This window comes from Nerophis lumbriciformis, linkage group LG28 (genome assembly GCF_033978685.3).
Source record: "Nerophis lumbriciformis linkage group LG28, RoL_Nlum_v2.1, whole genome shotgun sequence".
NCBI classification, from domain to species: Eukaryota; Metazoa; Chordata; class Actinopteri; order Syngnathiformes; family Syngnathidae; genus Nerophis; species Nerophis lumbriciformis.
Window position 1 is genome coordinate 6,315,503 of NC_084575.2, and position 71,801 is coordinate 6,387,303.

Here is a 71,801-nt window from a genome sequence, read left to right on the forward strand (position 1 = left end):
CGTGTCTACATTAAAACATTCTTCTTCATACTGCATTAATATATGCTACATTTAAACTTTCATGCATAGAGGGAAATCACAACTAAGTCAATTTAGCAAAAGTGTATTTATTAAACAGTTATTAAGCAGTGGCACAAACATTCATGTCATTTCAAAACAGAAAGTTCAAGATTGTCAGAGACATTTTAAAACAAGCTATTAGTGCACTTTTGTGCATGATGTCACTAAGATGACATATCATAACAACACTAAATTAAAGTGCACTTTTTGTACAGAACGCCACTACAATAGTTTAAAACAAATAAAGTGCACTTTTGTGCATGATGTCACACAAGATATTTCAATAAGTGTCAAATAAAAATGAGCTGCATTATAGGAAATCAAATAGTGTATGTCCTTCGCTATGTGGTAGGTTCCTGCGGACGTTATCTCGTTCTGTTGTTGACTATTTGTTTCATACGGTGTTGATCTGGAAATGGTTGCTTGGGCATTTTGTGGGTGTGGCACAGAACGGAGATGTTGACATGCGGAGTTTCAAGCACTCTTCATTCTCTAGCGGGTGACTTTTCAAATGATGCTACATTAGCAGTGCTGCTACTTTTTTTAGCAACACTTTTGCCGCATACTTGTTCACCATCTACCCGCTTGAAGCCAAACCACCGCCAGATGATGGACCCCCTGCTGTTTGTCTTGGGAATGAATTGTTCCTTCATTTGTGACCAGATTGGCACCTTCTTTCTCTCGTATTACCACTAGCACCACAGCTAACGTTACCATGCCGCTACCTGTCTGCTCCGTGAGAGCGTATGACGTTGCACACGTGACAGTATGTGACGTATGTAAGAAGGTGCGCTTGTTTTATGTCTCTGTGAGAAGGAGAGACAAGAAAGAGTGAGAAGAGCCTGTAGTGTAATGCCTGCAGCTAAAAGCAACTGTGTGAGAACGTATACTCCAATATCACCATATAGTCATTTTCTATATCGCACAGGGACAAACCCACGATATATCCAGTATATTCCATGCATCACCCAGCCCTAATTCTAACTCATAAATGTAAATAAAAGTCCACTTACAATGGAGCCAATGGGAGGTCCTCTATAACCATCCAAAATACACCAACAATACTCCATTTGCATTTTGTGGCTTGAATGTCCACCAAGTGTTAGTTGACTTGAGTTTGAGTTTATTTAGAACATGCAAGCCTACAACATGATACATCACACATGCATGCATACAACATGATACATCACACATGCATGCATACAACATGATACATCACACATTTATGCATACAACATGATACATCACACATGCATGCATACAACATGATGCATCACACATGCATGTATACAACATGATACATCACACATGCATGCATACAACATGATACATCACACATGCATGCATACAACATGATACATCACACATGCATGCATACAACATGATACATCACAATTTCCAGTTTGTCTTTTCAACATGTTGGAAAAGGAGTAGGAAGAAGCAGAGCTTATTTAATTCTACCACTTTTCTTTTACGTAACAGTTGCTAACACTTTTGTTCACTTCCTGTTCTCAATGTATTCACAATATACTCCATAAGTAATCACAATAAAAATAAATAAATAATAATGAGTGAAGTAAGTTATATTTCATATGGTGAGATGAGTAAGATGATGTAGAAAATGAATGATGGATGAAATAAATTGAGAATGTTTATCTTCTTCTTTGTACTTTGTAAACACTTTAAGTGTGAAGAGTTTCTTGAAGTGGATCATATTAGTACATTGTTTGATTGCTTTGCTTCATCCATTCCATCATTTAATTCCACATACTGATATACTGAAGGTCTTAAGTGTTGTACGTGCATACAAATGTTTTAAATTACATTTTTCTCTAAGATTATATTTATCCTCTTTTGTTGAGAATTGTTGTACATTCTTGGCTAGCAGGTTATAGTTTGCTTTGTGTATCATTTTAGCTGTTTGCAAATTCACTATGTGGTGGAATTTCAGTATTTGTGATTCAATAAATAAAGTGATTGTATGTTGTCTATATCCAACATGATGTATTATTATAACTGATCTTTTTTGTAACACAGTTAATGAATAAAATGTACTTTTGTAGTTATTTCCCATATTTCTACACAATAAGTCAGATATGTAACACTAGTGAGCAGTAGAGAATATGAAGTCATTTTTGGCCCGGGACATATTTTGCTTTATTCATTATTAAAATGTTTTTGCCATCTTATGTTTTATATTTTGTATATGAGATTTCCAGTTCATTTTATCATCTATTAATACTCCCAAAAATCTGGTTTCTTTTACCCTTTCAATGTCTATTCCGTCTATTTGTATTTGTGTTTGATGCTCTCTTCTACTGTCACCAAATATTATTATTTTACTTTTACTGGAATTCAAAGATAGTCTGTTTTTGTCAAAGCATCTTTTTAATGTGTTCATTTCTTCTGTTATTATTTGTATTATCTTCTGTGTGTTCTCTCCTGAACAGAAAACAGTTGTGTCGTCTGCAAATAAAGCTAACTTTTAAGTCCTTTGTAACTTTACAAATGTGGTTAGTAAACTGGTGTATGTCTCCATTCTTATAAATTGGTACGACTTTTGCAATTTTCATTTTGTCAGGGAATTTGCCGGTTAGAAATGATACGTTGCTGATATATGTCAGAGGTTCTGAAATGTCTTCTATAACCTTTTTTATGGTTACCATATCTATTCCATGACAGTCGGTTGAGGTCTTGGATTTACAATGTTTTACAATTTTGATTATTTCTTCTTTTGTCACATTCTTAAGAAACATGGAATTGGGATTTCTGTCTATGAGCTCACTCAAGTCCTCAACTGATCCATCATCTGCATTTGGAAATCTTTGTTCCACATTGTTTCCGATATCAACAAAGTAATCATTAAAACGTTCAACTATTTGGTTCATATTGTCATTTTTTGTATTTCCATGTAGAAAGTACTGGGGGTAATCTTTCTTAGCAGCATTTTTAATGATGCTATTTAGGATGCCCCATGTTGCTCTCATGTTGTTTCTGTTCTTCTTTAATAATTGTCTCTAGTATTCCTTCTTACATGTTCCTAGTATACCAATTAGCTTGTTTTTATATTTCTTATACTTATTTTCTGCCTCTATAGATGTCTGTGTTATTAATATTCCATATAATGTCTTTTTTTTGTGACAAGCATTTTTCAGTCCTTTTGTCATCCATGGTTGGTTGTTTTTCTTTTGCTTCTTACTAACTTCTTTCCATGGACAACATAAACATTGATATTATACATGTGGGCCTATATATATATATATATATATATATATATATTTGATGTGGCAAGCTACTTTTGCAGTGTAGCTTGTAGTGTAGCGTGCTCCAATTCTCTGAGGATAGCTTAGCTCCATTTAATTGAGAGTAACTTGTAGCTTAGCTTACTACATTGTCCAGGTAGCTTGCCCATCACTGTCTATTTGGCCTAGCTCACATGTCAATAGTTTGAATACTGCAAACTTCAATACAGTAACACCTCATTTGTTCTGCAGACGTCCAGCGGGTGTCAGCGGGGAGTCATGAAGAGGAGTGGCACACCAGTGTGGGACAGAAGGAGCTACAGGCCCCCTCCCACATTAAAGAGGAGCAGCTTCATGATGAAGATGAAGCTCAGTCCTTACAGCTTCATCACAGTCAAAGTGAGGAGAACAGAGGGGCGGAGCTTGTAAGTCAACACATCACAGAAGCTGATGGAGAGCATTGTGAAGATATCAAGTCAGAACCAGACAGCATCTTTGCTCCACTGTCAGACATGGACCACATGATGTCACACTCTTCTGATCACAGTGACCACATCCAAAAACCTTTGGAGAGTAAAAATGACTCTAAAGGTGATACGAGACATCACACTAACAACAAACACTTTGACTGCTCTGAATGTGGGAAATCATTTAGATGGAAGAGTCATTTTACAGAACACATGAGAATACATACTGGAGATAAACCTTTTACTTGCTCTGTTTGTAAGAAGAATTTCTTCAGAAAGGAAAAACTGATCAGACACATAAGAACACACACTGGAGAGAAACCTTTTACTTGCTCTGTTTGTAAGAAGAGTTTCTCCACAAAGCATTACATGACCAGACACATGAGAACACATCTTGGAGAGAAACCTTTTACTTGCTCCGTTTGTAAGAAGAGTTTCTCCAGAAAGCATCACATGACCAGACACATGAGAACACACACTGGAGAGAAACATTTTGCTTGCTCAGCTTGTGCTAAAAGATTCAACACTAAGACTGAAATGATATTACACATGAGAACACACACAGGTGAGAAACCCTTTACTTGCTCTGTTTGTAAGAAGAGTTTCTCCAGAAAGGAACACATGACCACACACATGAGAACACACACTGGAGAGAAACCTTTTGCTTGCTCAGCTTGTGCTAAAATATTCAACACTAAGAATGAAATTATATTACACATGAGAACACACACAGGTGATAAACCCTTTACTTGCTCTGTTTGTAAGAAGAGTTTCTCCAGAAAGCAAATGATGACCATACACATGAGAACACACACTGGAGAGAAACCTTTTACTTGCTCTGTTTGTAAGAAGAGTTTCTCCACAAATACAAACTTGACCACACACATGAGAACACACACTGGAGAGAAACCTTTTACTTGCTCTGTTTGTAAGAAGAGTTTCTCCAGAAAGCAAATCATGACCAAGCACATGAGAACACACACTGGAGAGAAACATTTTGCTTGCTCAGCTTGTGCTAAAAGATTCAACACTAAGAATGGCATGATATTACACATGAGAACAAACACTGGAGAGAAACCTTTTACTTGCTCAGTGTTAGTATAATTATGTATATATTATCACACTAACTTTAGTATCCTTAAAGTCTGTTGCTTTAGTTATTAGTTATTGTGCTTAAGTTAGACTTTTCTATTCGTGCAAGGACAAACACTTCTTGTCTGAGTGGTGGCCTCTTTGTTTTAGCCCGCTAACAGCCAAGGACTTCAAGGACCTCTACGAAGATAAGACGACAGCACGCTGACGAAGCGGAGACAAGGCGAAATCACAAGGCCCCCACCACATTCTGTCACGTATTGTGCGTCCTGGACCTGCTTTGCATAATATATGTGACTACTCCTTTTAGAGGCGGCCTCAGTGATGTTGACTGTGGAACTCTTGAATAAATAGAGGGACGCGGGAGCTGAACCTTAGAGCGTAGGGCGAGACTGTGATTAAGTGTGCAGCTCCATGGGTTCTCCTCATGAGCTAAATTGAACTCTGTCTCTGCATGATTCCTTGCTTCTTGTCTGATGAATATATGTCATCAGTGTTTGATCCTGACACTCAGCTTGTGCTAAAAGATTCAACACTAAAAAGGAACTTATATTACACATGAGAACTCACATAGGTGAGAAACCTTTTACTTGCTATGTTTGTAAGAAGAGTTTCTCCAGAAAGCAAATCATGACCAGACACATGAGAACACACACTGGAGAGAAACCTTTTGCTTGCTCAGCTTGTGCTAAAAGATTCAACACTAAGAAGGAACTTTTATTACACATGAGAATACACACAGGTGAGAAACCTTTTGCTTGCTCTGTTTGTAAGAAGAGTTTCTCCAGAAAGCGTGACATGACCACACACATGAGAACACACACTGGAGAGAAACAGTTTAGTTGCACTGTGTGTGACAAGATGTTCAGGTTTAAGTATCAGGCCAGTAGACACAAGTGTGTAACAGTCATGGATGCTGCAGGGGTTTAAAAACACTTAAAGGGGAACATTATCACAATTTCAGAAGGGTTAAAACCATTAAAAATCAGTTCCCAGTGGCTAATTTTATTTTTCGAAGTTTTTTTCAAAATTTTACCCATCACGCAATATCCCTAAAAAAAGCTTCAAAGTGCCTGATTTTAATCATCGTTATATACACCCGTCCATTTTCCTGTGACGTCACATGATGCCAACACAAACAAACATGGCGGATAGAACAGCAAGCTATAGCGACATTAGCTCGGATTCAGACTCGGATTTCAGCGGCTTAAGCGATTCAACAGATTACGCATGTATTGAAACGGATGGTTGTAGTGTGGAGGCAGGTAGCGAAAACCAAATTGAAGAAGAAACTGAAGCTATTGAGCCATATCGGTTTGAACCGTATGCAAACGAAACCGACGTAAACGACACGACAGCCAGCGACACGGGAGAAAGCGAGGACGAATTCGGCGATCGCCTTCAAACCAACGATTGGTATGTGTTTGTTTGGCATTAAAGGAAACTAACAACTATGAACTAGGTTTACAGCATATGAAATACATTTGGCAACAACATGCACTTTGAGAGTGCAGACAGCCCATTTCAGGCGCGCTAAGAACATATATTTTCCCACGATTTCAGCACTCAGGTTAACCATACCTAAATAGACACAAAATACTGCATTACACAAGACTACCCGAATGTACTCAAATGATTGCAAAAAATAAATGTTTTTAAGCTAAATTATGGGTAAACACAGTTTATGTATAATAATTTACGTAAAACCGCGAGTAATGAATAAAGTTTTCATCAATTAATATATTCTGTAGACATACCCTCATCCGCTCTCTTTTCCTGAAAGCTGATCTGTCCAGTTTTGGAGTTGATGTCAGCAGGCCAGGGAAGCTAGGGTCGATATTCTTCTCTTGATCATCTTCGGTGGCATAAGGGACGGTGTGAGCCAAGACATCCAGGGGGTTTAGCTCGCTCGTCTGCGGGAACAAACTGCCGCCATTGCTTGCCGTGCTACCGAGGTTCTTTGTCCCTGAATTGCTCACACACTCCGGCAGATTCAATGGGGGTCTGGCGGCAGATTTCTTTGACTTTATGGTTGGAAATGCATCTGCTTTGAGTGTCGCAGGATATCCACACATTCTTGCCATCTCTGTCGTAGCATAGCTTTCGTCGGTAAAGTGTGCGGAACAAACGACTGACCATTTCGTCGGCTTTCCCCACAGCCTCGTATTTTGAACAAATTTCGTCCAATTTCTTGCCACTTTCACATCTTTGGGCCACTGGTGCAACTTGAATCCGTCCCTGTTCGTGTTGTTACACCCTCCGACAACACACCGACGAAAGTGAGGAAATGGCGGATTGCTTCCCGATGTGACGTCACGTTGTGACGTCATCGCTCCGAGAGCGAATAATAGAAAGGCGTTTAATTCGCCAAAATTCACCCATTTAGTGTTCGGAAATCGGTCAAAAAATTATATGGTCTTTTTTCTGCAACATCAAGGTATATATTGACGCTTACATAGGTCTGGTGATAATGTTCCCCTTTAAATTAGTGGTAAAAGTGCAATATAATAACACAATTTCAGAATGATTTCCTTGTTAAAATCTCACAATTCATGAGATTTTTATCTAAAATGATAATTTTTGGGGCTTGTTGGTCTAGTGGTATGATTCTTGTTTAGGGTGCGTAAGGTCCCAGGTTCAATTCCTGGACAAGCCTTTAACAGTGATTTAAAACTCTTAGCTTAATTTTCCAAACTGCACACAATGAAGGGATCAATGAAAATGTATAAAATCAAATACAGTGGTAGCTCAATTTACAAGCTCTAATTGTTTTAGGACAGAGCTTGTAACCCTTAGTTCTTTTTTGCAGGAAAATAGCCATACTTTTAAATTAGTGGTAAAAGTGCAATATACTAACCCAGTTTCAGAATGATTTCCCTGTTAAAATCTCACAATTCATGAACATTTTTGATGAAAGTTGATTTTTTTTGGGGGCTTGTTGGTCTAGTGGTATGATTCTTGTTTAGGGTGCGTAAGGTCCCGGGTTCAATTCCTGGACAAGCCCTTAGCAGTGATTTAAAACTCTTAGCTTAATTTTCCAAACTGCACACAATGAAGGGATCAATGAAAATGTATAAAATCAAATACAATGGTAGCTCAATTTACAAGCTCTAATTTTTTTAGGACAGAGCTTGTAACCCTTAGTTCTTTTTTGCAGGAAAATAGCCATAACTTTAAATTAGTGGTATAAGTGCAATATACTAACCCAGTTTCAGAATGATTTCCCTGTTAAAATCTCACAATTCATGAGATTTGTATCTAAAATTATATTTTTCGGGGCTTGTTGGTCTAGTGGTATGATTCTCGCTTTGGGTGCGAGAGGTCCCGGGTTCAATTCCTGGACAAGCCCTTAACAGTGTTTTAAAACTCTTAGCTCAATTTTCCAAACTGCACACAATGAAGGGATCAATGAAAATGTATAAAATCAAATACAGTGGTAGCTCAATTTACGAGCTCCAATTGTTTTAGGACAGAGCTTGTAACACTTAGTTCATTTTTGCAGGAAAATAGCCATACCTTTAAATTAGTGGTAAACGTGCAATATACTAACCCAGTTTCAGAATGATTTCCCTGTTAAAATCTCACAATTTGTAAGACTTTTTGTTGAAACATGTTTTTGCGGTTTATGTTGGTCGAGTCGTATGATTCTCGCTTAGGGTGCAAAAGGTCCAGAGCTTGTAACCTTTAGTTCTTTTTTGCATGGAAATAGCCATACCTTTAAATTAGTGGTAAAAGTGCAATATACTAACCCAGTTTCAGAAGGATTTCCCTGTTAAAATCTCACAATTCATGAACATTTTTGATGAAACTTGTTTTTTCGGGGCTTGTTGGTCTAGTCCAGGGGTCGGCAACCTTTACCACTCAAAGAGCCATTTTGACCAGTTTCACAAATTAAAGAAAACAATGGGAGCCACAAAAACCTTTTGAAATTTAGAATGAAATAACACTGCATACAAAGTTGTTTTTTTTTGCTTTGTGCTATGTATAAACCAAGGGTCTCAGACACACAGCCATCACCTTAATATGAAAATTGAATGTTTGTTAGCGCGGCCCGCCAGTTTTATATGAATGGCGCTTGACAGCGTCATACTTTTCAACCCTCCCCATTTTTCCGTCAGACTACGAATTTCAGGGCAACTGATGTGTGGGGGAGCAGGGTTGGGGTGGGGGCGGGGTTTGGTGGTAGCAGGGGTGTATAATGTAGCCCGGAAGAGTTAGGGCTGCATGGGATTCTGGGTATTTGTTCTGTTGTGTTTATGTTGTTTTACGGTGCAGATGTTCTCCCGAAATGTGTTTATCATTCTTGTTTGGTGTGGGTTCACAGTGTGGCGCATTATTAGTAAGAGTGTTAAAGTTTTTTATACCGCCACCGTCAGTGTAACCTGTGTGGCTGTTGACTAAGTATGCCTCGCTGTCACTTGCGTGTGCAAGTAGAAGATGCATACAACAAAGGGCTGGGCTGGCACACGCTGTTTGTACAGATTGTAGAGGGCGCTAAATGCTGTACCAACATGGCACGCCCTTATTATTATTGTTAGGGTGAAAATTGGAGAATATTAATCCCGGGAGTTTTCTGCGAGAGGTACCGAAATCCGGAAATCTCCCAGGAAAATCGGGGGGTTCAGCAAGTAAGCTGCTGAGCCGCATCAGAGTGATCAAAGAGCCGCATGCGGCTCCGGAGTTGCGGGTTGCCGACCCCTGGTCTAGTCGTATGATTCTCGCTTAGGGTGCGAGAGGTCCCTGGTTCAATTCCCGGACAAGCCCTTAACAGTGCTTTTGAACCCTCCACTCAATTTTCCAAACTGCAAACACTCAAGGGATCAATGAAAATAATTCAAAAAAATGCAGTGATACCTCAATTTTCTAGTTCTAATTGTTTTAGGACAGAGCTTGTAACCCTTAGTTCTTTTTTGCAGGAAAATATCCAAACCTTTAAATTAGTGGTAAAAGTGTATTATACTAACCTATAGCTTTAGATTGTGTTCCCTATCAACATGTCACATTTATTGAGATTTTTGCAAAATCACAAGTCAGAGCTTGTTGGTCTAGTCGTATGATTCTTGCCTGAGGTCTGGGGTTCAATTACAGAAAAAGCTCTTGTTCATTTATGCATGAAAATTGTAGTGAATCAAAATTTTTGTTAATAAAATTGCAGTTACAGGTTATCGCCCTAGATAAAATATAAACTTTTTTGAGAATTTGGTAACAATTGCCATAGGGCTTGATGGTCTATTGGTATGATTCTCGCTTAGGGTGCGAGAGGTCCCGTGTATAATTCCTGGACAAGCCCTTCACAGAGATTTAAAACTCTTAACTTAATTTTCCAAACTGCACACACTCAAGGGATCAACGAAAATGTATAAAATCAAATACAGTGGTAGCTCAATTTACAAGCTCTAATTGTTTTAGGACAGAGCTTGTAACCCTTAGTTCTTTTTTGCAGGAAAATAGCCATACCTTTAAATTAGTGGTAAAAGTGCAATATACTAACCTAGTTTTAGATTGTTCCCTATCAACATGTCACATTTATTGAGATTCTTGCAAAATGACAAGTCAGAACTTGTTGGTCTAGTTGTTTGATTCTCGCCTGAGGTCTGGGGTTCAATTACTGAAAAAGCTCTTGTTCATTTATGCATGAAAATTGTAGTGAATCAAAATTTGTGTTAATAAAAGTGCAGTTACAGGTTGTTTCCCCAGATAAAATATAAACTTTTTTGAGAATTTGGTAACTGTTGCCGTAGGGCTTGTTGGTCTAGTGGTATGATTCTCACTTAGGGTGCGAGAGGTCCCGGGTTCAATTCCTGGACAACCCCTTAACAGTGATTTAAAACTCTTAGCTCAATTTTCCAAATTGCACACACTCAAGGGATTGATTGATTGAGACTTTTATTAGTAGGTTGCACAGTGAAGTACATATTCCGTATAATTGACCACTAAATGGTAACACCCCAATAAGTTTTTCAACTTGTTTAAGTCGGGGTTCATATATATACTAACGTCATAATACAGTCATCACACAAGAGAATCACATTGAATTATTTACATTATTTACAATCTGGGGTCTGGAGGGGGGGGATTTGGCTTGCATTCATTTTGTGGTTTGAAAACAAACTGAGAAAGTGTTACAGAAAAAACTTCAAGACACTGACGGGATTTGAGCCCAACATCTCCTATTTAACAAACAGGCACCTTGACTGACAGCTACAGCGCCTTGAACAGCATGGGATTTCAACAAGATGTCTATAACCCTACACTGAATTAATGATAGCCAATTTGAGGCGATAGCATTGATTATCAGTAATTTACATTAGTTTAAACAAGCATGGCTTGAAAGTTATGTTGCAAACGTTTTAACTAGAAACTTTTTTGCAAATTTAGAGAAGGACATGGGCTGTACAAGAAAACCCTCAAACCCTCGTGCTCGCGTCAAGATTTCGTCCCTGGGTGGGCTTGAACCACCATCCTCTCAGTTAACAGCCGAACGCGCTGACCGATTGTCATTGTCTTTGGATGGGCGTAACTAGAAGTATACTGATTCAGCCTTCGGTGAGTCCAATATGCCCTTTGGGTGGAATGCCTGCGTTTTGCGGTTGTCACCAACATTGCTTTTGTCCTTTATGAATATTAGTTAAAATGTAATAAAAGCAACAGAATGCATTGGCAGGGAATCGGACCCGGGTCTCCCGCGTGGCAGGCGAAAATTCTACCACTGAACCACCAATGACTGTGGAGTAAAAGAGATTTATGAACTCGGTTAAGAGGAAGAACGTTTGAAATGCGGGCTGCGACGGACCAAACATGCTACACTGAATTAATGATAGCCAATATGAGGCGATAGCATTGATTATCAGTAATTTACATTAGTTTAAACAAGAATGGCTGAAAGTTATGTTGCAAACGTGGCACACGTTTTAACTAGCCGAACGCGCTGACCGATTGCGCCACAGAGACTTACTGGTTTACATGATTCATTACTCCCCAAAAAATTATAAAATCTCATGTTACGATGTCCTGATGTCATTGTCTTTGGATTAGCGTAACGAGAAGTACACTGCTTCAGTCTTCGGTGAGTCCAATATGCCTTTTGGGTGGAATGCCTGCGTCTTGCGGTTGTCACAAACATTGCTTTTGTCCCTAATGAATATTAGTTAAAGTGTAATAAAAGCAACAGAATGCATTGGCCTGGAATCGGACCCAGGTCTCCCGCGTGGCAGGCGAGAATTCTACCACTGAACCACCAATGCCTGTGCTGTAAAAGAGTTTTCTAAACTCGGTTAAGAGGAAGAACGTTTGAAATGCGGGCTGCGACAGACAAAACATGCTACAAAGTAGGACACATTCTACGTGCACAAGGGATTTAACAACATCCACAAAAGGTAAGAAATGCAATGCAGCTAATAACAGCAATAAGACTAGCTAGCACCATGTTTTCCATTGGCCGAAAATCAACTTGTAAGTCTTGATATAGGTCTGCAACCTGCAGCAGTTTCCATGGTGTAGTGGTTATCACATTCGCCTCACACGCGAAAGCTCCCCTGTTCGAAACAGGAAGGAAACAAAGTCTATTTACTTTCCTTCTTACCTCTATAAATAAGCAAGGAAATAAATGATAGCAAGGTCCTGTGTTTCATCATAAAGTAGTTTGCAACATAGCTGACCACCTCATGTACAGCCGAGCACACACAACACCAAATTTAGAGGGTTCTCATATAGGCAGACCTCAGGCTTCAACATCATGAATGCTGGGTTCCATGAAAATGTCACGCACAAACCTGTGAAATTTCTCATTCATTCAAGTCACTGTATTCTCAGGGCTTTGAATGGATTGCAACTGTACTGTTTGGATTGACTTATAAGATGTTTAACCTCTCTTTTAGTAGGAATCATAGGTGTAATTCCCAAAGAGTTAGAGAAGACAGCTGCAGTCTGAATGAGTGTTGGCCTTGCTTTCAAATTAAGAACCAGTCAAATAGACAACTGAAACCTAAATCATAGCAGAGGATGGTTTCGATTCATCGACCTCTGGGTTATGGGCCCAGCACGCTTCCGCTGGGCCACTCTGCTGTCTTAAACTACTAAATGCTTACTCTGGTGAATATCCAGACACACTACTTGTAACAAAGTGATTTGGAACCCACCCAAAGTAGGGTTTCTTTCTGAGTCCTGGTTCAATCCACATTTAAAATGGCATTTTTTTGAAGAAAACATTGCAGTAAGTTGAAAGTTATGTTGCAAACGTGGCACACGTTTTAACTAGAAACTTTTTGGCAAATTTAGAGAAGGACATTGGCTCAAAAATGAGGCGATAGGCAACTCAATCCACATTTAAAATGGCATTTTTTTGAAGAAAACATTGCAGTAAACATCAAACTCTGTGGATCCATTGGGATTTTATTCAAAACGAATAGAATTTGGCTTGCATTCATGTGGTCTGAAAACAAACTGAGAAAGTGTTACAAGAAAAAAAGTCAAGACACTGACGGGATTTGAGCCCAACATCTACTATTTAACAAACAGGCACCATGACTGACAGCTACAGCGCCTGGAACAGCATGGGATTTCAACACAATGTCTATAACCCTACACTGAATTGATGATAGCCAATTTGAGGCGATAGTATTGATTATCAGTAATTTACATTAGTTTAAACAAGCATGGCTTGAACGTTATGTTGCAAACGTTTTAACTAGAAACTTTTTTGTAAATTTAGAGAAGGACATGGACTGTACAAGAAAACCCTCAAACCCTTGTGCTCGCGTCAAGATTTTGTCCCTGGGTGGGCTTGAACCACCATCCTCTCAGTTAACAGCCGAACGTGCAGACCGTTTGTCATTGTCTTTGGATGGACGTAACTAGAAGTATACTGATTCAGACTTCGGCGAGTCCAATATGTCCTTTGGGTGGAATGCCTGCGTTTTGCGGTTGTCACAAACATTGCTTTTGTCCCTTATGAATATTAGTTAAAATGTAATAAAAGCAAAAAAAATGCATTGTCCGGAAATCCGACCTGGGTATCCCGCGTGGCAGGCGAAAATTCTACCACTGAACCACCAATGCCTGTGGAGTAAAAGAGATTAATGAACTCTGTTAAGAGGAAGAACGTTTGAAAAGCGGGCTGCAACGGACAGAACATGCTACACTGAATTAATGATAGCCAATATGAGGCGATAGCATTGATTATCAGTAATTTACATTAATTTAAACAAGAATGACTTGAAAGTTATGTTGCAAACGTGGCACACGTTTTAACTAGAAACTTTTTTGCAAATTTAGAGAATGACATGGACTGTACAAGAAAACCCTCAAACACCTGTCGTCGAGTCAAGATTTCGTCCCTGGGTGGGCTTGAACCACCACCCTCTCAGTTAACAGCCGAACGCGCTGACCGATTGTCATTGTGATTGGATGGGCGTAACTAGAAGTATACTGATTCAGCCTTTGGTGAGTCCAATATGCCCTTTGGGTGGAATGCCTGCGTCTTGTGGTTGTCACAAACATTGCTTTTGTCCCTTATGAATATTAGTTAATATGTAATAAAAGCAACAGAATGCATTGGCCGGGAATCTGACCCGGGTCTCCCGCGTGGCAGGCGAGAATTCTACCACTAAACCACCAATGCCTGTGGAGTAAAAGAGATTTATGAACTCAGTTAAGAGGAAGAACGTTTGAAATGCGGGCTGCGACGGACCAAACATGCTACACTGAATTAATGATAGCCAATATGAGGCGATAGCATTGATTATCAGTAATTTACATTAGTTTAAACAAGAATGGCTTGAAAGTTATGTTGCAAACGTGGCACACGTTTTAACTAGAAACTTTTTTGCAAATTTAGAGAAGGACATGGGCTGTACAAGTTAACCGTCAAAAACCTGTGCTCGAGTCAAGATTTCGTCCCTGGGTGGGCTTGAACCACCATCCTCTCAGTTAACAACCGAACGTGCTGACCGATTGCGCCACAGAGACTTACTGGTTTACATGATTAATTACTGCACAAAAAAATTATAAAATCTCATGCTACGATGTCCCGATGTCATTGTCTTTGGATTAGCGTAACGAGAAGAACACTGCTTCAGACTTCAGGGAGTCCAATATGCCTTTTGGGTGGAATGCCTGCGTCTTGCGGTTGTCACAAACATTGCTTTTGTCCCTTATGAATATTAGTTAATATGTAATAAAAGCAACAGATTGCATTGGCCGGGAATCGGACCCGGGTCTCCCGCGTGGCAGGCGAGAATTCTACCACTGAACCACCAATGGCTGTGGAGAAAATAGGTTTATGAACTCGGTTAAGAGGAAGAACGTTTGAAATGCGGGCTGCGACAGACAAAACATGCTACAAAGTAGAACACATTCTACGTGCACAAGGGATTTAACAACATCCACAAAAGGCAAGAAATGCAATGCAGCTAACAACAGCAATAAGACTAGCGAGCACCATGTTTTCCATTGGCCCAAAATCAACTTGTAAGTTTTGATAAAGGTCTGCAACTTGCGGCAGTTTCCATGGTGTGAGCCCAACATCTACTATTTAACAAACAGGCACCTTGACTGACAGCTACAGCGCCTGGAACAGCATGGGATTTCAACACAATGTCTATAACCCTACACTGAATTGATGATAGCCAATTTGAGGCGATAGCATTGATTATCAGTAATTTACATTAGTTTAAACAAGCACGGCTTGAAAGTTATGTTGCAAACGTTTTAACTAGAAACTTTTTTGCAAATGTAAAGAAGGACATGGGCTGTACAAGAAAACCCTCAAACCCTCGTGCTCGCATCAAGATTTCGTCCCTGGGTGGGCTTGAACCACCATCCTCTCAGTTAACAGCCGAACGCGCTGACCGATTGTCATTGTCTTTGGATGGACGTAACTAGAAGTATACTGATTCAGCCTTCGGTGAGTCCAATATGCCCTTTGGGTGGAATGCCTGCGTCTTGCGGTTGTCACAAACATTGCTTTTGTCCCTTATGAATATTAATTAAAATGTAATAAAAGCAACAGAATGCATTGGCCGGGAATCGGACCCGGGTCTCCCGCCTGAATTCTACCATTGAACCACCAATGCCTGTGGAGTAAAAGAGATTTATGAACTTGGTTAAGAGGAAGAATGTTTGAAATGCGGGCTGCGACGGACCAAACATGCTACACTGAATTAATGATAGCCAATATGAGGCGATAGCATTGATTATCAATAATTTACTTTAGTTTAAACAAGAATGGCTGAAAGTTATGTTGCAAACGTGGTGCACGTTTTAACTAGAAACTTTTTTGAAAATTTAGAGAAGGACGTGGGCTCTACAAGAAAACCCTCAAACCTCCGTGCTCGAGTCAAGATTTCGTCCCTGGGTGGGCTTGAACCACCATCCTCTCAGTTAACAGCCGAACGCGCTGACCGATTGCGCCACAGAGACTTACTGGTTTACATCATTAATTACTCCCCAAAAATTTATGAAATCTCATGTTACAATGTCCCGATGTCATTGTCTTTGGATGGGCGTAACTAGAAGTACACTGCTTCAGGTTTCGGTGAGTCCAATATGCCTTTTGGGTGGAATGCCTGCGTCTTGCGGTTGTCACAAACATTGCTTTTGTCCCTTATGAATATTAGTTAAAATGTAATAAAAGCAACAGATTGCATTGGCTAGGAATCGGACCCGGGTCTCCCGCGTGGCAGGCGAGATTTCTACCACTGAATCACCAATGCCTGTGGAGTAAAAGAGGTTTCCGAACTCGGTTAAGAGGAAGAACGTTTGAAATGCGGGCTGCGACAGAAAAAACATGCTACATAGTAGAACACATTCTACGTGCACAAGGGATTTAACAACATCCACAAAAGGCAAGAAATGCAATGCAGCTAATAACAGCAATAAGACTAGCGAGCACCATGTTTTCCATTGGCCGAAAATCAACTTGTAAGTCTTGATAAAGGTCTGCAACTTGCAGCAGTTTCCATGGTGTAGTGGTTATCACATTCGCCTCACACGTGAAAGGTCCCCTGTTAGAAACAGGGTGGAAACAAGGTCTTTTTACTTTCCTTCTTACCTCTATAAATAAGCAAGGAAATAAATGATAGCAAGGTCCTGTGTTTCATCATAAAGTAGTTTGCAACATAGCTGACCACCTCATGTACAGCCGAGCACACACAACACCAAATTTAAAGGGTTCTCATATAGGCAGACCTCAGGCTTCAACATCATGAATGCTGGGTTCCATGAAAATGTCACGCACAAACCTGTGAAATTTCTCATTCATTCAAGTCACTGTATTCTCAGGGCTTTCAATGGATTGCAACTGTACTGTTTAGATTGACTGATAAGATGTTTAACCTCTCTTTTAGCAGGAATCATAGGTGTAATTCCCAAAGAGTTAGAGAAGACAGCTGCAGTCTGAATGAGTGTTGGCCTTGCTTTCAAATTAAGAACCAGTCAAATAGACAACTGAAACCTAAATCATAGCAGAGGATGGTTTCGATTCATCGACCTCTGGGTTATGGGCCCAGCACGCTGCCGCTGCGCCACTCTGCTGTCTTAAACTACAAGATGCTTACTCTGGTGAATATCCTGACAAACTACTTGTAACAAAGTGATTTGGAACCCATCTGAAGTAGTGTTTCTTTCTGAGTCCTGGTTCAATCCACATTTAAAATGGCATTTTTTTGAAGAAAACATTGCAATAAATATCAAACTCTGTGGATCCATTGGGATTTTATTCAAAACGAATAGAATTTGGCTTGCATTCATGTGGTTTGAAAACAAACTGAGAAAGTGTTACAGAAAAAACATCAAGACACTGACGGGATTTGAGCCCAACATCTCCTTTGTAACAAACAGGCACCTTGACTGACAGCTACAGCGCCTGGAACAGCATGGGATTTCAACACGATGTCTATAACCCTACACTGAATTGATGATAGCCAATTTGAGGCGATAGCATTAATTATCAGTAATTTACATTAGTTTAAACAAGCATGGCTTGAAAGTTATGTTGCAAACGTTTTATATAGACACTTTTTTGCAAATTTAAAGAAGGACATGGGCTGTACAAGAAAACCCTCAAATCCTCGTGCTCGCGTCAAGATTTCGTCCCTGGGTGGGCTTGAACCACCATCCTCTCAGTTAACAGCCGAACGCGCTGACCCATTGCGCCACAGAGACTTACTGGTTTACATGATTACTTACTCCCCAAAAAATTATAAAATCTCATGTTACGATGTCCCGATGTCATTGTCTTTGGATTAGCGTAAGTAGAAGTACACTGCTTCAGACTTCAGGGAATCTAATATGCCTTTTGGGTGGAATGCCTGCGTCTTGCGGTTGTCACAAACATTGCTTTTGTCCCTTATGAATATTAGTTAAAATGTAATAAAAGCAACAGAATGCATTGGCCGGGAATCGGACCCAGGTCTCCCGCGTGGCAGGCAAGAATTCTACCACTGAACCACCAATGCCTGTGGAGTAAAAGAGATTTATGAACTCGGTTAAGAGGAAGAACGTTTGAAATGCGGGCTGCGACGAACCAAACATGCTACACTGAATTAATGATAGCCAATATGAGGCGATAGCATTGATTATCAGTAATTTACATTAGTTTAAACAAGAATGGCTTGAAAGTTATATTGCAATTGTGGCACACGTTTTAACTAGAAACTTTTTTGCAAATTTAGAGAAGGACATGGGCTGTACAAGAAAACCCTCAAACCCCTGTGCTCGAGTCAAGATTTTGTCCCTGGGTGGGCTTGAACCACCATCCTCTCAGTTAACAGCCGAACGCGCTGACCCATTGCGCCACAGAGACTTACTGGTTTACATCATTAATTACTCCCAAAAAAATTATAAAATCTTATGTTACGATGTCCCGATGTCGTTGTCTTTGGATTAGCGTAACTGGAAGTACACTGCTTCAGCCTTCGGCGAGTCCAATATACCTTTTGGGTGGAATGCCTGCGTCTTGCGGTTGTCACAAACATTGCTTTTGTCCCTTATGAATATTAGTTAAAATGTAATAAAAGCAACAGAATGCATTGGCCGGGAATCGGACCGAGGTCTCCCGCGTGGCAGGCAAGAAATCTACCACTGAACCACCAATGCTTGTGGAGTAAAAAAAAGTTTTCTAATCTCGGTTAAGAGGAAGAACGTTTGAAATGCGGGCTGCGACAGACAAAACATGCTACAAAGTAGAACACATTCTACGTGCACAAGGGATTTAACAACATCCACAAAAGGCAAGAAATGCAATGCAGCTAATAACAGCAATAAGACTAGCGAGCACCATGTTTTCCATTGGCCGAAAATCAACTTGTAAGTCTTGATAAAGGTCTGCTACTTGCAGCAGTTTCCATGGTGTAGTGGTTATCACATTCGCCTCACACGCGAAAGGTCCCCTTTTCGAAACAGGGTGGAAACAAGGTCTTTTTACTTTCCTTCTTACCTCTATAAATAAGCAAGGAAATAAATGATAGCAAGGTCCTGTGTTTCATCATAAAGTAGTTTGCAACATACCTGACCACCTCATGGACAGCCGAGCACACACGACACCAAATTTAGAGGGTTCTCATATAGGCAGACCTCAGGCTTCAACATCATGAATGCTGGGTTCCATGAAAATGTCACGCACAAACCTGTGAATTTCTCATTCATTCAAGTCACTGTATTCTCAGGGCTTTCAATGGATTGCAACTGTACTGTTTAGATTGACTGATAAGATGTTTAACCTCTCTTTTAGCAGGAATCATAGGTGTGATTCCCAAAGAGTTAGAGAAGACAGCTGCAGTCTGAATGAGTGTTGGACTTGCTTTCAAATTAAGAACCAGTCAAATAGACAACTGAATCCTAAATCATAGCAGAGGATGGTTTCGATCCATCGACCTCTGGGTTTTGGGCCCAGCACGCTTCCGCTGCGCCACTCTGCTGTCTTAAACTCCAGGATGCTGACTCTGGTGAATATCCAGACAAACTACTTGTAACAAAGTGATTTGGAACCCATCTGAAGTAATGTTTCTTTCTGAGTCCTGGTTCAATCCACATTTAAAATGGCATTTTTTTAAAGAAAACATTGCAGTAAACATCAAACTCTGTGGATCCAATGGGTTTTTATTCAAAATGAATAGAATTTGGCTTGCATTCATGTGGTTTGAAAACAAACTGAGAAAGTGTTACAGAAAAAACTTCAAGACACTGACGGGATTTGAGCCCAACATCTCCTATTTAACAAACAAGCACCTTGACTGACAGCTACAGCGCCTGGAACAGCATGGGATTTCAACACGATGTCTATAACCCTACACTGAATTAATGATAGCCAATTGGAGGCGATAGCATTGATTATCAGTAATTTACATTAGTTTAAACAAGCATGGCTTGAAAGTTATGTTGCAAACGTTTTAACTAGAAACTTTTTTGCAAATTTAGAGAAGGACATGGGCTGTACAAGAAAACCCTCAAACCCTCGTGCTCGCGTCAAGATTTCGTCCCTGGGTGGGCTTGAACCACCATCCTCTCAGTTAACAGCCGAACGCGCTGACCGATTGTCATTGTCTTTGGATGGGCGTAACTAGAAGTATACTGATTCAGCCTTTGGTGAGTCCAATATGCCCTTTGGGTGGAATGCCTGCGTCTTGTGGTTGTCACAAACATTGCTTTTGTCCCTTATGAATATTAGTTAATATGTAATAAAAGCAACAAAATGCTTTGGCCGGGAATCGGACCCAGGTCTCCGCGTGGCAGGCGAGAATTCTACCACTGAACCACCAATGCCTGTGGAGTAAAAGAGGTTTCCGAACTCGGTTAAGAGGAAGAACGTTTGAAATGCGGGCTGCGACAGAAAAAACATGCTACAAAGTAGAACACATTCTACGTGCACAAGGGATTTAACAACATCAACAAAAGGCAAGAAATGCAATGCAGCTAATAACAGCAATAAGACTAGCGAGCACCATGTTTTCCATTGGCCGAAAATCAACTTGTAAGTCTTGATAAAGGTCTGCTACTTGCAGCAGTTTCCATGGTGTAGTGGTTATCACATTCGCCTCACACGCGAAAGGTCCCCTTTTCGAAACAGGGTGGAAACAAGGTCTTTTTACTTTCCTTCTTACCTCTATAAATAAGCAAGGAAATAAATGATAGCAAGGTCCTGTGTTTCATCATAAAGTAGTTTGCAACATACCTGACCACCTCATGGACAGCCGAGCACACACGACACCAAATTTAGAGGGTTCTCATATAGGCAGACCTCAGGCTTCAACATCATGAATGCTGGGTTCCATGAAAATGTCACGCACAAACCTGTGAATTTCTCATTCATTCAAGTCACTGTATTCTCAGGGCTTTCAATGGATTGCAACTGTACTGTTTAGATTGACTGATAAGATGTTTAACCTCTCTTTTAGCAGGAATCATAGGTGTGATTCCCAAAGAGTTAGAGAAGACAGCTGCAGTCTGAATGAGTGTTGGCCTTGCTTTCAAATTAAGAACCAGTCAAATAGACAATTGAATCCTAAATCATAGCAGAGGATGGTTTCGATCCATCGACCTCTGGGTTTTGGGCCCAGCACGCTTCCGCTGCGCCACTCTGCTGTCTTAAACTCCAGGATGCTGACTCTGGTGAATATCCAGACAAACTACTTGTAACAAAGTGATTTGGAACCCATCTGAAGTAGTGTTTCTTTCTGAGTCCTGGTTCAATCCACATTTAAAATGGCATTTTTTTGAAGAAAACATTGCAGTAAACATCAAACTCTGTGGATCCATTGGGTTTTTATTCAAAATGAATAGAATTTGGCTTGCATTCATGTGGTTTGAAAACAAACTGAGAAAGTGTTACAGAAAAAACTTCAAGACACTGACGGGATTTGAGCCCAACATCTCCTATTTAACAAACAAGCACCTTGACTGACAGCTACAGCGCCTGGAGCAGCATGGGATTTCAACACGATGTCTATAACCCTACACTGAATTAATGATAGCCAATTGGAGGCGATAGCATTGATTATCAGTAATTTACATTAGTTTAAACAAGCATGGCTTGAAAGTTATGTTGCAAACGTTTTAACTAGAAACTTTTCTGCAAATTTAGAGAAGGACATGGGCTGTACAAGAAAACCCTCAAACCCTCGTGCTCGCGTCAAGATTTCGTCCCTGGGTGGGCTTGAACCACCATCCTCTCAGTTAACAGCCGAACGCGCTGACCGATTGTCATTGTCTTTGGATGGGCGTAACTAGAAGTATACTGATTCAGCCTTTGGTGAGTCCAATATGCCCTTTGGGTGGAATGCCTGCGTCTTGTGGTTGTCACAAACATTGCTTTTGTCCCTTATGAATATTAGTTAATATGTAATAAAAGCAACAAAATGCTTTGGCCGGGAATCGGACCCAGGTCTCCGCGTGGCAGGCGAGAATTCTACCACTGAACCACCAATGCCTGTGGAGTAAAAGAGGTTTCCGAACTCGGTTAAGAGGAAGAACGTTTGAAATGCGGGCTGCGACAGACAAAACATGCTACAAAGTAGAACACATTCTACGTGCACAAGGGATTTAACAACATCAACAAAAGGCAAGAAATGCAATGCAGCTAATAACAGCAATAAGACTAGCGAGCACCATGTTTTCCATTGGCCGAAAATCAACTTGTAAGTCTTGATAAAGGTCTACTACTTGCAGCAGTTTCCATGGTGTAGTGGTTATCACATTCGCCTCACACGCGAAAGGTCCCCTGTTCGAAACAGGGTGGAAACAAGGTCTTTTTACTTTCCTTCTTACCTCTATAAATAAGCAAGGAAATAAATGATAACAAGGTCCTGTGTTTCATCATAAAGTAGTTTGCAACATAGCTGACCACCTCATGTACAGCCGAGCACACACAACACCAAATTTAGAGGGTTCTCATATAGGCAGACCTCAGGCTTCAACATCATGAATGCTGGGTTCCATAAAAATGTCACGCACAAACCTGTGAATTTCTCATTCATTTAAGTCACTGTATTCTCAGGGCTTTCAATGGATTGCAACTGTACTGTTTAGATTGACTGATAAGATGTTTAACCTCTCTTTTAGCAGGAATCATAGGTGTGATTCCCAAAGAGTTAGAGAAGACAGCTGCAGTCTGAATGAGTGTTGGCCTTGCTTTCAAATTAAGAACCAGTCAAATAGACAACTGAATCCTAAATCATAGCAGAGGATGGTTTCGATCCATCGACCTCTGGGTTATGGGCCCAGCAAGCTTCCGCTGCGCCACTCTGCTGTCTTAAACTCCAGGATGCTGACTCTGGTGAATATCCAGACAAACTACTTGTAACAAAGTGATTTGGAACCCATCGGAAGTAGTGTTTCTTTCTGAGTCCTGGTTCAATCCACATTTAAAATGGCATTTTTTTGAAGAAAACATTGCAGTAAACATCAAACTCTGTGGATCCATGGGGTTTTTATTCAAAATGAATAGAATTTGGCTTGCATTCATGTGGTTTGAAAACAAACTGAGAAAGTGTTACAGAAAAAACTTCAAGACACTGACGGGATTTGAGCCCAACATCTCCTATTTAACAAACAAGCACCTTGACTGACAGCTACAGCGCCTGGAACAGCATGGGATTTCAACACGATGTCTATAACCCTACACTGAATTAATGATAGCCAATTTGAGGCGATAGCATTGATTATCAGTAATTTACATTAGAGTAAACAAGCATGGCTTGAAAGTTATGTTGCAAACGTTTTAACTAGAAACTTTTTTGCAAATTTAGAGAAGGACATGGGCTGTACAAGAAAACCCTCAAACCCTCGTGCTCGCGTCAAGATTTCGTCCCTGGGTGGGCTTGAACCACCATCCTCTCAGTTAACAGCCGAACGCGCTGACCGATTGTTATTGTCTTTGGATGGGCGTAACTAGAAGTATACTGATTCAGCCTTCGGTGAGTCCACTATGCCCTTTGGGTGGAATGCCTGCGTCTTGTGGTTGTCACAAACATTGCTTTTGTCCCTATGAATATTAGTTAATATGTAATAAAAGCAACAAAATGCATTGGCCGGGAATCGGACCCAGGTCTCCCGCGTGGCAGGCGAGATTTCTACCACTGAACCACCAATGGCTGTGGAGTAAAAAAAGGTTTCCGAACTCGGTTAAGAGGAAGAACGTTTGAAATGCGGGCTGCGACAGACAAAACATGCTACAAAGTAGAACACATTCTACGTGCACAAGGGATTTAACAACATCCACAAAAGGCAAGAAATGCAATGCAGCTAATAACAGCAATAAGACTAGCGAGCACCATGTTTTCCATTGGCCGAAAATCAACTTGTAAGTCTTGATAAAGTTCTGCTACTTGCAGCAGTTTCCATGGTGTAGTGGTTATCACATTCGCCTCACACGCGAAAGGTCCCCTGTTCGAAACAGGGTGGAAACAAGGTCTTTTTACTTTCCTTCTTACCTCTATAAATAAGCAAGGAAATAAATGATAGCAAGGTGCTGTGTTTCATCATAAAGTAGTTTGCAACATAGCTGACCACCTCATGTACAGCCGAGCACACACAACACCAAATTTAGAGGGTTCTCATATAGGCAGACCTCAGGCTTCAACATCATGAATGCTGGGTTCCATGAAAATGTCACGCACAAACCTGTGAATTTCTCATTCATTTAAGTCACTGTATTCTCAGGGCTTTCAATGGATTGCAACTGTACTGTTTAGATTGACTGATAAGATGTTTAACCTCTCTTTTAGCAGGAATCATAGGTGTGATTCCCAAAGAGTTAGAGAAGACAGCTGCAGTCTGAATGAGTGTTGGCCTTGCTTTCAAATTAAGAACCAGTCAAATAGACAACTGAATCCTAAATCATAGCAGAGGATGGTTTCGATCCATCGACCTCTGGGTTATGGGCCCAGCACGCTTCCGCTGAGCCACTCTGCTGTCTTAAACTCCAGGATGCTGACTCTGGTGAATATCCAGACAAACTACTTGTAACAAAGTGATTTGGAACCCATCTGAAGTAGTGTTTCTTTCTGAGTCCTGGTTCAATCCACATTTAAAATGGCATTTTTTTGAAGAAAACATTGCAGTAAACATCAAACTCTGTGGATCCATGGGGTTTTTATTCAAAATGAATAGAATTTGGCTTGCATTCATGTGGTTTGAAAACAAACTGAGAAAGTGTTACAGAAAAAACTTCAAGACACTGACGGGATTTGAGCCCAACATCTCCTATTTAACAAACAGGCACCTTGACTGACAGCTACAGCGCCTGGAACAGCATGGAATTTCAACACGATGTCTATAACCCTACACTGAATTAATGATAGCCAATTTGAGGCGATAGCATTGATTATCAGTAATTTACATTAGTTTAAACAAGCATGGCTTGAAAGTTATGTTGCAAACGTTTTAACTAGAAATTTTTTGCAAATTTAGAGAAGGACATGGGCTGTACAAGAAAACCCTCAAACCCTCGTGCTCGCATCAAGATTTCGTCCCTGGGTGGGCTTGAACCACCATCCTCTCAGTTAACAGCCGAACGCGCTGACCGATTGTCATTGTCTTTGGATGGGCGTAACTAGAAGTACACTGATTCAGCCTTTGGTGAGTCCAATATGCCCTTTGGGTGGAATGCCTGCGTCTTGCGGTTGTCACAAACATTGCTTTTGTCCCTTATGAATATTAGTTAAAATGTAATAAAAGCAACAGAATGCATTGGCCGGGAATCGGACTCGGGTCTCCCGCGTGGCAGGCGAGAATTCTACCACTGAACCACCAATGCCTGTGGAGTAAAAGAGATTACCGTATTTTCCGCACCATAAGCCGCCCTGTGTTATAAGCCGCGCCTTCAATGAACGGCATATTTCAAAACTTTGTCCACCTATAAGCCACCCCGTGTTATAAGCCGCATCTAACTGCGCTAAAGGAATGTCAAAAAAACAGTCAGATAGGTCAGTCAAACTTTAATAATATATTAAAAACCAGCGTGATGTGGGCGCGCATGGAGTCGTATATCAACATGGACGGAGCTGCGTGAAAAAAGCCACCCGGCCTCTTCGCGTAAACTTACCTTAACCACTCGCTCATCTTTTCTTCATCCATCCATCCCTTCGAGTTAGCTTTTATGATGACGCCGGCTGAAAAGGTCTCTTTTGGCAAGGTCTTCCTTTTGAATATCACCATGGGTGGAAGTTTCTGGCCATTAGCACGGCAAGCTAGAACCACAGTGAAGGATGAATTCTCATTCCCTGTGGTGCGAATATTCACCGTACGTGCTCCCGTTGTATCCACAGTGCGGTTCACAGGAATATCAAAAGTCAGTGGAACCTCGTCCATGTTGATAATGTTCTCTGGCCGGATCTTTTTTTCAGCTATCTTGTTTTTACAATATGCACGGAAAGTAGCCAGCTTTTCTTGAAAGTCTTTAGGCAGTTGCTGTGAAATAGTAGTCCGTGTGCGGATGGAGAGATTGCGTCTTTTCATGAACCGGAAACCTGTCGCTTAGTAGGAGCCATTTTGTGGTCTTTACAGATGTAAACACACAAAGGAAATGAAACGTAATATCCGCGCGCTTCTTCTTCTTCTTCTACGCGGGCGGGTGGTTGCTTACAGTAGAAGAAGAAGCGCTTCCTGTTCTATGGGGGCGGGTGCTTACCTTGGCGGTTACTTGCGTAGAAGAAGAAGCACTTCCTCTTCTACGGGGAAAAAAGATGGCGGCTGTTTACCGTAGTTGCGAGACCGAAACTTTATGAAAATGAATCTTAATATTAATCCATATATAAAGTGCACTGGGTTATAAGCCGCACTGTCAGCTTTTGAGTAAATTTGTGGTTTTTAGGTGCGGCTAATAGTGCGGAAAATACGGTAATGAACTCGGTTAAGAGGAAGAACGTTTGAAATGCGGGCTGCGACGGACCAAACATGCTACACTGAATTAATGATAGCCAATATGAGGCGATAGCATTGATTATCAGTAATTTACTTTAGTTACTCCACAGGCATTGGTGGTTCAGTGGTAGAATTTTCGCCTGCCACGCGGGATACCCGGGTCGGATTTCCGGCCAATGCATTTTTTTGCTTTTATTACATTTTAACTAATATTCATAAGGGACAAAAGCAATGTTTGTGACAACCGCAAAACGCAGGCATTCCACCCAAAGGGCATATTGGACTCACCGAAGGCTGAATCAGTATACTTCTAGTTACGTCCATCCAAAGACAATGACAATCGGTCAGCACGTTCGGCTGTTAACTGAGAGGATGGTGGTTCAAGCCCACCCAGGGACAAAATCTTGACGCGAGCACAAGGGTTTGAGGGTTTTCTTGTACAGTCCATGTCCTTCTCTAAATTTACAAAAAAGTTTCTAGTTAAAACGTTTGCAACATAACTTTCAAGCCATGCTTGTTTAAACTAATGTAAATTACTGATAATCAATACTATCGCCTCAAATTGGCTATCATCAATTCAGTGTAGGGTTATAGACATTGTGTTGAAATCCCATGCTGTTCCAGGCGCTGTAGCTGTCAGTCAAGGTGCCTGTTTGTTAAATAGGAGATGTTGGGCTCAAATCCCGTCAGTGTCTTGACTTTTTTTCTTGTAACACTTTCTCAGTTTGTTTTCAGACCACATGAATGCAAGCCAAATTCTATTCGTTTTGAATAAAATCCCAATGGATCCACAGAGTTTGATGTTTACTGCAATGTTTTCTTCAAAAAAAATGCCATTTTAAATGTGGATTGAGTTGCCTATCGCCTCATTTTTGAGCCAATGTCCTTCTCTAAATTTGCCAAAAAGTTTCTAGTTAAAACGTGTGCCACGTTTGCAACATAACTTTCAACTTACTGCAATGTTTTCTTCAAAAAAATGCCATTTTAAATGTGGATTGAACCAGGACTCAGAAAGAAACCCTACTTTGGGTGGGTTCCAAATCACTTTGTTACAAGTAGTTTGTCTGGATATTCACCAGAGTAAGCATTTAGTAGTTTAAGACAGCAGAGTGGCCCAGCGGAAGCGTGCTGGGCCCATAACCCAGAGGTCGATGAATCGAAACCATCCTCTGCTATGATTTAGGTTTCAGGTGACTATTTGACTGGTTCTTAATTTGAAAGCAAGGCCAACACTCATTCAGACTGCAGCTGTCTTCTCTAACTCTTTGGGAATTACACCTATGATTCCTGCTAAAAGAGAGGTTAAACATCTTATCAGTCAATCTAAACAGTACAGTTGCAATCCATTGAAAGCCCTGAGAATACAGTGACTTGAATGAATGAGAAATTTCACAGGTTTGTGCGTGACATTTTCATGGAACCCAGCATTCATGATGTTGAAGCCTGAGGTCTGCCTATATGAGAACCCTCTAAATTTGGTGTTGTGTGTGCTCGGCTGTACATGAGGTGGTCAGCTATGTTGCAAACTACTTTATGATGAAACACAGGACCTTGCTATCATTTATTTCCTTGCTTATTTATAGAGGTAAGAAGGAAAGTAAAAAGACTTTGTTTCCACCCTGTTTCAAACAGGGGACCTTTCGCGTGTGAGGCGAATGTGATAACCACTACACCATGGAAACTGCTGCAGGTTGCAGACCTTTATCAAGACTTACAAGTTGATTTTCGGCCAATGGAAAACATGGTGCTAGCTAGTCTTATTGCTGTTATTAGCTGCATTGCATTTCTTACCTTTTGTGGATGTTGTTAAATCCCTTGTGCATGTAGAATGTGTTCTACTTTGTAGCATGTTTTGTCTGTCGCAGCCCGCATTTCAAACGTTCTTCCTCTTAACCGAGTTTAGAAAACTCTTTTACAGCACAGGCATTGGTGGTTCAGTGGTAGAATTCTCGCCTGCCACGCGGGAGACCCGGGTCCGATTCCAGGCCAATGCATTCTGTTGCTTTTATTACATTTTAACTAATATTCATTAGGGACAAAAGCAATGTTTGTGACAACCGCAAGACGCAGGCATTCCACCCAAAAGGGATATATTGCACTCACCGAAGACTGAAGCAGTGTACTTCTCGTTACGCTAATCCAAAGACAATGACATCAGGACATCGTAACATGAGATTTTATAATTTTTTGGGGAGTAATGAATCATGTAAACCAGTAAGTCTCTGTGGCGCAATCGGTCAGCGCGTTCGGCTAGTTAAAACGTGTGCCACGTTTGCAACATAACTTTCAGCCATTCTTGTTTAAACTAATGTAAATTATTGATAATCAATGCTATCGCCTCATATTGGCTATCATTAATTCAGTGTAGCATGTTTGGTCCGTCGCAGCCCGCATTTCAAACGTTCTTCCTCTTAACCGAGTTCATAAATCTCTTTTACTCCACAGTCATTGGTGGTTCAGTGGTAGAATTTTCGCCTGCCACGCGGGAGACCCGGGTCCGATTCCCTGCCAATGCATTCTGTTGCTTTTATTACATTTGAACTAATATTCATAAGGGACAAAAGCAATGTTTGTGACAACCGCAAAACGCAGGCATTCCACCCAAAGGGCATATTGGACTCACCGAAGGCTGAATCAGTATACTTCTAGTTACGCCCATCCAAAGACAATGACAATCGGTCAGCACGTTCGGCTGTTAACTGAGAGGATGGTGGTTCAAGCCCACCCAGAGACGAAATCTTGACGCGAGCACGAGGGTTTGAGGGTTTTCTTGTACAGCCCATGTCCTTCTCTAAATTTGCAAAAAAGTTTCTATTTAAAACGTTTGCAACATAACTTTCAAGCCATGCTTGTTTAAACTAATGTAAATTACTGATAATCAATGCTATCGCCTCAAATTGGCTATCATTAATTCAGTGTAGGGTTATAGACATCTTGTTGAAATCCCATGCTGTTCAAGGCGCTGTAGCTGTCAGTCAAGGTGCCTGTTTGTTAAATAGGAGATGTTGGGCTCAAATCCCGTCAGTGTCTTGAAGTTTTTTCTGTAACACTTTCTCAGTTTGTTTTCAAACCACAAAATGAATGCAAGCCAAATCCCCCCCCCCCCCCCCCCCCGTCCCCCTCCAGACCCCAGATTGTAAATAATGTAAATAATTCAATGTGATTCTCTTGTGTGATGACTGTATTATGACGTTAGTATATATATGAACCCCGACTTAAACAAGTTGAAAAACTTATTGGGGTGTTACCATTTAGTGGTCAATTATACGGAATATGTACTTCACTGTGCAACCTACTAATAAAAGTCTCAATCAATCAATCCCTTGAGTGTGTGCAGTTTGGAAAATTGAGCTAAGAGTTTTAAATCACTGTTAAGGGGTTGTCCAGGAATTGAACCTGGGACCTCTCGCACCCTAGGCGAGAATCATACCACTAGACCAACAAGCCCCAAAAAATATAATTTTAGATAAAAATCTCATGAATAGTGAGATTTTAACAGGGAAATCAGACTCCCATGCAGCCCTTACTCTTCCGGGCTACATTATACACCCCTGCTACCACCAAACCCCGCCCCCACCCCAACCCTGCTCCCCCACACATCAACCCCCCCCCCCCCTCCGTGCGTCGGTTGAGGTGGGCGGGGTTTAGTAGCGGGGGTGTATAATGTAGCCGGGAAGAGTTAGGGCTGCATGGGATTCTGGGTATTTGTTCTGTTGTGTTAAGGTGCAGATGTTCTACCGAAATGTGTTTGTCATTCTTGTTTGGTGTGGGTTCACAGTGTGGCGCATTATTTGTAAGAGTGTTAAAGTTTTTTATACCGCCACCGTCAGTGTAACCTGTGTAGTTGTTGACTAAGTATGCCTTGCTGTCACTTACGTGAGCAAGTAAAAGCCCCGTACAACGTGTGGTTGGGCCGGCACGCTGGTTGTAGTGGGCACTAAATGCTGTACCATCACGGCACGTTCGAGAGAACAGTTGCCCTGAAATTTGTAGTCTGCCAAGTATGACGCTGTCAAGCGCCATTCATATAAAACTTGCGGGCCGCACTAACATTCAAATTTCATATTGAGGTGATGGCTGCGTGTCTGAGACCCTTGGTTTATACATAGCACAAAGCAACAAAAAAAACTTTGAATGCAGTGTTATTTCATTCTAAATTTCAAAAGATTTTTGTGGCTCCCATTGTTTTCTTTAATTTGTGAAACTGGTCAAAATGGCTCTTTGAGTGATAAAGGTTGCCGACCCCTGGACTAGACCAACAAGCCCTGAAAAATCAAGTTTCATCAAAAATGTTCATGAATTGCGAGATTTTAACAGGGACATCATTCTGAAACTGGGTTGGTATATTGCACTTTTACCACTAATTTAAAGGTATGGCTATTTTCATGCAAAAAAGAACTAAAGGTTACAAGCTCTGGACCTTTTGCACCCTAAGCGAGAATCATACGACTCGACCAACATAAACCGCAAAAACATGTTTCAACAAAAAGTCTTACAAATTGTGAGATTTTAACAGGGAAATCATTCTGAAACTGTGTTAGTATATTGCACTTTTACCACTAATTTAAAGGTATGGCTATTTTCCTGCAAAAAAGAACTAAGGGTTACAAGCACTGTCCTAAAACAATTAAAGGTTGTAAATTGAGCTACCACTGTATTCGATTTTATACATTTTCATTGATCCCTTCATTGTGTGCAGTTTGGAAAATTGAGCTAAGACTTTTAAATCACTGTTAAGGGCTTGTCCAGGAATTGAACCCGGGACCTCTCGCACCCTAAGCGAGAATCATACCACTAGACCAACAAGCCCTACGGCAACAGTTACCAAATTCTCAAAAAAGTTTATATTTTATCTGGGGAAACAACCTGTAACTGCACTTTTATTAACACAAATTTTGATTCACTACAATTTTCATGCATAAATGAACAAGAGCTTTTTCAGTAATTGAACCCCAGACCTCAGGCGAGAATCAAACAACTAGACCAACAAGTTCTGACTTGTCATTTTGCAAGAATCTCAATAAATGTGACATGTTGATAGGGAACAATCTAAAACTAGGTTAGTATATTGCACTTTTACCACTAATTTAAAGGTATGGCTATTTTCCTGCAAAAAAGAACTAAGGGTTACAAGCTCTGTCCTAAAACAATTAGAGCTTGTAAATTGAGCTACCACTGTATTTGATTTTATACATTTTCGTTGATCCCTTGAGTGTGTGCAGTTTGGAAAATTAAGTTAAGAGTTTTAAATCTCTGTGAAGGGCTTGTCCAGGAATTATACACGGGATCTCTCGCACCCTAAGCGAGAATCATACCAATAGACCATCAAGCCCTATGGCAATTGTTAACAAATTCTCAAAAAAGTTTATATTTTATCTAGGGCGATAACCTGTAACTGCAATTTTATTAACAAAAATTTAGATTCACTACAATTTTCATGCATAAATGAACAAGAGCTTTTTCAGTAATTGAACCCCAGACCTCAGGCGAGAATCATACGACTAGACCAACAAGCTCTGACTTGTGATTTTGCAAAAATCTCAATAAATGTGACATGTTGATAGGGAACACAATCTAAAGCTATAGGTTAGTATAATACACTTTTACCACTAATTTAAAGGTTTGGATATTTTCCTGCAAAAAAGAACTAAGGGTTACAAGCTCTGTCCTAAAACAATTAGAACTAGAAAATTGAGGTATCACTGCATTTTTTTAAATTATTTTCATTGATCCCTTGAGTGTTTGCAGTTTGGAAAATTGAGCTGAGGGTTCAAAAGCACTGTTAAGGGCTTGTCCGGGAATTGAACCAGGGACCTCTCGCACCCTAAGCGAGAATCATACGACTAGACCAGGGGTCGGCAACCCGCAACTCCGGAGCCGCATGCGGCTCTTTGATCACTCTGATGCGGCTCAGCAGCTTACTTGCTGAACCCCCCGATTTTCCTGGGAGATTTCCGGATTTCGGTACCTCTCGCAGAAAACTCCCGGGATTAATATTCTCCAATTTTCACCCTAACAATAATAATAAGGGCGTGCCATGATGGTACAGCATTTAGCGCCCTCTACAATCTGTACAAACAGCGTGTGCCAGCCCAGCCCTTTGTTGTATGCATCTTCTACTTGCACACGCAAGTGACAGCAAGGCATACTTAGTCAACAGCCACACAGGTTACACTGACGGTGGCGGTATAAAAAACTTTAACACTCTTACTAATAATGCGCCACACTGTGAACCCACACCAAACAAGAATGATAAACACATTTCGGGAGAACATCTGCACCGTAAAACAACATAAACACAACAGAACAAATACCCAGAATCCCATGCAGCCCTAACTCTTCCGGGCTACATTATACACCCCTGCTACCACCAAACCCCGCCCCCACCCCAACCCTGCTCCCCCACACATCAGTTGCCCTGAAATTCGTAGTCTGACGGAAAAATCGGGAGGGTTGAAAAGTATGACGCTGTCAAGCGCCATTCATATAAAACTGGCGGGGCGCGCTAACAAACATTCAATTTTCATATTAAGGTGATGGCTGCGTGTCTGAGACCCTTGGTTTATACATAGCACAAAGCAAAAAAAAACAACTTTGTATGCAGTGTTATTTCATTCTAAATTTCAAAAGGTTTTTGTGGCTCCCATTGTTTTCTTTAATTTGTGAAACTGGTCAATATGGCTCTTTGAGTGGTAAAGGTTGCCGACCCCTGGACTAGACCAACAAGCCCCGAAAAAACAAGTTTCATCAAAAATGTTCATGAATTGTGAGATTTTAACAGGGAAATCATTCTGAAACTGGGTTAGTATATTGCACTTTTACCACTAATTTAAAGGTATGGCTATTTTCATGCAAAAAAGAACTAAGTGTTACAAGCTCTGTCCTAAAACAATTAGAGCTCGTAAATTGAGCTACCACTGTATTTGATTGTATACATTTTCATTGATCCCTTCATTGTGTGCAGTTTGGAAAATTGAGCTAAGAGTTTTAAAACACTGTTAAGGGCTTGTCCAGGAATTGAACCCAGGACCTCTCGCACCCAAAGCGAGAATCATACCACTAGACCAACAAGCCCCGAAAAATATAATTTTAGACACAAATCTCATGAATTGTGAGATTTTAACAGGAAATCATTCTGAAACTGGGTTAGTATATTGCACTTATACCACTAATTTAAAGTTATGGCTATTTTCCTGCAAAAAAGAACTAAGGGTTACAAGCTCTGTCCTAAAAAAATTAGAGCGTGTAAATTGAGCTACCATTGTATTTGATTTTATACAATTTCATTGATCCCTTCATTGTGTGCAGTTTGGAAAATTAAGCTAAGAGTTTTAAATCACTGCTAAGGGCTTGTCCGGGAATTGAACCCGGGACCTCTCGCACCCAAAGCGAGAATCATACCACTAGACCAACAAGCCCCGAAAAATATAATTTTAGATACAAATCTCATGAATTGTGAGATTTTAACAGGGAAATCATTCTGAAACTGGCTTAGTATATTGCACTTTTACCACTAATTTAAATGTATGGCTATTTTCATGCAAAAAAGAATTAAGGGTTACAAGCTCTGTCCTAAAACAATTAGAGCTTGTAAATTGAGCTACCACTGTATTTGATTTTATACATTTTCATTGATCCTTGAGTGTGTGCAGTTTGGAAAATTCAGCGAAGCGTTTTAAATCACTGTTTAGGGCTTCACCGTGAATTGAACCCGGGACCTCTCGCACCCTAAGCGAGAATCATACCACTAGACCAACAAGCCCCAAAAAAAATCAACTTTCATCAAAAATGTTCATGAATTGTGAGATTTTAACAGGGAAATCATTCTGAAACTGGGTTAGTATATTGCACTTTTACCACTAATTTAAAAGTATGGCTATTTTCCTGCAAAAAAGAACTAAGGGTTACCAGCTCTGTCCTAAAACAAATAGAGCTCGTAAATTGAGCTACCACTGTATTTGATTTTATACATTTTCATTGATCCCTTCATTGTGTGCAGTTTGGAAAATTAAGCTAAGAGTTTTAAATCACTGTTAAGGGCTTGTCCAGGAATTGAACCTGGGACCTTATGCACCCTAAACAAGAATCATACCACTAGACCAACAAGCCCCAAAAATTATCATTTTAGATAAAAATCTCATGAATTGTGAGATTTTAACAAGGAAATCATTCTGAAATTGTGTTATTATATTGCACTTTTACCACTAATTTAAAGGGGAACATTATCACCAGACCTCTGTAAGCGTCAATATATACCTTGATGTTGCAGAAAAAAGACCATATAATTTTTTGACCGATTTCCGAACTCTAAATGGGTGAATTTTGGCGAATTAAACGCCTTTCTAATATTCGCTCTCGGAGCTATGACGTCACAACGTGACGTCACATCGGGAAGCAATCCGCCATTTTCTCACTTTCGTCGGTGTGTTGTCGGAGGGTGTAACAACACGAACAGGGACGGATTCAAGTTGCACCAGTGGCCCAAAGATGTGAAAGTGGCAAGAAATTGGACGAAATTTGTTCAAAATACGAGGCTGTGGGGAAAGCCGACGAAATGGTCAGTCGTTTGTTCCGCACACTTTACCGACGAAAGCTATGCTACGACAGAGATGGCAAGAATGTGTGGATATCCTGCGACACTCAAAGCAGATGCATTTCCAACCATAAAGTCAAAGAAATCTGCCGCCAGACCCCCATTGAATCTGCCGGAGTGTGTGAGCAATTCAGGGACAAAGGCCCTCGGTAGCACGGCAAGCAATGGCGGCAGTTTGTTCCCGCAGACGAGCGAGCTAAACCCCCTGGATGTCTTGGCTCACACCGTCCCTTATGCCACCGAAGATGATCAAGAGAAGAATATCGACCCTAGCTTCCCTGGCCTGCTGACATCAACTCCAAAACTGGACAGATCAGCTTTCAGGAAAAGAGAGCGGATGAGGGTATGTCTACAGAATATATTAATTGATGAAAACTTTATTCATTACTCGCGGCTTTACGTAAATTATTATACATAAACTGTGTTTGCCAATAATTTAGCTTAACAATATTTATTTTTTTCAATCATTCGAGTACATTCGGGTAGTCTTATGTAATGCAGTATTTTGTGTCTATTTAGGTATGGTTAACCTGAGTGCTGAAATCGTGGAAAAATATATCTTCTTAGTGCGCCTGAAATGGGCTGTCTGCACTCTCAAAGTGCATGTTGTTGCCAAATGTATTTCATATGCTGTAAACCTAGTTCATAGTTGTTAGTTTCCTTTAATGTCAAACAAACACATACCAATCGTTGGTTTGAAGGCGATCGCCGAATTCGTCCTCGCTTTCTCCCGTGTCGCTGGCTGTCGTGTCGTTTTCGTCAGTTTCGCTTGCATACGGTTCAAACCGATATGGCTCAATAGCTTCAGTTTCTTCTTCAATTTGGTTTTCGCTACCTGCCTCCACACTACAATCATCCGTTTCAATACATGCGTAATCTGTTGAATCGCTTAAGCCGCTGAAATCCGAGTCTGAATCCGAGCTAATGTCGCTATGGCTTGCTGTTCTATCCGCCATGTTTGTTTGTTTGTCACTATGTGACGTCACAGGAAAATGGACGGGTGTATATAACGATCGTTAAAATCAGGCACATTGAAGCTTTTTTAGGGATATTGCGTGATGGGTAGAATTTTGAAAAAAACTTCGAAAAATAAAATTAGCCACTGGCAACTGATTTTTAATGGTTTTAACCCTTCTGAAATTGTGATAATGTTCCCCTTTAAGTGTTTTTAAATCCCTGCAGCTTCCATGACTGTTACACACTTGTGTCTACTGGCCTGATACTTAAACCTGAACATCTTATCACACACAGTGCAACTAAACGGTTTCTCTCCAGTGTGTGTTCTCATGTGTGTGGTCATGATTTGCTTTCTGGAGAAACTCATCTTACAAACAGAGCAAGCAAAAGGTTTCTCTCCAGTGTGTGTTCTCATGTGTCTGGTCATGATTTGCTTTCTGGAGAAACTCTTCTTACAAACATAGCAAGTAAAAGGTTCCTCCCCAATGTGTGTTCTCATGTGTAATAAAAGTTCCTTTTTAGTGTTGAATCTTTTAGCACAAGCTGAGTGTCAGGTTCAAACACTTATGACATATATTCATCAGACAAGAAGCAAGGAATCATGCAGAGACAGAGTTCAATTTAGCTCATGAGGAGAACACATGGAGCTGCACACTTAGTCACAGTCTTGCCCTACGCTCTAAGGTTCAGCTCCCGCGTCCCTCTATTTATTCAAGAGTTCCACAGTCAACATCACTGAGGCCGCCTCTAAAAAGAGTGGTCACATATTTTATGCAAAGCAGGTCCAGGACGCACAATACGTGACAGAATGTGGTGGGGGCCTTGTGATTTCGCCTTGTCTCCGCTTTGTCTGCATGTTGTCATCTTATCTTCATTGAGGTCCTTAAAGTCTCTGCTTCCTCTGCGTGTTGTCGTCTTATCTTCGTTGAGGTCCTTGAAGTCCTTGGCTGTTAGCGGGCTAAAACAAAGATAACATCTGTGGCTGAGGCCACCCCTCAGACAAGAAGTTTTTGTCCTTGCACAAATAGAAAAGTCTAACTTGAGCACAATAACTAATAACTAAAGCAACAGACTTTAAGGATACTAAAGTTAGTGTGATAATATATACATAATTATTCTAACACTGAGCAAGCAAAAGGTTTCTTTTCAGTGTGTGTTCTCATGTGTAATATAATTTTCTTCTTAGTGTTGAATCTTTTAGCACAAGCTGAGCAAGCAAAAGGTTTCTCTCCAGTGTGTGTTCTCATGTGTATGGTCATGTCACCCTTTCTGGAGAAACTCTTCTTACAAACAGAGCAAGTAAAAGGTTTCTCTCCAGTGTGTGTTCTCATGTGTGTAGTCATGTGTTCCTTTCTGGAGAAACTCTTCTTACAAACAGAGCAAGTAAAAGGTTTCTCACCTGAGTGTGTTCTCATGTGTAATATAATTTTCTTCTTAGTATTGAATCTTTTAGCACAAGCTGAGCAAGCAAAAGGTTTCTCTCCAGTGTGTGTTCTCATGTGTATGGTCATGTCACCCTTTCTGGAGAAACTCTTCTTACAAACAGAGCAAGTATAAGGTTTCTCTCCAGTGTGTGTTCTCATGTGTGTGGTCATGTGTTCTTTTCTGGAGAAACTCTTCTTACAAACAGAGCAAGAAAAAGGTTTCTCACCTGTGTGTGTTCTCATGTGTAACATCATTTCAATCTTAGTGTTGAATCTTTTAGCGCAAGCTGAGCAAGCAAAAGGTTTCTCTCCAGTGTGTGTTCTCATGTGTAATATACTTTTCTTTTTAGTGTTGAATCTTTTAGCACAAGCTGAGCAAGCAAAAGGTTTCTCTCCAGTGTGTGTTCCCATGTGTATGGTCATGTCACCCTTTCTGGAGAAACTCTTCTTACAAACAGAGCAAGTAAAAGGTTTCTCTCCAGTGTGTGTTCTCATGTGTGTGGTCATGTGTTCCTTTCTGGAGAAAATCTTCTTACAAACAGAGCAAGCAAAGGGTTTCTCACCTGTGTGTGTCCTCATGTGTAATATCATTTCCTTCTTAGTGTTGAATCTTTTAGCACAAGCTGAGCAAACAAAAGGTCTCTCTCCAGTGTGTGTTCTCATGTGTCTGGTCATGTGTTCCTTTCTGGAGAAACTCTTCTTACAAACGGCGCAAGTAAAAGGTTTACCACCTGTTTGTGTTCTCACATGTAATATAAGTTCCTTCTTAGTGTTGAAACTTTCAGCACAAGCTGAGCAAGCAAAAGGTTTCTCTCCAGTGTGTGTTCTCATGTGTGTGGTCATGTCACCCTTTCTGGAGAAACTCTTCTTACAAACAGAGCAAGTAAAGGGTTTCTCACCTGTGTGTGTTCTCATGTGTGTGATCATGACTTTCTTAGTGTTGAATCTTTTAGCACAAGCTGAGCAAGCATAAGGTTTCTCTCCAGTGTGTGTTCTCATGTGTGTGGTCATGTGTTCCTTTCTGGAGAAACTCTTCTTACAAACAGAGCAAGCAAAAGATTGCTCACCTGTGTGTGTTCTCATGTGTAATATCATTTCCTTCTTAGTTTTGAATCTTTTAGCACAAGCTGAGCAAGCAAAAGGTTTCTCTCCAGTATGTGTTCTCATGTGTTCTGTAAAATGACTCTTCTTTCTAAATGATTTCCCACATTCAGAGCACTCAAAGTGTTTGTTGTTAGTGTGATGTCTCGTATCACCTTTAGAGTCATTTTTACTCTCCAAAGGTTTTTGGATGTGGTCACTGTGATCAGAAGAGTGTGACATCATGTGGTCCATGTCTGACAGTGGAGCAAAGATGCTGTCTGGTTCTGACTTGATATCTTCACAATGCTCTCCATCAGCTTCTGTGATGTGTTGACTTACAAGCTCCGCCCCTCTGTTCTCCTCACTTTGACTGTGATGAAGCTGGAAGGACTGAGCTTCATCTTCATCATGAAGCTGCTCCTCTTTAATGTGGGAGGGGGCCTGTAGCTCCTTCTGTCCCACACTGGTGTGCCACTCCTCTTCATGACTCCCCGCTGACACCCGCTGGACGTCTGCAGAACAAATGAGGTGTTACTGTATTGAAGTTTGCAGTATTCAAACTATTGACATGTGAGCTAGGCCAAATAGACAGTGATGGGCAAGCTACCTGGACAATGTAGTAAGCTAAGCTACAAGTTACTCTCAATTAAATGGAGCTAAGCTATACTCTCAATTAAATGTAGCTAAGCTATACACTGCAAAAGTAGCTTGCCACATCAAATATATATATATATATATATATATATATATATCTATATATATATATATATATATATATATATATATATTGGCCCACATGTATAATATCAATGTTTATGTTGTCCATGGAAAGAAGTTAGTAAGAAGCAAAAGAAAAACAACCAACCATGGATGACAAAAGGACTGAAAAATGCTTGTCACAAAAAAAAGACATTATATGGAATATTAATAACACAGACATCTATAGAGGCAGAAAATAAGTATAATAAATATAAAAACAAGCTAATTGGTATACTAGGAACATGTAAGAAGGAATACTACAGACAATTATTAAAGAAGAACAGAAACAACATGAGAGCAACATGGGGCATCCTAAATAGCATCATTAAAAATGCTGCTAAGAAAGATTACCCCCAGTACTTTCTACATGGAAATACAAAAAATGACAATATGAACCAAATAGTTCAACGTTTTAATGATTACTTTGTTAATATTGGAAAAAATGTGGAACAAAGATTTCCAAATGCAGATGATGGATCAGTTGAGGACTTGAGTGAGCTCATAGACAGAAATCCCAATTCCATGTTTCTTAAGAACGTGACTAAAGAAGAAATAATCAAAATTGTAAAATATTGTAAATCCAAGACCTCAACCGACTGTCATGGAATAGATATGGTAACCATAAAAAAGGTTATAGAAGACATTTCAGAACCTCTGACATATATCAGCAACGTATCATTTCTAACCCGCAAATTCCCTGACAAAATGAAAATTGCAAAAGTCGTACCAATTTATAAGAATGGAGACATACACCAGTTTACTAACTACACACCAGAATTCACAGCAAATATCTCAACATGGATAGCATTAATCCAAATAACAAAAGAAATGAGCAATGCAATAGATGGTAAAGAATGTGCGGCCGCAGTATTCATGGACTAAACTAAAGCATTTGACACAATTAATCATGATATTTTTATAACAAAACTAGAAGGATATGGCATCAGAGGGTTGGTCTTGAACTGGGTAAGAAGCTTTTTAACCAACAGGAAGCAATATGTGAAGATGGGTGAAAATATGTCAACACGGCTAGATATATCTTGTGGTGTACCCCAGGGATCAATACTGGGACCAAGATTGTTTCATCTTTATATAAACCACATTTGTAAAGTTACAAAGGACTTAGTTAGTTTTATTTGCAGACGACACAACTGCTTTCTGTTTAGGAGAGAACACACAGAAAATAATACAAATAATAACAGAAGAAATGAACACATTAAAAAGATGCTTTGACAAAAACAAACTATCTTTGAGTCTCAGTAAAAGTAAAATAATGCTATTTGGTTACAGGAGAAGTCCAAATGGACAGAGTAGACATTGAATGGGTAAAATAAACCGGATTTTTGGGTGTAATAACAGATGATAAATTGAACTGGAAATCTCATGTAAAAAATATACCACATAAGGTGGCAAAAGACATTGCAATAATGAATAAAGCAAAATAAGTCCTGGGACAAAAATGACTTCATATTCTCTACTGCTCACTAGTGTTACATATCTGACTTATTGTGTAGAAATATGGGAAATAACTACAAAAGTACACTTCATTCATTAACTGTGTTACAAAAAAGATCAGTTATAATAATACATCATGTTGGATATAGACAACATACAAACACTTTATTTATTGAATCAAAAATACTGAAATTCCACCACATAGTGAATTAGCAAACAGCTAAAATGATACACAAAGCAAACTATAACCTGCTAGCCAAGAATGTACAACAATTCTCAAATAAAGATGAGAAATATCATCTTAGAGAAAAATGTAATTTAAAACATTTGTATGCACGTACAACACTTAAGACCTTCAGTATATCAGTATGTGGAATTAAATGATGGAATGGATGAAGCAAAGCAATCAAACAATGTACTAATATGATCCACTTCAAGAAACTCTTCACACTTAAAGTGTTTACAAAGTACAAAGAAGAAGAAAAACATTCTCAATTTATTTCATCCATTATTCATTTTCTACATCATCTTACTCATCTCACCATATGAAATATAACTTACTTCACTCATTATTATTTATTTATTTTTATTGTGATTACTTATGGAGTATATTGTGAACACATTGAGAACAGGAAGTGAACAAAAGTGTTCGCAACTGTTATGTAAAAGAAAAGGGGTAGAATTAAATAAGCTCTGCTTCTTCCTACTTGTTCTGTCGCTGTCCTGGGGGCCGCTGTCGCTGTCCTGGGGGCCTCACCCCACCAGGACAAGGAACTGTGTAACCTTGACGAGGTGCGACAGCTTAAACCTACCTGGTGCCTGCCTGGGCTCAGTGCATGGTGAACCTGTAACCTTCGGGGGGCTCACGGCACCAGGATGGCACTAATGAGCAGCTTCCGCCGAACCCCCTGCCATACGTAAGGAGTTCACAGCCTGTCAGCATGCTGTAAGGTGGCAGCCCCACCAGCTGACTAGCCATCGCAGGGCCAACTACCCAGCATGGTGAAAACTAAACAGTTACGAATCCAACCAGAGCAACTAGATTTAACCGGACGGACTACCCTGGCAACAGACCCCTGCATGCCCTCGAACTACGACATTTGGATCTCCGTTACAAAACCCGCATTGCCTGCTGGAATGTCCAAACACTCCTACGCCCCGGCTATGCAACACTTCTCTCCCGTGAACTCTCCAACTACAACATTACCCTCGCTGGCCTTTGCGAGTCACGCTGGCGCGGTACTGGAGAGACCACCGCCGGCGACCACCTTTTTCTCTGGAGTGGCCCAAATGATGGTAGAGGCCTCTACGGCGTAGCCCTAGCCATCCCGCTATACCGGAGGAAGTCAATCATCAGCTGGAAACCAGTCAGTGATAGACTGCTCTCTGTCCGTCTATTACACCAACATGGGAAGATGACAGTTATTGTCGCCTATAGCCCAACTGATGTCACCCCAGACCAGGCAAAGGACACCTTCCACGACCGGCTACATGACGCCATCCTGGCAGCCCCCCCTCATGACATTGTCATCGTCCTCACAGATGCCAATGCTACAATCTCCACCCAGGACCTCACCCTCCCGGCAGTAACAGGTCCCGTCTTTATCAACAGCACCACCAATGATAACGGCCAACGATTGCTTAATCTGTGCAGAGCCACCAACCTCTGCATCGCCGACACTTGGTTTCCCCGGAAGCGGATCCATCATTGGACCTGGTACAGCCCAGATGGAAAAACAAAGAAAGCCATCGACCACATCCTCATATCCCGCCGCCGGAAAACATCCATCACCAACTGCCGTGTCTTCAGAGGTGCACAGCTTGGTAACACCGACCACCGCCTGCTGATAGCCGACATGCGGCTGAAGTTCAAGGCAGGGGCATTAACTAATGCCTCCCCCAGGCTAGACTCCTCACGACTGCAAGACCCGACCATCATGGAGACGTACAGATGTTCCATCGCAAACCGATTCAATGCCCTCTCCAGTGGGATTGATAAAGAATGGCCTCACTTTAAAAACAAGGTCATTGAGGCTTCCAAAGAATCAATCGGGCGGACGAGACCTGCCACCAAGAAGCCCTGGATATCACAAGACACACTAGATATCGTGAATAACAGACGAGCAGCCCGTCTGCGGGGAGACCTGGACCTGTATCGACGCCTCAACAGCCAACGCAATCTGCCTATTCGACGCGACAGGGCGAACTTCTGGAGCAACCAGGCGACAGCCATGGAGACGGCTTCCCAAAACAACAACCTGCGGCAGCTTTTCAACCTGCTCCGCAAAGGGAAAGCGGGCCCCCGCCAGCGCTGCTTCCTAGTCAAGGATCAGGCTGGCAACATCCTCTCCACTGAAGCGGATTGCATCAGCCGCTGGAAGGAGCATTTCAGCGAGCTCCTCAACCATCCCCCTGCCCCAGAAGACCCCACCCCTACCACCCACACCACCACAATCCCGGACTGCTCCACCGCCCCTGTCTCTCCAGCTGAAGTCAGAGCAGCCCTAACGAAACTCAAGAATGGAAAAGCCCCTGGCTTATGTACCATCACAGCAGAGATGCTGAAGGCCAGAGGAGACAACATCATCCTCTGGCTCACACAGATCATCAACCATGTGTGGGTCTCTGAGTCGCTGCCTGATGACTGGAGGCGGGGCATTATACTACCATTTTGGAAGCATAAGGGAGACCAGCTGACCTGCAGCAACCATAGAGGGATCACACTCCTCTCCATCCCCGGTAAACTCTTTACCCGCATATTACTCACCCGAGCTCTACCTGCAACCAGAAGAAGACGCCGCCAAGAACAGGCCGGCTTCATGCTCAATCGTTCCACCATGGATCACATCTCTGCCATCCGGTTCTTAATGGAAAAGGCCCGGGAGCTCAGAAAGGATCGGCACCTCTACATTGCCTTCATTGACCTTAAGGCTGCCTTCGACACTGTGGACCACGGGTCCCTCTGGAACATCCTGAAGTCCCTCGGAGTCCCAACTAAAATCACCACACTCTTTCAGCAGTTGTATCAGGGTGCAGAAAGCTGTGTGCGTGTGAGCTGTAAAGACTCTGAGTGGGTCAGGCAAGGCTGTGTTGCCGCACCAGAACTATTTAACTGTGTCATCGACCACCTGATGTCCAGAGTCTGTGTGCGAGTCCCCGGGGTGTCACTTGGAAACTACACCCTAAAGGACCTCGAATACGCCGATGACACCACCCTGTTCAGTGAGACCGCTGACCAGCTCAGGGAGGCCCTTGGTGTGTTTGATGAGGAGACCAAACAGCTCAGCCTGAAAATCAGCTGGTCCAAAACCGAACTCATGCATATCGGCGATGGACCAGACCCACCACCCTTCTTATTTGAGAATACCCCTGTCCACTTTGTCCCTACCTTCAGATACCTCGGCTCGACAGTCACCAACACCGGCGACCTCAAACGAGAGGTGGACCGCCGTCGCACCCTTGCAGCCTCCGTCATGCAGTCCCTGTGGAGACCGTTGTGGCGACACCGGCACATATCTCGGGACACCAAGTTGAGGGTCTACAATTCCTCTGTCATCTCTGTCCTTCTGTACGGCTCGGAAACATGGCCGCTGAATAACATCCTGGTGGCCAGGCTAGATGGCTTTGATTCCAGAGCCCTCAGGAGGATAGAAGGCATCACGTGGAGCCAGCATGTCACCAACAAGACCCTAAGAGAGCTAACCCAACAGCTCCCAGCCTCTCGCCTCGCGGCAATGCGGCGAGTGCGCTGGTATGGCCATGTCATCTGCCTGCCGGGGGAACACCCCACGCGCAAAATCCTGGACTTCAACCCGCAGCGAGCTGGCTGGAGACGCCCTAGAGGCGCCCCCAGGACTCGCTGGCTGGATGTATTAGCCCAGGACCTTAAGGCCTGCAATGTGACTATGGCACAAGCTCAACACCTTGCCCACAACAGACCCAGATGGAGAGACCTGGTTGCTATGGTCGGCTCTACGCGCCCTGAAGTGCAAGAGGACTAAGTAAGTAAGTAAGTAAGTCTTCCTACTCCTTTTCCAACATGTTGAAAAGACAAACTGGAAATTGTGATGTATCATGTTGTATACATGCATGTGTGATGTATCATGTTGTAAGCATGCATGTGTGATGTATCATGTTGTATGCATGCATGTGTGATGTATCATATTGCATGCATGTGTGATGTATCATGTTGTATGCATGCATGTGTAATGTATCAAGTTGTATGCATGCATGTGTGATGTATCATGTTGTATGCATGAATGTGTGATGTATCATATTGTATGCATGCATGCATGTGTGATGTATCATGTTGTATGCATGCATGTGTGATGCATCATGTTGTATGCATGCATGTGTGATGTATCATGTTGTATGCATGCATGCATGTGTGATGTATCATGTTGTATGCATGAATGTGTGATGCATCATGTTGTATGCATGCATGTGTGATGTATCATATTGTATGAATGCATGCATGTGTGATGTATCATGTTGTATGCATGCATGTGTGATGTATCATGTTTGTATGCATGCATGTGTGATGTATCATGTTGTATGCATGCATGTGTGATGTATCATGCTGTATGCATGCATGTGTGATGTATCATGTTGTATGCATGCATGTGTGATGTATCATGTTTGTATGCATGCATGTGTGATGTATCATGTTGTATGCATGCATGTGTGATGTATCATGTTGTATGCATGCATGTGTGATGTATCATGTTGTATTCATGCATGTGTGATGTATCATGTTGTATGCATGCATGTGTGATGTATCATGTTGTATGCATGCATGTGTGATGTATCATGTTGTATGCATGCATGTGTGATGTATCATGTTGTATGCTTGCATGTTCCAAATAAACTCAACTCAACTAACACTTGGTGGACATTCAAGCCACAAAATGCAAATGGAGTATTGTTGGTGTATTTTGGATGGTTATAGAGGACCTCCCATTGGCTCCATTGCAAGTGGACTTTTATTTACATTTATGAGTTAGAATTAGGGCTGGGTGATGTATGGAATATACTGGATATATCGTGGGTTTGTCTCCGTGCGATATAAAAATGACTATATGGTGATATTGGAGTATACGTTCTCACACAGTTGCTTTTAGCTGCAGGCATTACACTACAGGCTCTTCTCACTCTTTCTTGTCTCTCCTTCTCACAGAGACATAAAACAAGCGCACCTTCTTACATACGTCACATACTGTCATGTGTGCAACGTCATACGCTCTCACGGAACAGACAGGTAGCGGCATGGTAACGTTAGCTGTGGTGCTACTGGTAATACGAGAGAAAGAAGGTGCCAATCTGGTAACAAATGAAGGAAGAAATAGTTCCCAAAACAAACAGCAGGGGGTCCATCGTCTGGCGGTGGTTTGGCTTCAAGCGGGTAGATGGTGAACAAGTATGCGGCAAAAGCGTTGCTACAAAAAGTAGCAGCACTGCTAATGTAGCATCATTTGAAAAGTCACCCGCTAGAGAATGAAGAGTGCTTGAAACTCTGCATGTCAACATCTCCGTTCTGTGCCCCACCAACAAAATGCCCAAGCAACCATTTCCACATCAGAAGGAGATATCGTCCGCAGGAACCTACCACATAGTGAAGGACATACACTATTTGATTTCCTATTATGCAGCTCATTATTATATGACACTTATTGAAATATATTGTGTGACATCATGCACAAAAGTGCACTTCATTTGTTTTAAACTATTGTAGTGGCGTTCTGTACAGAAAGTGCACTTTAATTTAGTGTTGTTTTGATATGTCATCTTAGTGACATCATGCACAGAAGTGAACTAATAGCTTGTTTTAAAATGTCTGACAATCTTGCACTTTCTGTTTTGAAATGACATGAATGTTTGTACCACTGCTTAATAACTGTTTAATAAATACACTTTTGCTAAATTGACTTAGTTGTGGTTTCCCTCTCTGCATGAAAGTTTAAAAGTAGCATATATTAATGCAGTATGAAGAAGAATGTTTTAATGTAGACACATATAATCATCATACTGCTGTGATTATATGCATCAAGTGTTCATTCAAGGCTAAGGCAAAATATCCACATATATATGGTGTATCGTGACATGGACTAAACATATCCACATATATATGGTGTATCGTGACATGGCCTAAACATATCCACATATATATGGTGTATCGTGACATGGACTAAAAATAGAGATTTTAATAAAAGGCCATATCTCCCAGCCCTACTTAGAATGTATTTTTGTTTATATATATATATCCACCATCATGTCTTTTAAAAAGATTGTGAACAATAGAAAAATTCCCAAAAAGTGCAGTTCCCCTCTAAATTCGTGACATGGCCTAAACATATCCACATATATATGGTGTATCGTGACATGGACTAAACATATCCACATATTAATAAAAGGCCATATCGCCCAGTCCTAATTAGAATGTGATTTATTTTAATATATATATAGATCCACCATCATGTCTTTTATAATGATTGTGAACGATAGAAAAATTCCCCCAAAAAGTGCAGTTCCCCTCTAAATTCCAATGATTAGATTTAAGACTTGAAGTGTATGAGCATGAAGTGATGAAGCCTACTTGGATGAGTCTTCTAAGACAAAGTGAACAGTCCAGTTGTGATGGATTGAATGCCCTGAGAATAAAATGATATGTGCTTACTTGGACTGTGATGAAGCTGTGAGGACTCAGGTGCTTTGTCTTCATGCTCTTCAGTCTTCACAGAGACAACAGTCAGTGGAAACTTGCTGACATCATCCTCCTCCTGCTCTACAACACACTCTCCCTCCTCTTCCTCTTTCATGTGTGGATCTTCCTCTTCCTCTTTCATGTGGGTGTGCTGTGGATCCTCCTCTTCCTCTTTAATGTAGGTGGGCTGTGGATCATCCTCTTCCTCTTTAATGTGAAGGGGCTGTTGAACGTCTGTTGGGTAAATAAGTCAATAAGATAAAGAGAGAATAGAAATAGTTTTGGACTGACACTGTTAACACAATGACATTATTTGTGTTCTTTCGTGTGTTGTGTTAAAAGAGTGTAACAAAACAACCAATAAAAACACGGGATATACTTCCTTTTGTCCCAGCCACTAAAATTTATTCAAAAGTGAGTACAAAAACAGACTTGGAAATTTGATGAGGAGCAAGTTTTATTATAAGTACAAGGCAGCATTGATTGAGGCATTCTTAACTTTACACTCACTGATATAAAGTGTGTAAATATTGTATTCTGTATACGGTCTATGACACCTAAACTTTATCTCTAAACTTAACCACAATTTGTGGTGTAGAATGACGTCTGGAACTCAAGATAGTTCCACATGTCTGGGAACGCCACCGACGGATAATCCTTGATATTACTCAACAAATCTTTAGGGATCTATTCCGTTTCATAATTAGATTTTTTTCTCGTATCTGCTTTTCGCAGGAAGATCTCGGCCAGGGGTGTTTAAACTAATTTTAGATGGGGGGCCACATGGAGAAAGATCTACTCCAAGTTGGCCGGACTGTTAAAATCACGGCAAGATAACGTAAAAATAAAGAAAATTGCAGATTGTTTTCTTTGTTTACAAATAGAACAAACACATTCTGAAAATGTACAAATCATGTTGTTTTTTTTTTTTACATACAATAGTATTCTATCTTTAGTTGTCCTTTTTTACACTTTCAGAATCAATTATGTGATAATGTTCATCAGTCAACTCATTGGTGTTCATTTTCAATCCATCAAGATAAATAAATAATATCAAAATCAAATTACAGGATGTTATTGATGTAGTTTGCTCATTTTCCCCGACTGGTGCGCTAACATCATGTGTTTTAGTTGTGTTTTAGATATGTAGCATCATATACAAAGATACAAAGAATTGCTATTGCGACATCTAGAGGACACATTTAGAACAGAAGTTTCTTTCATTCAAAAATTTCGACTCATTTTTGTACTTAGCAAACTCATCCCGTCTCATTCACTCATTCACACACTAATGGCGAGATCTGCCATGCAAGGCGCTTACCACGACCCATCAGGAGCAAGGGTGAAGTGTCCTGCTCAAGGACACAACAGACGTGACTAGGTTGGTAGAAGGTGGGGATTGAACCAGGAACCCTCAGGCACGGCCACTCTACCAACCGCGCCACTAGCCTTCCACCATCGACCTGCCTCCTAGCCTTCCACCATCGACCTGCCTGCTAGCCTTCCACCATCAACCTGCCTACCAGCCTTCCACTATCGACCTGCCTCCTAGCCTTCCACCATCGACCTGCCTGCTAGCCTTCCACAATCAACCTGCCTGCCAGCCTTCCACCATCGACCTGCCTGCCAGCCTTCCACCATCGGCCTGCCTGCTAGCCTTCCACCATCGGCCAGCCTGATAGCCTTCCACCATCGACCTGCCTGCTAGCCTTCCACCGTCGACCTGCCTGCTAGCCTTCCACCATCGACCTGCCTGCTAGCCTTCCACCATCGACCTGCCTGCTAGCCTTCCACCATCGACCTGCCTGCTAGCCTTCCACCGTCGACCTGCCTGCTAGCTTTCCACCATCGACCTGCCTGCTAGCCTTCCACCATCGACCTGCCTGCTAGCCTTCCACCGTTGACCTGCCTACCAGCCTTCCACCATCGACCTGCCTTCTAGCCTTCCACCATCGACCTGCCTGCTAGCCTTCCACCGTCGACCTGCCTACCAGCCTTTCACCATCGACCTGCCTGCTAGCCTTCCACCATCGACCTGCCTACTAGCCTTCCATCGACCTGCTGTTTGCCTCCAGCCATTGGCTTTGTCTACGGACTTCCACCCGTCGGCCTTGGTTGCTAGTCTTTAGCCATGTCTGCTAACATCTTCAAAAGTGGTAAAACAAGTGGAACTTCTCCTCTCACTATGTCACAAATTATTATATTGTGTTTTATACTTTCGTGTGGTTTTACTGGTGTCCCAAATGGGTCTGGTCACCCCCACCCACGAGCTATGCTACTTCAAGATGCACAGTTTGACATATTTGATAATTTGACATTTCATCATCGTGGCAGCTACAAAATAACCTCGGCCTTATCTCAGTTGAAGATTTCTGTGACTTTGGACAAAACCAAATGGCTGCATACTATGGTAGAGTCCATTCATTCTTATTGTTTCCTTGTTTTGAGAGATCACGTCAACATTACTGCATCCTCCCCTATTGTGAGAACTTACTTTCACAGATTAAAGACTGACTCAAAAGATGGTAACTTTAAGCGCAAATGTTTAGTTATATTATTGTTATTGCTCTCGGGAAATGTTGAGACTAATCCAGGCCCTGATACACCTACACAAGGTTTTCCACCTACAGATTTTAAAACTAGTCTTGGGATTATTCATATCAATGTTCGGAGTTTACTCCCTAAGCTGGATATGATAAAGATCTGGATAAACTCAACAAATGCTGATATTGTAGTCTTATCTGAAACTTGGCTTAAACAATCTGTGCTTAATAAAGATATTTACATTCATGGCTATAATGTCTATCGTACTGACCGACAAAGAAAAGGTGGTGGAGTGGCCATATATATTAAGCAGAGGTTTGATGTTAAATTAGTGCTCTCTGAATCAGTAAGTAAAGAACTTGAACTGTTAGCACTTGAAATTGAATTAGCTAGAAATCACCACATTATGGTAGTGGGGTGTTATAGGCCTCCATCTGCCCCTAGTACAGGGGTCGGCAACCCGCGGATCCGGAGCCGCATGCGGCTCTTTGATCACTCTGATGCGGCTCAGCTCCTGATTTTCCTGGGAGACTTCCGGATTTCAGTGCCTCTCCCAGAAATCTCCCGGGACAAATATTTTCAGATTTTCACCCTAACAATTATAATAAGGGCTTGCCGTGATGGTACAGCATTTAACGCCCTCTACAACCTGTACTTACAGTGTGCCAGCCAAGCCACATGTTGTATTCAACTACTGCTTGCTTACATAAGTGACAGCAAGTCATACTTGGTCAACAGCCACACAGGTTACACTGACGGTGGCCGTATAAAACAACTTTAACACTCTTACTAATATGCGCCACACTGTGAACCAAAACCAAACAAGAATGACAAACACATTTCGGGAGAACATCTGCACCTTAACACAACATAAACACAACAGAACAAATACCCAGAATCCCATGCAGCCCTAACTCTTCCGGGCTACATTATACACCCCCGCTACCACCAAACCCCGCCCACCCCAACCTTGCTCTCCCCCAACCATCACCCCCCAAACCCCTCCGTGCGTCGGTTGAGGTGGGCGGGTTTTGGTGGTAGGGGGGGGGTGTATAATGTAGCCCGGAAGAGTTAGGGCTGCAAAGGATTCTGGGTATTTGTTCTGTTGTGTTTATGTTGTGTTAAGGTGCGGATGTTCTCCCGAAATGTGTTTGTCATTCTTGTTTGGTGTGGGTTCACAGTGTGGCGCATTATTAGTAAGAGTGTTAAAGTTGTTTTACACGGCCGCCGTCAGTGTGACCTGTGTGGCTGTTAACCAAGTATGCCTTGCTGTCATTTGTGTGAGTTAGCAGAAGCCTCATACATCCTGTGGCTGGGCCGGCACTCTGTTTGTACAGGTTGTAGAGGGCGTTAAATGCCGTGTCATCACGGCACGCTCGAGAGAATAGTTGCCCTGAAATTATTCGTAGTCTCCCGGAAAAATCGGGAGGGTTGGCAAGTATGACGCTGTCAAGCGCCATTCATATAAAACTCTCGGGCCGCAGTAACATTCAATTTTCATATTAAGGTGCGGGCCGCGTGTCTGAGACCCCTGGTTTATACATAGCACAAAGCAAAAAAAAAATGTATGTAGTGTTATTTCATTTTAAATTTCAACAGAGTTTTGTGGCTCCCATTATCTTCTTTAATTTGTGAAACTGGTCAAAATGGCTCTTTGAGTGGTAAAAGTTGCCGACCCCTGCCCTAGTAATTCCCTATCTACTCTTGTGAAGCTTCTGTCTCAACTGAAATACAATTAAATAGTGATTTGAACTGGGACTGGCTCACATTTGTGTCTGACTCTTTGAAAGCACAGTGTGAATCTCTAAATTTAACACAATTAATTAACTCAGCTACAAGACCTAATCCTAAATGCCCTCAAAAAGCTACACTCATTGACTTAATTCTAACAAATATGCCCTTTAAATGTGTTGTATCTGGTGTTTTCCCTAATGATGTGAGTGATCATTGTGTGATTGCAGTAGTGCGAGACACAAGGATTCCTAAAAGCAAGCCTCGTCTTCTTGAAAAACATAATATGAAATTATTTGAGACGCAAGCTTTTTTACATGACTTGCATCTTTTTAATTGGGATAGAATTGCTCTTTTTGATAATGTTGAACTGGCTTGGAAATATTTTCACAAAAACTGTTTGAGTATAGTGAACAAACATGCCCCTTTTAAAATGTAGGGTTAAAGGACGTGACAATCAGTGGTTTACATCGGACCTGTCAGATGTATTGCATGAGCGTAATGCTGCTTGGGCCAGGGTACGCAAGTCAGGGTTGGAAGCAGATTGGTTGAATTTTAGACAATTAAAAAATCAATTTACCTCTCTCCTTCGGAAAGTCAAATCAGAATTTTATTTCTCCACAACAACTGAAAACCTCAAACACCAAAAGAAGTTTTGGAAAATCATCAAATCTTTGTCCGCCTGCTGTAATTCAGTCAATCTCCCACCTAGTATACTTGTTGATGGTGTCAGAGTAAGTGACAGAAGAGAAATGGGTAGTCATTATAATAATCATTTTATTTCCTCTGGTTTTCTCTATAATTCTGACAACTTTACTGAAGTTCCGCTAACAAAAAGAACCGTTGAAAATACCCAAGTTTTTAACTTTACGCCTTTTACCACAACAGAGGTAATGAGTGCTCTAAAACAACTTAAACCTAGAAAACCAGCTGGCTCAGATAAGTTGGAGCCGCTCTTCCTAAAGTTGGCAGCTGAAATTATAGCTGGACCACTGACTCACATTTTTAACCTTACTCTAATTTCAAATGAAATCCCCTTGGATTGGAAATCTGTCCTTGTAATCCTCCAATTAAAAGGAGGTGACCCTAGTAATCTAAATAATTACAGACCGATCTCTAAACTCTCTGTTCTGGCAAAAGTGCTTGAATCCCTTATCAGTGAACAGATAAAATAGTTTTTGGACACCAACTTTATTCTGTCACCATTTCAGTCAGGTTTTGGCAGAAATCACAGTACTGTTACTGCTGCTATGAAGTTTATAAATGATGTAACTGAAGCTCTTGACAAGAAGCAGTGCTGTCTGTCCCTCTTCATTGACTTTTCAAAGGCATTTGATACTGTTGATCATGTCATTTTAATCAAACGTCTTTCAGCTATTGGTTTTTCTCAGCAAGCAGTTGGATGGTTTGCAAATGACCTCACAAGCAGAACTCAGGCTGTTCAGATAGAGGGTTCCTTCTCGGACGTACTGCAAGTGAAAAAGGGTGTCCCTCAAGGTTCTGTGTTGGGCCCATTATTACCGTAATTAATAATTAATAATCTTGGACGGAATATTCCGAACTCAACTTTCCATTCCTACGCTGATGATACTGTCATATACTGCACAGCACCCACTCCTGCTGAGGCCTTTAAATATCTACAACAAGCATTTGACAGAGTACAAGAACAACTTTGCTATCTTCAACTGCTTTTAAATGCAGAGAAAACAAAGTGTATGTTCTTTACCACATCAAAAACTGTAAGATCAGCACTGTGTGAGAACATTTGAACAAGAAATGGGCTACAAAATTGTGTTAGTATCTGATTTTAAATATTTAGGATTTTTAATTAATGACCACTTGAGTTTTAAGGAACACATTCAGTGTGTTGTAAAAAAAACTGAAACTTTTACTGGGATTTTATTATAGAAACAAGTCTTGCTTTTCTTTTATTGTGAAACAGAAATTGGTGGAAACAACCTTTTTACCTGTTATTGACTATGGAGATGTGTTGTACATGAATGCTACTGCTGGTTGTCTCCACAAGCTGGATAGTGTGTACCACGGGGCACTGAGATTCATCACCAACTTACTCACCATTGTGTGTTATACTCAATGGTTAACTTACTCACCATTGTGTGTTATACTCAATGGTTAACTTACTCACCATTGTGTGTTATACTCAATGGTTAACTGGACATCTTTATGTGCGTGACGCCTCAATCATTGGTATGTGTTCATCTACAAAACCATTCTGGGTATCACCCCATCTTATCTGGCATGTCTTTTAACAAAGAAACAAGGAAGTCACAATCTGCGTTCAATGAATGTTCTGCAATTTGTCGTCCCCAAAGTAAGAACTGAACTGGGCAAGAAAGCATTTAGGTTTTCAGCAGCGAAGGCTTGGAATAACCTACAATCCAATATTCAACTTCAAACCCTTGTTACATTGAATGAGTTTAAAGCTTCTGTGAAAGGATTGCAGTCTACCTTGTCTGTATGCACATGTGTTATGTCAGCAAGTTTTAATGTTGTACATTTTATGTTTTATGTGTTGTTTACTGTTTTTAATGTAACCTTGCTGCTGCCCTCTTGGCCAGGTTTCCCTTGGAAAAGAGATCTTTGATCTCAATGGGATTTTTACCTGATTAAATAAAGAAAAAAAAAAGAAGAAAAAAACAGCTGTTTATTTGAAGTCTTAAAGAAGTCAACTATGTGTGCAGTGCAAGGTGAAATGCAGTTATGTCATCTTCTTGTCAATAACACACACACATCAAACTTTTGCGTGTTGTTGCTTCCTTATTTGTCATTATTCAAAGCTGATGTTAATGTGTAGCAGCGGCAGCTGAACTCAATACAACGTGTCATAGTTACATCAGTCAGCTGGAATTAAAAATACAAATAGTTGTGTCGTTAGTCCAGAATCTTCACGGTCCTCATGGACGACATAATTAGGAACCAGTACTAAAAAAAATGGTACTTGGTATACATCCCTAATCTTCACCACTAAACCTTTAAAATATGCTGACATATGTGCTGCTAAAGGTAAATAAACAGTAGCCATATTGAATGTTTGCCTTCATTTGACCACGTGAGGTAAGGAGGACGGCCTCTAGGTCACATGGTTACACCCCAGCAATTACACTGTTGATGATTGATGAGCATTCATTATTAAATGGTGGTGTTAAAAAGCAAGTATATCTCCATCTTTAGTCATAAATACTACCTACTCAGTGGCCTAGTGGTTAGAGTGTCCGTCCTGAGATCGGTAGGTTGGGAGTTCAAATCCCGGCCGAGTCATACCAAAGACTATAAAAATGGGACCCATTACCTCCCTGCTTGGCACTCAGCATCAAGGGTTGGAATTGGGGGTTAAATCACCAAAATGATTCCCGGGCGCAGCCACCGCTGCTGCCCACTGCTCCCCTCACCTCCCAGGGGGTGATCAAGGGTGATGGGTCAAATGCAGAGAATAATTTCGCCACACCTAGTGTGTGTGTGTGACAATCATTGGTACTTTAACTTTTAACTTTAACTTTAAATGTGGCCCCCGGATGAACATGTGTCACAAACATTGTATTAGATGATATGTGGATGTTGTGCTTACTTGGACTGTGATGAAGCTGTGAGGACTCAGGTGCTTTGTCTTCATGCTCTTCAGTCTTCACAGAGACAACAGTCAGTGGAAACTTGCTGACATCATCCTCCTCCTGCCCTACAACACACTCTCCCTCTTTCATGTGTGAGGGCTGTGGATCCTCTGAAGTGAAACTATCCCCCTGCAGATGAGGGAGACATTCTTCTTGGTGTCCAATCAGCTGATGGATGTCTACAGGACACAAACAAAACACATTTTAACTCCTACATGCTAAATATTAAATCGTACATGAAATATAGGGCTGTGGCTATTGAAAATGTTATTAATCAAGTGTTCTACTGGAAATGTTTTCGATTAATCGAGTAACTGGATAAAATAGTGTTGCTTGGTTAAAGACAAATTTAAGCGACTTTAAGACATTTCACTTAATAATGAACGGCCAATTGGTTTGAGATGGTATGAGATCAAGATGTCATCTTTAGATCAGGCTTTGTTTTTTCCACAATCACTGCCACATTAAAAAGTTAAAGTACCAATGATTGTCACACACACACACTAGGTGTGGCCAGATTGTTCTCCGCATTTGACCCATCACCCTTGATCACCCCCTGGAAGGTGAGGGGAGCAGTGAGCAGCAGCGGTGGCCGCGCCCGGGAATCATTTTTATGGTGATTTAACCCCCAATTCCAACCCTTGATGCTGAGTGCCATTTTTATAGTCTTTGGTATGACTCAGTCGGGGTTTGAACTCACAACCTACCCATCTCAGGACGGACACTCTAACCACTAGGCCACTGAGTAGGTGGATGTAGCAGGTGTTGTAGTAGGTTAATGGCTGCACCAATATGAAGGAAATAACAGGTCAGTATAGCTTTTACACACATAAATAACTTGTCAAACCTGCCAGCTAGCAGGCTAGGTTTACAGCGTCAGTTACCATGGTAACTGACTCTGACTTTGTCTTACCTCTCTTTTATTTTTGGAGGTCAAACTCTGGAGCTTTACATACTCAGGAGTTTGCACTTAACCTGCTCTCTGGAATATTCCCCCGGTGACTGTGTGAGTTTTGTGTAAACATGTTGATACACTTTGTTACAAACTGAGAGGAACATCAACCTCTCATAAATATTGTGTGTCTGAACATCCTCACATGACAATTCATCTTCCTATAGACAATCTATTGAAGAAAAGTGTTCATAATAAATATAAAGTTAGTAAAGATGTGAGAGTAAGAAGTAAACAAACCTGTTGTGTGTAACACAACTTGATGTTTTTCATGTTGTCGCTCCTTCTCCTCTTTTGTTGGACAAAGTTCCTCCTCGTACTCTGCTATGGTTCTTTCGCACATTTTCACACAATCACAACACTTTACACTCACACTTGATCTCTGCTTAGCGATGTGTTTTCATCTCTCTTTGTTAGCAGCTAACAAGCTAAGCTAACTAGCAAGCTAAGCTAGCTGGAGAAGCATCAAAGTGCGCTCAGACTAATATACAAACAGTTATTATGACTCTATTTAATAGAGTGTAATAAAGGACATATATGTGTACATGGACGCACAGATTAAGAACACTGAACTGTGACGACTGCAATAACGTCTTCACCGTCAGACGCCATCTTGCTTTATTCTCGCCCTGTTTGGTTCGCGCGCAGTTTTGTCAGATCTCGCGAGAGAAAAAATTAACCAGCTCTTTTCGAGATCTTGCGAGAGAAACAAGTAACCAGCTCTTCCCCCCCACCTCCGGTGAAAATAAAAATAAACTTTTGCATTTTCAAAAACAAAGACATACAACTTATTTTGGTAAATAAACAGTAGCTTATATGACCCCTTTAAATGATAAGTTGCCTGATCAGAGCGAGACGAGTCGTGGCTCCTCAGCTTCATGCAGGACGGAGTGGTAGGAGGCGTGGGCGAGGTTGACTGACTGCAAAAGACCACACCATTATTTTTAAATCAATCTAAATATTGCTCTAGTTGGTATTTGTGTTTGAAATCCTGTTGTAAAGGTTTGTACTTTCAACTGTAGTTGTAAATATTAAGTGGAATTTTATTATAATAACCGAATATATTCACTTATTTTGGAATAGTTGCAATTAAAGCAATACATGAATCACAACAGCTGTAGTCTCAGCACTTTGTAGCGCCCTCTGGCGTGAGTGTAAAAGCTTACAGCACCTGGTATTCCCAGGCGGTCTCCCATCCAAGTACTAACCAGGCCCGACCCTGCTTAGCTTCCGAGATCGGACGAGATCGGGCGTGTTCAGGGTAGTATGGCCGTAAGCCGAAAGACGAGGTAAAACCAACCTTTTTAAATGGAACTCTTACAGACGGGATGGAAGACATCCATCCATCCATTTTCTACCGCTTGTCCTTTTTGGGGTCGCGGGGGGTGCTGGAGCCTATCTCAGCTGCATTCGGGCAGAAGGCGGAGTACACCCTGGACAAGTCGCCACCTCATCACAGGGGGTGAAAGACAATTATTATTTATCTTAGAGCCTGTCGCGCATGCGTACACTAATGTGCTTTTTGTGGCTGTGTGAGGTGCAGCTCTCCATCCATTGTCTACCGCTTGTCTCTTTTGGGGTGGCAGGGGGTGCTGGAGCCTATCCCAGCTGCATTCAGATGCCACCTCATCACAGCTCTCAACACTGCTTTATGCGTAGGGACCGTCAATAAATCAACATTGCCTTGAAAATTGTATATCTGCTACATCAAAACACTGACTCATCTAAAAGAATGTAAATAATTAGTCATACCTCCTTATTGTGCATACCCATTATTTCATAATTTTAAAATTATATCCATGTTTAATATAAAAAAATAAGGATATTTTCCCAATAGTCTCAATGTCATACAACTTGGTAACCTAATTCCACTTATTAGTCATGCTAACCTTTTAGTGTAACGCACACCCTTTTATTTTAAAATAGGGTTTTATTTAAAAACAAAAAATAATACGTTTTTTAGTAAAAATCATGTGCATGATATATCTTATACAGATAATTATCAACATTTGTATTAGCTCCAAATGAGAGTCAAGTTGGTTTTATGTTGGATAGTCGTAGTTGTTGCGGGAGCTAAAAATGAAACCATGGTTTTCAATATTACTAATTTATATAAAATCATATTAAACTTACAATTTAAAACAAAAAGGTGTGAAACACATTAGAAAAATCACTTCTAATATTTAAAATGAATTTGGGATTTTAGGTCATATGACCAGGAATCTATTGAAAATAAACATTTGTTTTTAATATCAAAATGTTTTTGATCCTATTTTAAAATAAAAGGACTAATATAAAGTGGAATTGGGTTACTAAGTTGCATGATGACATGGAGACTTTTAAAACAAATAAATATTGTTTACATTAAAAAAATATTTAAATTATAAAATCAGGAACGATATTAAAATGTCGGACTATTTATTTGACCTCCTTTTAGATGAATCAGTGTTTTGATGTAGCAGATATACATCTTCGAAGACAATAGTAATTTATTGACGGTCCCTAAGCATAAAGTAGTGTTGAGAGCGGCACCTCTCCTGCAATCTCCCCGCAGCATGAGAGAGCAGTGTGGGCACAGTGAGGGGGAGCTTCCGCTGGAGCTCCGGAGGCAAATATCCACCGTGAAAGCAACTTGACCGCCGTAGCAAAGGAAGACAATCACACAGCCAGTAAAAGCACATTAGTGTACGCATGCGCGCCAGGCTCTAAGATAAATAACAATTGTCTCCCATCCCGTCTGTAAGAGTTCCATTTAAAAAGGTTGGTTATACCTCGTCTTTCGGCTTACGGCCATACTACCCTGAACACGCCCGATCTCGGAAGCTAAGCAGGGTCGGGCCTGGTTAGTACTTGGATGGGAGACCGCCTGGGAATACCAGGTGCTGTAAGCTTTTACACTCACGCCAGACGGCGCTGTTTCTCACGTCTTGCAAAAAAGAAATGTTTTTTTATTTCACTTTCAGTTCAATTTACCCTAACATGTCTAATATTGATCCATCTTTGGGCTGTTTTTGCCATCTTACCCGGCTACAAAAACACATGTCATATTATAAATTGACCAGTCACGGACTTTTGAGCGCTGATAGTCCGTCAATATGTTCAACACCGGGGTGATATGAACCAATCAGCGTGCCTTATTCCAACATCTCACACTTTCTAAGCCAATCAGATCCGCCTCTGTCCAACTTTCTTCAACACATTTAATATTTGGCCAATGACAGAACGGCTGCTTTACTTCCGGCCTCATTAGCATATTTCAACATTTAACCAATCACGGATGATGATGACATTCCGCTACCTCCCAATAAAGGAACTTCTTTTCAAAACAACATTGTATACTTTTTTAACACTTGAACGTACAAACAATATTTAATTTTCTGCAGCTGATAAGAAGAGGGGAGAGTATTATTCACCTGTTCACGTTTAGTAAGGTGAAGATACACAACTACAAGAAGTGAATGCAGTAACAGTTTGGCCCTACAGACGTTCTAGCAATATAACAATATAACAATGTATCATAATTAATACACAATATGAGAATGTTTGCTGTATAAATGAATGAATTAATTACTTAATTTAATTATAACACAACACGAGCAAAATAATGACAGTACATATGCAGGGATTACTTAAACTGATGTGTTGTGTTAATTTAGTAATATGAAAGTGTTGTTGTTTTATTTCATTTATAATTAATTGAACACAACATTAAACCGAGTACAAGACCAAATGTGCCAGATTTTGCTAATGTATTGTGTTGATTAACAATAGGAAATATATGACAATGATTTACTCGTCAATTACTTTATTTTATTTATAAAAGTTAAGGCCCAAAATTAAAAGGCATACAAGAGCCCGTGTATTTAAAAGGTATTAGTTTGCATTTCTCTTGAAGGACTTGGATGAATAAAGGCAGACACGTCTTCAAATCATGTCAGACTCGAGGTGGACTGTTGGCATGAAACAGTTTGTCAGCACTGGGACCTGAAAAATACTCCTGACTTAAAATACTCATACATAAAAACAAAACAAAAAAGAGCAAACAGGTGAAAGTAACGAGAAAAAGTTGCAATGAATTGACTCTTATAATACAAGGTGGTTTTTTTTTCCTTTAAAGCTGTCATTGCTCAAAAAATAATAATGAATAAAAATAATGTTGAATTATTGACCTATTGAAGGCTCCAATTACTGCACATTAAAAATTCTACTTTGAAATATTTGTTGGGGGAAATATTACATATTTTGTGTGTTTGCATATAAAAGGCAACATTTTCTTTGACAAAAATAGCATAAAATATAAAATATATTAACGTAAAATTGACGGATGTATCTGAAGTTGATATCGAAGTTTATTGGTTTAAAGTTAAAAAAATAAAAATAGCGTATGATGTTGTGGGAGAACACCTTGCAGCCCTAACTCGGGGCGGGGCGGGGTTTGGTGGCTGCATTCGGGCGGAAGGCGGGGTACACCCTGGACAAGTCGCCATCTCTTCACAGGGCCAACACAGATAGACAACATCCACACTTATATTCACACAGAAGGGCGGGGGTCTCAAACACGCGGCCCGCGGGGCAATTGCGACCTGCGCGACGTATTTTGCAGCCCGCACCTTAATATGAAAATGTATTGTTAGTACGGCCCGCAAGTTTTATATGAATGGCGCTTGAAAGCGTCATGCTTGTAAACCCTCCTGATTTTTCCGGGAGACTCCCGAATTTCAGTGCCCCTACCGGAAATCTCCAGGGGCAACCATTCTCCCGAATTTCTGCCGTTTTTCACCCAGACAACAATATTAAGGGCGTGCCGTGACGACACTGCCTTTAGCGTCCTCTACAGCCTGTACAAACAGCGTGCCAGCCCAGTCACATGTTGTATTTGGCTTCTGTAGACACACGTAAGTGACTACAAGACATGCTTGATCAATAGCCATACAGGTCACACTGAGGGTGGCCGTATAAACAAGTTTAACACTGTTACAAATATGCGCCACACTGTGAACCCACACCAAACAAGAATGACAAACACATTTCGGGAGAACATCCGCACCGTAACACAACATAAACACAACAGAACAAATACCCAGAATCCCATGCAGCCCTAACACTTCCGGGCTACAATATACACGCCCGCTACCACCAAACCCCGCCCCGCCCCGAGTTAGGGCTGCAAGGTGTTCTCCCACAACATCATACGCTATTTTTATTTTTTTAACTTTAAACCTATAAACTTTGATATCAACTTTAGATCTATCCGTCAATTATACGTTAATATTTTTTATATTTTATGCTATTTTTGTCAAAGAAAATGTTGCCTTTTATATGCAAACACACCAAATATGTAATATTTCCCCCGACAAATATTAAAAGTGGAATTTTTAATGTGCAGTAATAGGAGCCTTCAATAGGTCAATAATTCATTACAACATTATTTTTATTCATTATTATTTTTTGAGCAATGACAGCTTTAAAGGAAAAAAACACCTTGTGTTATAAGAGTCAACATTGCAACTTTTTCTCGTTACTTTCACCTGTTTGCTCTTTTTTTTTGGTTTTTATGTATGAGTATTTTAAGTCAGGAGTATTTTTCAGGTCCCAGTGCTGACAAACTGTTTCCGGCCAACAGAAAGCAACTTGACCGCCGTAGCAAAGGAAGACAATCACACAGCCAGAAAAAGCACATTAGTGTACGCATGCGCACCAGGCTCTGAGATAAATAACAATTGTCTCCCATCCCGTCTATTAAAGTTATATTTAAAAATATTAGTTTTACTTCGTCTTTCGGCTTACGGCCATACTACCCTGAACACGCCCGATCTCGTCCGATCTCGGAAGCAAAGCAGGGTCGGGCCTGGTTAGTACTTGGATGGGAGACCGCCTGGGAATACCAGGTGCTGTAAGCTTTTACACTCACGCCAGAGGGCGCTACAAAGTGCTGAGACTACAGCTGTTGTGATTCATGTATTGCTTTAATTGCAACTATTCCAAAATAAGGGAACATATTCGGTTATTATAATACAATTCCTCTAAATATTTACAACTACAGTTGAAAGTACAAACCTTTACAACAGGATTTAAAACACAAACACCAACTAGAGCAATATTTAGATTGATTTAAAAATAATGGTGTGGTCTTTTGCAGTCAGTCAACCTCGCCCACGCCTCCTACCACTCCGTCCTGCATGAAGCTGAGGAGCCACGACTCGTCTCGCTCTGATCAGCCAACTTATGATTTAAAGGGGTCATATAAGCTACTGTTTATTTACCAAAATAAGTTGTATGTCTTTGTTTTTGAAAATGTAAAACTTTATTTTTATTTTCAGAATGTTGAAATAGTTGTACTGGGGGTGGGGGGGGAAGAGCTGGTTACTTGTTTCTCTCGCGAGATCTGACAAGACTGCGCGCGAACCAAACAGGGCGAGGATAAAGCAAGATGGCGTCTGACGGTGAAGACGTTATTGCAGTCGTCACAGTTCAGTGTTCTTAATCTGTGCGTCCATGTACACATATATGTCCTTTATTACACTCTATTAAATAGAGTAATAATAACTGTTTGTATATTAGTCTGAGCACACTTTGATGCTTCTCCAGCTAGCTTAGCTTGCTAGTTAGCTTAGCTTGTTAGCTGCTAACAAAGAGAGATGAAAACACATCGCTAAGCAGAGATCAAGTGTGAGTGTAAAGTGTTGTGATTGTGTGAAAATGTGCGAAAGAACCATAGCAGAGTACGAGGAGGAACTTTGTCCAACAAAAGAGGAGAAGGAGCGACAACATGAAAAACATCAAGTTGTGTTACACACAACAGGTTTGTTTACTTCTTACTCTCACATCTTTACTAACTTTATATTTATTATGAACACTTTTCTTCAATAGATTGTCTATAGGAAGATGAATTGTCATGTGAGGATGTTCAGACACACAATATTTATGAGAGGTTGATGTTCCTCTCAGTTTGTAACAAAGTGTATCAACATGTTTACACAAAACTCACACAGTCACCGGGGGAATATTCCAGAGAGCAGGTTAAGTGCAAACTCCTGAGTATGTAAAGCTCCAGAGTTTGACCTCCAAAAATAAGAGAGGTAAGACAAAGTCAGAGTCAGTTACCATGGTAACTGACGCTGTAAACCTAGCCTGCTAGCTGGCAGGTTTGACAAGTTATTTATGTGTGTAAAAGCTATACTGACCTGTTATTTCCTTCATATTGGTGCAGCCATTAACCTACTACAACACCTGCTACATCCACCTACTCAGTGGCCTAGTGGTTAGAGTGTCCGCCCTGAGATCAGTAGCTTGTGTCATACCAAAGACTATAAAAATGGAACCCATTACTTCCCTGCTTGGCACTCAGCATCAAGGGTTGGAATTGGGGTTTAAATCACCGTAAAAATGATTCCCGGGCGCGGCCACCGCTGCTGCTCACTGCTCCCCTCACCTCCCAGGGGGTGATCAAGGTTAATGGGTCAAATGCAGAGAACAACCTGGCCACACCTAGTGTGTGTGTGTGACAATCATTGGTACTTTAACTTTTTAACGTGGCAGTGATTGTGGAAAAAACAAAGCCTGATCTAAAGATGACATCTTGATCTCATACCATCTCAAACCAATTGGCCGTTCATTATTAAGTGAAATGTCTTAAAGTCGCTTAAATTTGTCTTTAACCAAGCAACACTATGTTTTATCCAGTTACTCGATTAATAGAAAACATTTCCAGTAGAACACTTGATTAATAACGTTTTCAATAGCCACAGCCCTATATTTCATGTACGATTTAATATTAAGCATGTAGGAGTTAAAATGTGATTTGTTTGTGTCCTGTAGACATTCATCAGCTGATTGGACACCAAGAAGAATGTCTCCCTCATCTGCAGGGGGACAGTTTCACTTCAGAGGATCCACAGCCCTCACACATGAAAGAGGAAGAGGAGGGAGAGTGTGTTGTAGGGCAGGAGGAGGATGATGTCAGCAAGTTTCCACTGACTGTTGTCTCTGTGAAGACTGAAGAGCATGAAGACAAAGCACCTGAGTCCTCACAGCTTCATCACAGTCCAAGTAAGCACAACATCCACATATCATCTAATACAATGTTTGTGACACATGTTCATCCGGGGGCCACATTTATGACTAAAGATGGAGATATACTTGCTTTTTAACACCACCATTTAAAAATGAATGCTCATCAATCATCAACAGTGTAATTGCTGGGGTGTAACCATGTGACCTAGAGGCCGTCCTCCTTACCTCACGTGGTCAAATGAAGGCAAACATTAAATATGGCTTCTGTTTATTTACCTTTAGCAGCACATATGTCAGCATATTTCAAAGGTTTAGTGGTGAAGATTAGGGATGTATACCAAGTACCATTTTTTTTAGTACTGGTTCCTAATTATGTCGTCCACGAGGACCGTGAAGATTCTGGACTAACGACACAACTATTTGTATTTTTAATTCCAGCTGACTGACGTAACTATGACACGTTGTCACATTGAGTTCAGCTGCCGCTGCTACACATTAAAATCAGCTTTGAATAATGACAAATAAGGAAGCAACAACATGCAAAAGTGTGATGTGTGTGTTATTGACAAGAAGATGACATAACTGCATTTCACCTTGCACTGCACACATAGTTGACTTCTTTAAGACTTCAAATAAACAGCTGTTTTTTTTTTCTTTTTTTTTTTTTTTCTTTATTTAACCAGGTAAAATCCCGTTGAAATCAAATATTTCTTTTCCAAGGGAGACCTGGCCAAGAGGGCAGCAGCAAGGTTACATCTAAAACAGTAAACAACACATAAAACATGACATTTACAGCATTAAAACTTGCTGACATAACACATGTGCATACAGACAAGGTAGACTGCAATCCTTTCACAGAAGCTTTAAACTCATGTCATGTAACAAGGGTTTGAAGTTGAATATTTGATTGTAGGTTATTCCAAGCTTTTGCTGCTGAAAACCTAAATGCTTTCTTGCCCAGTTCAGTTCTTTCTTTGGGGACGACAAATTGCAGAACATTCATTGAACGAAGATTGTGACTTCCTTGTTTCTTTGTTAAAATACAAGATGGATAAAATGGGGTGATACCCAGAATGGTTTTGTAGATGAACACATACCAATGATTGAGGCGTCGAGCACATAAAGATGTCCAGTTAACCATTGAGTATAACACACAATGGTGAGTAAGTTAACCATTGAGTATAACACACAATGGTGAGTAAGTTAACCATTGAGTATAACACACAATGGTGAGTAAGTTAACCATTGAGTATAACACACAATGGTGAGTAAGTTGGTGATGAATCTCAGTGCCCCGTGGTACACACTATCCAGCTTGTGGAGACAACCAGCAGTAGCATTCATGTACAACACATCTCCATAGTCAATAACAGGTAAAAAGGTTGTTTCCACCAATTTCTGTTTCACAGTAAAAGAAAAGCAAGACTTGTTTCTATAATAAAATACCAGTAAAAGTTTCAGGTTTTTTTGCAACATACTGAATGTGCTCCTTAAAACTCAAGTGGTCATCAATTAAAATCCTAAATATTTAAAAGCAGATACTAACACAATTTGTTGCCCATTTCTTGTTTAAATGTTCTCACACAGTGCTGATCTTACAGTTTTTGATGTGGTAAAGAACATGTTTTTTCTGCATTTAAAAGCAGTTGAAGATAGCAAAGTTGTTCTTGTACTCTGTCAAATGCTTGTTGTAGATATTTAAAGGCCTCAGCAGGAGTCGGTGCTGTGCAGTATATGACAGTATCATCAGTTTAGGAATGGAAAGTTGAGTTCAGAATATTCTGTCCAAGATTATTAATTAATAATGGGCCCAACACAGAACCTTGAGGGACACCCTTTTCCACTTGCTGTACGTCCGAGAAGGAACCTTCTATCTGAACAGCCTGAGTTCTGCTTGTGAGGTCATTTGCAAACCATCCAACTGCTTGCTGAGAAAAACCAATAGCTGAAAGACATTTGATTAAAATGACATGATTAACAGTATCAAATGCCTTTGAAAAGTCAATAAAGAGGGATAGACAGCACTGCTTCTTGTCAAGAGCTTCAGTTACATCATTTATAAACTTCATAGCAGCAGTAACAGTACTGGGATTTCTGCCAAAACCTGACTGAAATGGTGAGAGAATAAAGTTGGTGTCCAAAAAGTCTTTTATCTGTTCACTGATAAGGGATTCAAGCACTTTTGCCAGAACAGAGAGTTTAGAGATCGGTCTGTAATTATTTAGATTACTAGGGTCACCTCCTTTTAATAGGGGGATTACAAGGGCAGATTTCCAATCCAAGGGGATTTCATTTGAAATTAGAGTAAGGTTAAAAATGTGAGTCAGTGGTCCATCTATAATTTCAGCTGCCAACTTTAGGAAGAGCGGCTCCAACTTATCTGAGCCAGCTGGCTTTCTAGGTTTAAGTTGTTTTAGAGCCCTCATGACCTCTGTTGTGGTAAAGGGCGTTAAGTTAAAAACCTGGGTATTTTCAACGGTTCTTTCCGAAGTTTGCGGAACTTCAGTAGAGTTGTCAGAATTATAGAGAAAACCAGAGGAAATAAAATGATTATTATAATGACTACCCATTTCTCTTCTGTCACTTACTCTGACACCATCAACAAGTATACTAGGTGGGAGATTGACTGAATTACAGCAGGCGGACAAAGATTTGATGATTTTCCAAAACTTCTTTGGGTGTTTGAGGTTTTCAGTTGTTGTGGAGAAATACAATTCTGATTTGACTTTCCGAAGGAGAGAGGTAAATTGATTTCTTAATTGTCTGAAATTCAACCAATCTGCTTCTAACCCTGACTTGCGTGCCCTGGCCCAAGCAGCATTACGCTCACGCAATACATCTGACAGGTCCGATGTAAACCACTGATTGTCACGTCCTTTAACCCTACATTTTCTAAAAGGGGCATGTTTTTTCACTATACTCAAGAAGTTTTCGTGAAAATATTTCCAAGCCAGTTCAACATTATCAAAAAGAGCAATTCTATCCCAATTAAAAAGATGCAAGTCGTGTAAAAATGCTTGCGTCTCAAATAATTTCATATTATGTTTTTCAAGAAGACGAGGCTTGCTTTTAGGAATCCTTGTGTCTCGCACTACTGCAATCCCACAATGATCACTCACATCATTAGGGAAAACACCAGATGCAACACATTTGAAGGGCATATTTGTTAGAATTAAGTCAATGAGTGTAGCTTTTTGAGGGCATTTAGGATTAGGTCTTGTAGTTGAGTTAATTAATTGTGTTAAATTTAGAGATTCACACTGTGCTTTCAAAGTGTCAGACACAGTTGTGAGCCAGTCCCAGTTCAAATCACTATTTCATTGTATTTCAGTTGAGACAGAAGCTTCACAAGAGTAGATAGGGAATTACTAGGGGCAGATGGAGGCCTATAACACCCCACTACCATAATGTGGTGATTTCTAGCTAATTAAATTTCAAGTGTTAACAGTTTTAATGTTCCTGAGGGAACTCTCCTGAAGGAATCAATAAAGTACTATCTATCTATCTATCTATCTATCTATCTATTGAAGTTATTTACTTACTGATTCAGAGAGCACTAATTTAACATCAAACCGCTGCTTAATATATATGGCCATCTACATATATATATATATATATATATATATATATATATATATATATATATATATATATATATATACATATATATATATATGGTCGGTCAGTACGATAGACATTATAGCCATGAATGTAAATATCTTTATCAAGCACAGATTGTTTAAGCCAAGTTTCAGATAAGACTACAATATCAGCATTTGTTGAGTTTATCCAGATCTTTATCATATCCACTTTAGGGACTAAACTCCGAACATTGATATGAATAATCCCAAAACCAGATCTAGTTTTAAAATTCGCAGGTGTACAACATTGTGTAGGTGTATCATGGCCTGGATTAGTCTCAACATTTCCTGAGAGCAATAACAATAATATAACTAAATATTTGCGCTTAAAGTTACCATATTTTGAGTCGGTCTTTAATCTGTGAAAGTAAGTGCTCACAATAGGGGAGGATGCAGTAATGTTGACGTGATCTCTCAAAACAAGGAAACAATAAGAATGAATGGACTCTACCATAGTATGCAGCCATTTTGTTTTGTCCAAAGTCACAGAAATCTTCAACTGAGATAAGGCCGAGGTTATTTTGTAGCTGCCACGATGATGAAATGTCAAATTATCAAATATGTCAAACTGTGCATCTTGAAGTAGCATAGCTCGTGAGTGGGGGTGACCAGACCCATTTGGGACACCAGTAAAACCACACAAAAGTATAAAACACAATATAGTAATTTGTGACATTGTGAGAGGAGAAGTTCCACTTGTTTCACCACTTTTGAAGATGTTAGCAGACAGGGCTAAAGACTAGCAACCAAGGCCGACGGGTGGAAGCCCGTAGACAAAGCCAATGGCTGGAGGCAAACAGCAGGTCGATGGAAGGCTAGTAGGCAGGTCGATAGTGGAAGGCTAGCAGGCAGGTCGATGGTGGAAGGCTAGGAGGCAGGTTGATGACGGAAGGCTAGCAGGCAGGTCGATGGTGGAAGGCTCGTGGCGCGGTTGGTAGAGTGGCCGTGCCTGAGGGTTCCTGGTTCAATCCCCACCTTCTACCAACCTAGTCACGTCTGTTGTGTCCTTGAGCAGGACACTTCACCCTTGCTCCTGATGAGTTGTGGTAAGCGCCTTGCATGGCAGATCCCGCCATTAGTGTGTGAATGAGTGAATGAGACGGGATGAGTTTGCTAAGTGCAAAAATGAGTCGAAATTTTTGAATGAAAGAAACTGCTGTTCTAAATGTGTCCTATGGATGTCGCAATAGCAATTCTTTGTATCTTTGTAGATGATGCTACATATGTAAAACACAACTAAAACATATGATGTTAGCGCACCAGTCGGGAAAAATGAGCAAACTACATCAGTAACATCCTGTAATTTGATTTTGATATTATTTATTTATTTTGATAGATTGAAAATGAACACCAATGAGTTGACTGATGAACATTATCACATAATTGATTCTGAAAGTGTAAAAAAGGACAACTAAAGATAGAATACTATTGTATGTAAAATAAACATTTATATGATTTGTACATTTTCAGAATGTGTTTGTTCTATTTTTAAACAAAGAAAACAATCTGCAGTTGTCTTTATTTTTACGTTATCTTGCCGTGATTTTACCAGTCCGGCCAACTTGGAGTAGATCTTTCTCCGTGTGGCCCCCCATCTAAAATTAGTGTAAACACCCCTGGCCGAGTTCTTCCTGCGAAAAGCAGATACGAGAAAAAAATCTAATTATGAAATGGAATAGATCCCTAAAGATTTGTTGAGTAATATCAAGGATTATCCGTCGGTGGCGTTCCCAGACATGTGGAACTATCTTGAGTTCCAGACGTCATTCTACACCACAAATTATGGTTAAGTTTAGAGATAAAGTTTAGGTGTCATAGACCGTATACAGAATAAAATATTTACACACTTTATTTCAGTGAGTGTAAAGTTAAGAATGCCTCAATCAATGCTGCCTTGTACTTATAAAAAAAACTTGCTCCTCATCAAATTTCCAAGTCTGTTTTTGTACTCACTTTTGAAATAATTTTAGTGGCTGGGACAAAAGGAAGTATTTCCCGTGTTTTTATTGATTGTTTTGCTACACACTTTTAACACAACACACGAAAGAACACAAATAATGTCATTGTGTTAACAGTGTCAGTCCAAAACTATTTCTATTCTCTCTTTATCTTATTTACTTATTTACCCAACAGACGTTCAACAGCCCCTTCACATCAAAGAGGAAGAGGATGATCCACAGCCCACCTACATTAAAGAGGAAGAGGAGGATCCACAGCCCACCCACATGAAAGAGGAAGAAGAGGATCCACACATGAAAGAGGAAGAGGAGGGAGAGTGTGTTGAAAGGCAGGAGGAGGATGATGTCAGCAAGTTTCCACTGACTGTTGTCTCTGTGAAGACTGAAGAGCATGAAGACAAAGCACCTGAGTCCTCACAGCTTCATCACAGTCCAAGTAAGCACATATCATTTTATTCTCAGGGCATTCAATCCATCACAACTGGACTGTTCACTTTGTCTTAGAAGACTCATCCAAGTAGGCTTCATCACTTCATGCTCATACACTTCAAGTCTTAAATCTAATCATTGGAATTTAGAGGGGAACTGCACTTTTTTGGGGAATTGTTCTATAGTTCACAATCATTATAAAAAAAATGATGGTGGATATATATATTTAAAAAAAAAACACATTCTAAGTAGGGCTGGGCGATATGGACTTTTATTAATATCTCTGTTTTTAGTCCATGTCACGATACACCATATATATGTGGATATGTTTAGGCCATGTCACGATACACCATATATATGTGGATATTTTGCCTTAGCCTTGAATGAACACTTGATGCATATAATGACAGCAGTATGATGATTCTATGTGTCTACTTTAAAACATTCTTCTTCATTCTACATTAATATATGCTACTTTTAAACTTTCATGCAGAGAGGGAAATCACAACTAGGTCAATTTAGCAAAAGTGTATTTATTAAACAGTTATTAAGCAGTGGCACAAACATTCATGTCATTTCAAAACAGAAAGTGCAAGATTGTCAGAGACATTTTAAAAGAAGCTATTAGTGCACTTTTGTGCATGATGTCAATAAGATGACATATCAAAACAACACTAAATTAAAGTGCACTTTTTGTACAGAACGCCACTACAATAGTTTAAAACAAATAAACTGCACTTTTGTGCATGATGTCTAAGGCTGCAGCTAACGATTATTTTTCTATCGATTAATCTATAGATTATTTTTTTCGATTAATCGGTTAATCTATAGATTATTTTTTCGATTAATCTATAGATTATTTTTCCTTTTACCGATTATTTTTTTATTTAAAATGAAGATGAAAAAATAAATGTAGGCCAGTTTTTTCAAAAGGCATGGCTTTTATTTACAAAAAAAAAAGTATGGCCACTCAGTCAACATTGACGACAACAACATGACAAAATATTCTGTAACAATGTAAACATTTAAAACTTTAACATTTAACAAAATTAAAAGTAGCTTATTTGCTTTTTAATGTGCAAATATAAAAGTAAACATCCAGTGCAAATCTTAATATTCTGCAATAGTATAAGTATTTCTAAAGTATAAGTATTGCTTATTTTGCTTTAAAATGTGCAAAAATAAAGATAAACATCCAATTCAAAAAAGTGCAAAAC

General features: G+C 40.5%; 2 protein-coding genes, 13 non-coding genes and 1 pseudogene across 15 annotated transcripts; 6 read left to right on the top strand and 10 right to left on the bottom strand.

Moving 5' to 3' along the window:
* The first annotated feature begins 8,138 nt into the window (after positions 1–8,138).
* Positions 8,139–8,210, top strand: trnap-ugg (transfer RNA proline (anticodon UGG)). The gene has a single exon. It is a non-coding gene; the product is annotated as a tRNA-Pro (tRNA).
* Positions 8,211–16,205: 7,995 nt separating this feature from the next.
* On the bottom strand, positions 16,206–16,279 carry trnan-guu (transfer RNA asparagine (anticodon GUU)). The gene has a single exon. It is a non-coding gene; the product is annotated as a tRNA-Asn (tRNA).
* A 3,425-nt stretch (positions 16,280–19,704) lies between these two features.
* Positions 19,705–19,776, bottom strand: trnal-caa (transfer RNA leucine (anticodon CAA)). The gene has a single exon. It is a non-coding gene; the product is annotated as a tRNA-Leu (tRNA).
* A 1,591-nt stretch (positions 19,777–21,367) lies between these two features.
* trnal-caa (transfer RNA leucine (anticodon CAA)) lies at positions 21,368–21,439 on the bottom strand. The gene has a single exon. It is a non-coding gene; the product is annotated as a tRNA-Leu (tRNA).
* A 1,085-nt stretch (positions 21,440–22,524) lies between these two features.
* trnav-cac (transfer RNA valine (anticodon CAC)) lies at positions 22,525–22,597 on the top strand. The gene has a single exon. It is a non-coding gene; the product is annotated as a tRNA-Val (tRNA).
* A 1,591-nt stretch (positions 22,598–24,188) lies between these two features.
* Positions 24,189–24,261, top strand: trnav-cac (transfer RNA valine (anticodon CAC)). The gene has a single exon. It is a non-coding gene; the product is annotated as a tRNA-Val (tRNA).
* Positions 24,262–28,325: 4,064 nt separating this feature from the next.
* trnav-cac (transfer RNA valine (anticodon CAC)) lies at positions 28,326–28,398 on the bottom strand. The gene has a single exon. It is a non-coding gene; the product is annotated as a tRNA-Val (tRNA).
* Positions 28,399–30,091: 1,693 nt separating this feature from the next.
* Positions 30,092–30,163, bottom strand: trnap-agg (transfer RNA proline (anticodon AGG)). The gene has a single exon. It is a non-coding gene; the product is annotated as a tRNA-Pro (tRNA).
* A 1,290-nt stretch (positions 30,164–31,453) lies between these two features.
* trnap-agg (transfer RNA proline (anticodon AGG)) lies at positions 31,454–31,525 on the bottom strand. Its single transcript has one exon. It is a non-coding gene; the product is annotated as a tRNA-Pro (tRNA).
* A 2,193-nt stretch (positions 31,526–33,718) lies between these two features.
* Positions 33,719–33,790, bottom strand: trnap-ugg (transfer RNA proline (anticodon UGG)). The gene has a single exon. It is a non-coding gene; the product is annotated as a tRNA-Pro (tRNA).
* Positions 33,791–34,062: 272 nt separating this feature from the next.
* On the bottom strand, positions 34,063–34,134 carry trnap-ugg (transfer RNA proline (anticodon UGG)). The gene has a single exon. It is a non-coding gene; the product is annotated as a tRNA-Pro (tRNA).
* Positions 34,135–37,266: 3,132 nt separating this feature from the next.
* On the bottom strand, positions 37,267–41,966 carry LOC140680165 (uncharacterized). Its single transcript, XM_072916541.1, has 4 exons — positions 41,918–41,966; positions 38,621–39,285; positions 38,254–38,371; positions 37,267–37,917 (listed from the first exon to the last, which is right to left on the bottom strand). Exons 1-4 carry the CDS (start codon positions 41,964–41,966, stop codon positions 37,379–37,381), a joined length of 1,371 nt encoding a protein of 456 aa, XP_072772642.1. The 3' UTR covers positions 37,267–37,378.
* Positions 41,967–57,702: 15,736 nt separating this feature from the next.
* On the bottom strand, positions 57,703–57,821 carry LOC140676667 (5S ribosomal RNA). The gene has a single exon (XR_012048592.1). It is a non-coding gene; the product is annotated as a 5S ribosomal RNA (ribosomal RNA).
* Positions 57,822–59,325: 1,504 nt separating this feature from the next.
* LOC133571196 (5S ribosomal RNA) lies at positions 59,326–59,434 on the top strand (annotated as a pseudogene).
* A 2,890-nt stretch (positions 59,435–62,324) lies between these two features.
* LOC133571171 (5S ribosomal RNA) lies at positions 62,325–62,443 on the top strand. Its single transcript, XR_009810327.1, has one exon. It is a non-coding gene; the product is annotated as a 5S ribosomal RNA (ribosomal RNA).
* Positions 62,444–62,957: 514 nt separating this feature from the next.
* Positions 62,958–70,882, top strand: LOC133570498 (uncharacterized). Its single transcript, XM_061923174.2, has 3 exons — positions 62,958–63,345; positions 64,362–64,592; positions 70,331–70,882. Exons 1-3 carry the CDS (start codon positions 63,243–63,245, stop codon positions 70,657–70,659), a joined length of 663 nt encoding a protein of 220 aa, XP_061779158.2. The 5' UTR covers positions 62,958–63,242; the 3' UTR covers positions 70,660–70,882.
* The last annotated feature ends 919 nt before the right edge of the window (positions 70,883–71,801 follow it).

Coding starts and splice junctions, on each gene's coding strand:
- LOC133570498 (XM_061923174.2), top strand. CDS start 63,243: ATGTGCGAAAGAACCATAGCAGAGTACGAGGAGGAACTTTGTCCAACA. Junction 63,346..64,361: donor AGTTGTGTTACACACAACAG/GTTTGTTTACTT, acceptor TGTGTCCTGTAG/ACATTCATCAGCTGATTGGA. Junction 64,593..70,330: donor ACAGCTTCATCACAGTCCAA/GTAAGCACAACA, acceptor TTTACCCAACAG/ACGTTCAACAGCCCCTTCAC.
- LOC140680165 (XM_072916541.1), bottom strand. CDS start 41,966: ATGGCTAGTCAGCTGGTGGGGCTGCCACCTTACAGCATGCTGACAGGC. Junction 39,286..41,917: donor TTACAGCATGCTGACAGGCT/GTGAACTCCTTA, acceptor TTTGTTCTGCAG/ACGTCCAGCGGGTGTCAGCG. Junction 37,918..38,253: donor ACACATGAGGACACACACAG/GTGAGAAACCCT, acceptor GAACACACACAG/GTGAGAAACCTTTTTCTTGC.